The 57097-nt window shown below is 37.2% G+C and overlaps 1 protein-coding gene and 1 pseudogene across 6 annotated transcripts; both read right to left on the reverse strand.

The window, feature by feature from the left end:
• Positions 1-469: 469 nt before the first annotated feature.
• LOC105493846 (growth arrest specific 2 like 3) lies at positions 470-56021 on the reverse strand. 6 transcript variants are annotated; one of them, XM_071071260.1, is made up of 11 exons: positions 55841-56021; positions 36719-36839; positions 33677-33724; positions 27981-28149; positions 26765-26880; positions 17236-17377; positions 11317-11380; positions 10553-10691; positions 6738-6845; positions 3963-5271; positions 470-2876 (listed from the first exon to the last, which is right to left on the reverse strand). In XM_071071260.1, the coding sequence occupies exons 3-11, from the start codon at positions 33692-33694 to the stop codon at positions 2872-2874; spliced, it is 2070 nt and encodes a 689-aa protein (XP_070927361.1). In that variant the 5' UTR covers positions 33695-33724; positions 36719-36839; positions 55841-56021; the 3' UTR covers positions 470-2871. The 6 variants fall into 6 exon arrangements, with proteins under 6 accessions (XP_070927361.1, XP_070927356.1, XP_011760094.2 ...); XM_071071255.1 differs by lacking the exon at positions 470-2876 and adding an exon at positions 46886-46932 and having other exon boundaries at positions 2948-5271; positions 55841-56019; XM_011761792.2 differs by lacking the exon at positions 470-2876 and having other exon boundaries at positions 2948-5271; positions 55841-56019.
• Positions 49160-54066, reverse strand: LOC105493845 (phosphatidylinositol N-acetylglucosaminyltransferase subunit A pseudogene; annotated as a pseudogene).
• Positions 56022-57097: the final 1076 nt, after the last annotated feature.

Here is a 57097-nt window from a genome sequence, read left to right on the forward strand (position 1 = left end):
CTTTTTATAATTGCTCTGGTCATGAATGTAGGAAAAAGATGAGTATGCAAGAATATATTCACTGTATCAAAGTGTGAAATTAAAACAGGATTACAGGAATTGAAAATTGGAAATTCCTACTATCAGTCATCTTTGGTGAACATGATGCTTGTATGATCTATAGAATTCTACCTTGATAACCAACAAATTATCTCTATTATCTCAAAGATTATTAAACGTTGAGTCTGGTCTTTCTGGAACAAACATCCAGCATATACAGCAACTTGGGGAAGAAATACTGTTGATTAATGACAAAGCCTTATAATCTCCTGGGTGCAGTGAAATAAATTCCACAAATATAAAGAAAGCATTTTAAATAGTATTCTTCTCAAATTATGAATGCTTCCTATATGCAATTTCCAACATGAATTAAGTGATCAGAGTGTATTCAGAATACTCCAAAAAAGAAACTGAGACCTTGGTATATATGTTTAAATTTTAATACTCAAGAGAACAAACGTAAGTTAAAACAGTATACAAATACTGCTGGCATAAGAAAAGAATATACACAAATTTGGATTCAAATGGGGTCATTATGTGAACCTAACAGGTTGTTAGGATGTAAGAATACATCCTATTCTTACATGTAAGAATACATCCTATTCTTACATGTAAGAATACATCCTATTCTTACATGTAAGAATACATCCTAACAACCTGTTGAAGCCTTTTAATAAAGTAACAGATTTTAAGTCAGATAGATATAAAAAGACTGAAGAAAGAACAGTAATTTTTCCTTAAATTCTCTTATCCATAAAGAATGGCAAACTCCATATGGACAGTAAAGTCAGAGATTATCTAATTTATCAAGGCATTTTGAAGACATAAACGTTAAATACCTACTTTAAGCCCAAACAAGGTAAAAATAAGCGGCATTTCATTGTGCTCCAAAGTTTAATTTTACGTATCAGTCATGTTAACAAATTATAGCAAATAAAAATAAAAACATTTTCCATTTTTTTTTAATTTAAGTTTAATACTCATTTCATTAAACATTAAACACAGAAAAGAATTTACAATATCTTGCACTATTAAGAAGAGATGGAAAGTTTTCCCAGCTTCAACAGTGTAAAAGCTGTTTTTAAATTGTGAAAATTATTAGAAACACTAGCTCTCTAGGAGAATTTCAAAATATATCTGAAAAAACGAATTGTCTTTCGGATATTGTTTATTCAAACAAAACTTTTCGACAGGCGTGATGGCTCATGCCTGTAATCCCAGCACTCTGGGAGGCCCAGGCAGGTTGATCACCTGCAGTCAGCAGTTCAAGATCAGCCTGAACGACATGGTGAAACTCCATCTCTACTGAAAATACAAAAAAAATTACCTGGGCCTGGTGGTGGATGCCTGTAACCCCAACCACTCAGGAGGCTAAGGCAGGAGAATCGCTTGAACCCAGGAGGCAGAGGTTGCAGTGAGCTGAGATTGTGCCACTGTACTCCAGTCTGGGCAACAAGAGCGAAACTCCATCTCAAAAAACAAAACAAAACAACACCAAAACAAAACAAAACCCACTTTTATTTTGGAAGGGTAAGCTACGTATAAATAAAAATTCATTCAACATGAATGTAATTGGAGAAATTCCCTACTGTTGAAAAATAGTAATGTATAAACTGACTTCCAATTATTCAAATAAACCTTTTTTTTTCTTTTTTCTTGAGATGGAGTCTCTCTGTTGCCCAGGCTGGAGTGCAGTGGTGCAATCTCAGCTCACTGCAACCTCCGTCTCCTGGGTTCAAGCGATTCTCCTGCCTCAGCCTCCTGAATAGCTGGGATTACAGGCATGTGCCACCATGCCCAGCTAATTTTGTATTTTTATTAGAGAAGAGGCTTCACCATGTTGGTCAGGCTGGTTTCGAACTCTTGACTTCGTGATCCACCCACCTTGGCTTCCCAAAATGCTGGGATTGCCCAACCTCAAATAAATAATTCTTTGGTTAATTCTGGAATTTTTGTCAGATGCCTGTGGGATACTTTTATTCCTGATCACATTCAACACAAACCTTAGTGTTTATATACTGTAAACAACATAAATTACATATTGTAAAATCTACTAGGATTCATAGGTTGACTACAATTCCATTTACATTCTGCTTTAAGTTCTAAAAGTTACTGATGAAGAAGTGTTATTTGGTTTTATAAGGGAATACTTGATAGAATTCTTCCTGTCTGAAAAGATGCATTAAATATTTCTGATCACTAAAAAGTAAAGCTTCTAGCACCTCTTGAACATTGACTTCACTTTCCAAAGATGTATCTATCATCTCTCTCAATGCCCAAGTCAACAGTTGAGCTAAACCAAGTATTTGGTGACTGTCTCTTTAAAGAAGAGAAGCATCAGTTCTCCCTTGCACTCATCTTTGCCTGCACACATCTTTGTTTTTTATCTGTACTCTTCAGGCAAAAGATCACTTATCTTTATGGAAAGTTTTCTTGCTTTGTAATCTATAGAACATTAGTAGCCAGCTTAAAATGCTTACTCTATGATTGTACATTTGTGTAAACTATTATATTTTTCTTTAGAAAACACATTTTAGTTTAAAACAGAGAAACACAAACCTGAATACTGAATAACCTATAACTGACAATACTGTAAAGTTATTAAAAACACTCTCAAAACTTCTCAAAGTACATTAACAATTTTTAAATAGTCACCATCCCTTAAAAATAAATTATTTACAAGTATCACCTTAGGTCGATGGAGTTTGTGCAGTCATTACATGATCGGGATATGCCTCTTGAGGGTGTGTGCCTACAGTGCAGAAAACCTTGAACATATCTTGTCTACTTGCCATTGGAAAACTGAAGGCAGCATAACTTTATTAAAGAAAATTAACCTAGTTGGAAGAAATTAATTAAAATTGGTATTATGCTATCTAGAGAAAAATTCTTTAATTTTTTAAAGAATTTTTCATGGTAGAATTTCATGATACAATTTTTACATAGCATAACTAAATTATTTCAGTATCATCTTAATTTTAAAGTTGTTAAAACATAATTCTGATGTTTCACATTATTGTAATGTAAAATGTCAGATTTGCACTTATAGGAAATTACATTATAAAAATTATTTTTAATATGCTAAAAGCTACTAAACCAGTTTCCCGTCACATTGCACAACATGTGAAATATAAGGTGTCTAAGTTTTTATAGATAATATAAAAAATTGTTAACATTTGTTTATACTTCAGTAAGTTAATTTGCTGTTTTTTTGTGTTTTTTTTTTTTTTACCAAAAATATTGCTGACAAAATATTACCAATGTAAATATAAGCCACGTGAAACAATCAGTTCCTTCCGATTTGGAAAGCTTAAAAAAAATAAATAATAAGAATTCTACCTAACACAGAGTAATGCCAAGCTAGTCAGCAGCAGTCATGACTTAGTATTGTTGGATCAGGCAATTCTGATCAGAACATTAAATTAGATGCCTTTTGTGGGACAAGTGCCAAACCGTTGTTTTTTTTTTTGTTTGTTTGTTTTTAAACCAAAATGCAATGACCTAATAGTAAGAGCACCATCGTTGATATTAGCAGGTATATGAACTCCATATTTAATACATATTCAAAAATAGAGCAACTATTGTTAAAATTCTTGTAGTGTTAAGTAACTTTTACATTTCCTGCAACAGGCAGATGTTAACAAAGATGCTATAGACTGAAAATCATATACATGTCTCTTATTAATAAAAACCTTGCAGTGATTTTACAACTGTTTGCTTCAGAAGGGCTCCTTCTGAATTCAGACATGTGAATTCTGATGAACCCTTTCCTCATCCCAACCTCCATCCTCACTATCCTTAGTGTCTGCACCTATTTACACAGACACAAACAGGAGAAACTTTTAAGATGTGACGCTGACACATTCACTCTTCTTTTTCTCTTTTTTTATAATGACTATGTATTTATTTTCTAGGTTTCTTACTTCCGGTCATGACGAAATAATGGTCATCATCTTCCTTTTTCTTTGCAGTAGGTTTTTTATCTCCACTATCTGCATCCTTAACAGATAAGGGTGGTTTCCTGGTTGAAGCTGGGGTTTTGCCACTTTTGGGAGGCCCTTTAGTTGAATGCTGGCCCTTAGCGACAGTCTGTGCTGCCTTCGGCGCAGTTTGTGTTTTGGTAGAAGACTGGGGAAGGCTCACGATGGACAGTGGGGTTCGGCCAGGAGACTTCGAGGAGCTGGGTTCTGTCTTCTGAAAAGTACTTTTATTCTGAGGCTGCTTTTTGGTAACTGAAACTATATTCTTATCTTTTGATTTCTGTGTAGCTTTTCCAGGAGAAACTGAGGACACGGAAACTGGCTGATTTAAATTCAAGGCCGATTTAAGTTTCTGTGCTTGGACTGGCCTTGCTTGTGGGGCACCATCGGATGGTTGAGACTGTGTTCCTAGACCCGTGGCTATGTTTTTGGAACTGGATTTTGTCATTTTTGCAGAGGACTGGAAAGAAGGTTTAGGTCTTACAGGTGTATTTGCTTTAGGTAGCTTAGGACCCTTTGAGGATGAATTTGAATGTGCAGCTAAGTGAAATACTGCACTATCTCTGGAAGAAATATGATTATGTTTCAAATACTTAGGTTGAGTTTTTCCAGAACACTTATTTGGCAAAAGTGTGGACTCAGGCAGATCTGTTGAATTCTGGGCTGGAATAACCTTGGCCTTAGGGGTACTGGGGGATGCAATACATTTTCTTGGTGACTCAGATATACAAGGTGCAGTTCTTGGTAAAGCTGGTGAAGAAGTATTTTTACCTACTGCATTTAATGAAGCAAGTGAAGATGATGCATTGTTTGAAGGAGGCTGCGGTTTCTTTGTTATGCCTCTTGAAGACTTGAGCTTGGGATGAGACGATGCTGCGGGAGAATTTGGCAATTTAGAACGGACTGACATAGGGCCCAGATTACCTCCTTTCAGTGAAGATGGTGGCACCAATGCACCTGGTGGACGTCCCTGTTTTTCCTTGCTTTTTGGAACACGAACTGGCATGCTGGGTTTTGAATTTTGTTTCTGAAACATGTTAACTGCTGACAAAGGATTCATCTCAGGAGGCTGAGGTGTTCTGGCGGGCGAATCAGGTACACTTTCATTAGAAACTCCTTTTTGAAATGCTAAAATTTTTTGTTCCAGTGTGGCAAACTGTAATATTCGACAGGGGTCATATTTAAGCAAAAATCCTTGAAGAGTATCCCAGCCTCCACCAACGCGAACCATGACATGTTTTCCATGAAGCATCTGCCCCCAAAAGGAAAATTAAAAGTAAAGCTGTAATACTGTGAGATTTACAGTTACAATTCATTAGCAGTTACAATATGTGATGTCTGTGATCTATGAAATTCAGAGCATTTGCCAACAGCCTCACTACAAATTGACAGTTTCTTTCTCGTTATTAATATAATAAATTTAACTCACATCGAATTATGCAACTAACGATACAAAATCTTCCTATTTGTGGGCCGGGCGCGGTGGCTCACGCCTGTAATCCCAGCACTTTGGGAGGCCGAGGAGGACGGATCATGAGGTCAGGAGATCGAGACGATCCTGGCTAACAAGGTGAAACCCCGTCTCTACTAAAAATACAAAAAATTAGCTGGGCGTGGTGGCGGGCGCCTGTAGTCCCAGCTACTCGGGAGGCTGAGGCAGGAGAATGGCGTGAATCCGGGAGGCAGAGCTTGCAGTGAGCCGAGATCGCGCCACTGCACTCCAGCCTGGGCGACAGAGCAAGACTCTGTCTCAAAAAAAAAAAAAATCTTCCTATTTGTAAGAAAGGTATTTACATATAACTTGCATCCTAAAAATAAGATATCCTGGCTCTGCCAATATATCTCAAGTTGGGTTTTAGGGCCCTGTCCATTCAGCAGGCAAATCTGCACAACTGTATGAGATTACCCACAAATTTTAACTCTAAGTCCTATGCTCTGTGTACTACCACATCATACTGCTTTAAAACAGAAAGCTAATTAAAAGAAAATGCATGTAAATGTTTCTGTATGAGCTAGGTGGAGCTGATGACGTAATAATAATACATGAAATAGAAGAAAAAATGGATGGTGAAATTATATTTTTAAATACTTTTATATTATTTTCCTAAATTGGAAATAAGCCAGCTTCTGTATGAGAAGTGGAAAGGATGATGAACAGGTGAAATTTCAATCTCCTTACCAGCAAAAGGAACAATTAATCAACTGTAGATAGGACAAAGGAGGGAAATGAAAATATGTATCAGCATACTGGTATACATACTGATTCTGTGTCAATGAGAAAAATATTTTCTGTTTAATGTCCAAGGCTTGTATTATTATAAACTGTACAGTTCTTTTTTTTTTTTTTTTTTACTATGGATACTCAATCTTATTAGATGCTTTGTTTTTTCTTCTTATGATGGAAAATTCCTTTTTCTAAGAAAATTTGAGAAATAAGTTCCTTGAGGTATACAAGGATTTTTCCCCTATTATATTCACTGTCTAAATAATCTTAGCTATCCTGAAGTTAGTTGTTTGCTGTGTGATGAGTGTTTACCTAAATTCATTATATACTCATGAAAGAAATTACTCCATTTTCCTTGTACAGTGAAATCCTTCCATTAATAGCATCTTTTCCAATGTCTTTAAAAGTAAAAGGGGAGCAAAAGGTTAGTGAAACAATAAGTCCAATTTCAAAACAGTATTTATGTGTAAATAAAATGTAAATAATGGACTTACTCTTATAAAGAGTATTTTATCCCCTAGTCGGTACCGTCCTTCAGACAAATACTCAATAGAAAATCGATGAGAACAACTACAAGGAGGATCCTCAGCAATATGTTTAACCTAAGATGATGAATAAATAAAATTTAGTGCTTGTTATAAAAAGCATTTTGTTTAAAGTGCAATATTATTTGATAGCCAAGGAAAACCAAACTTAAAAATAAAAATTCTAGGTTCAACGATGTAATCGCTTCTCCTGTGCTTGTTAACAAATATTGAGATTAGACATTGCTAATCTAACATAAAAGCCACAATCTTCCCAGCACGACTTTGTGGTAAAGAAATTCTTATTTTCCCTAGTTTTACCAAAGAGGTTAAACTTGCCTGAGATCATACAGCTAGTAAGTAGCGGAGCCAGGTTTCAGATCCAAACAGCCTAGCTGGTGTCTCTCTGTCTCTCTCTCTCTCAGTGTCTCTCTCTCTCTCTCTTCTATTTTTCTCTCCCTCCCTCCCTCCCTCCCACCCACCCTTCATCTTCGAACACATAACACAGTGAGGTCAATTAACACATTTGTTGAGTTTTGGGAAACATATGAGTTCGTTACTAAGCTTGACTTTGTTTTAAGCCCTGAGTTAATAATACATGTCAAATCAAAGACAGGCCAGTCAGATAAAGGCTAAGTAGGAATTTTCACTTGTCCCTTAACAGTGTGCTAAACTAATATTGTGGGGGAAATATCTAGATTTGCTCAAATTTATTATTAAAATTGGCAGAAACATATTCACATCTATTCTCTCAAGACTGGGTAAAATTCTTAAAATTTTCAATTCAAGGTGCATTTCTCTAAAAGTGCTCTGTTTCAATAGCCTACTAAGGAAATAGGAGTTGGCATGGGGGAACTCTACTTCAGCCAGTCAAGAAGCTTACAGAATTTTTTATTATTATAAATATGTTTAAATAGTAGAACTGCAGTAAATATAAAAACAAATTTAAGAATTATATATTCAAAACATGGAAATATAAATATATTAAGTAAAGATACTTGTTGAAATATCTATGACTGAAAAAAGTCACACATCAGCCACTGTGGAAAATATTTGGCTTTTCCTAAAATTATGTTTTTGAAAAAGGAGGGTCATGAATGTTTTTTTCAATTACTGCCACACACAATTTATCAAAACGAATTCATATAACTAAACTTAGGCATGATATTAAAGAGAGTCTCTTTAGATATGCCTAATTTAGCTGAGCACCAATAGAAATTTATATGATTGTCTTAAATATCTACCTAAATCAAATGAACACTTGTGGATTCACTAGGGCCTGATAAGAAAGGTCCAGAATTTATTTTCCTGTATCATATATTTAACAAAATAATGTGCTTATAAACAAATAGAACTGATTTTCATAAGTCACCCAATCAAGTTTATCTTGTTCATATGCACACGTGCACATGTGCATCTACGTTCATACAGACACACACATCATGCGCATAAAATGGTGAAAAATAAACCGAACTCTGGGAAAGGGCTTACAGTTATTAGAACCATGTTGATACATTAATTAACCAAAGTAATCTGAAAGGAGATATATCTTCTAGTCACCACTTTCTGTCTGTAAAAATTTCCTAAGTATACAGAATTGCAGTTGTATATTTTGTAACAGGACCCTAAATCATGAATCAGATAATAATTGTTCCTTATTTTCAACAAAGATATCTGTAGATCATGTATTTACAGGTAGACATTGAATGTATTCATATAGCACATATATATTTAGAGAAATGTTTCTTTTTAGTTTTCATAACAAGAATGTAGATATAAGAAGGCATATCTTTTCCTTGTTTAAGATACCTGAAGCTCACTTATATTGAGCAGTACAAATCAGCACTAACCCACAATCAGAACAAGGCATGAGCCTAAAAGAAATAAGAGCTGTAGGTAAGAAATGATTTCTTCTGATTTTATTACATAATTTACATCATAATACTGAAGGAAATAGCTAAGGAAATAAAAATAATCTACAAAGGTACTATATTACTATTATTTTCATTCTCATTTCTGTACAGTTTGTCTGTATATACATATTTTACACAAAATAAATGTTTCTTGTTGCTACATATTCTTCATAATGATCACAATGATTATCCTGTTAAGATTATGAATCCTAATTTGCCAAACCATTGCCCTATTTGAGAGCATTTACATTGCTTTCAATTTTTCACCATTCTAAGTCCTAATGCAATAAACACTTTCATTTATGCTACATTTTCCCTCTTCAACTACAATAAAAATGAAAAAGTAATATTTTTGTAGCTCTTAATATTTGTCCATTTCTTTTTCAAAAGTTTACGTCATTTTCCATTGCCAATAGTAAACCCTAAATACAGTTTACTAGAATTTAAAAGCACCAGGCTTCATAATTTTAAAAAATCTTGCTAATGGGGCAAATGGCAAATGGTATTTCATAGCTGTTATAATCTGATTTCCTCAATTATCAGCAAGTTTCGACACTGTGCTATCTTCCTGTGTGAACACAGACCTTGCCCACTTATTTACTACAATGATTTTCTTATCAAACTGTGTAAGGTCTTTATATAATAGGGAAATGAAAACACTGTATTTTCCACTTGATACAAATATTTTTCCAATGTTTCCTTTTTATTTAATTATCATTCTTTAAGGTTACATGAGTTTTAAATTTTATTTTCTACCTACTGCATTCTTTCTGCTTCCCATATTGATATTGACAATTATTATATATATTATATATATATATAATATATATACACACACACACATCAATAGCATAATGTAGGTAGATACTCTGGCCGGATAAAAGAGTTGTTCATTCTGACATGTTCTTAATCTGTCTTGCAAGGTTATCTGATAGTTTTACTATAGACTTTTATTACATTAAACAAAACAATCAAGGCAATACTTTTAAAATGTTTATTAGTAATGATTTATTCATTATTTCTTAATTGTGTATATTTCACACTTGCATAAAATGCTACAGTCCAAACAACAGTCTAAGCAGAAAATGTTCATGCTCAGTTCACCTTCATGGTTCACACTGTAGTCACTGTAGAAGACCCACAACCCAAGGAAGAGCAATTCTATTAACTTCTACCTAATGAACAGATAAAGTTAAGAAGACTATCCAGTTGTAACTTATCATCTAACAAGTTCGGTTATATTCTGGAGGAGAGAATTCTCAAAAAAAAAATAAAAACCCATCAATATTCCCTCCCAACTTTCCCTCCTCCTGTATTCTCCATCTACTGAGAGAAACCTTGGAAATCACCCTAGATTCTCTTTCTCACACAATCAGTCACTAATTCCTGTCAATTCTTCTAACAATTCCTCCTAAATATGTCTTATATTTGTTCCTTTTGCTTCATCCCCATTACTGCTGCTCAAGTTCAAGCTCTCATCTTATGCCTGGATTATTACCATAAAACCAATATCACCTCTACATGACCATGAGAATATTCCTTATAATTTGCAAATCAGATTACAATACTACCAGACTGAAAAAAGAATCAATGAATTCTTGTGGCCTATAGTGCTCTTCATGATGAGTTCCAATCAATTTGCCCCACCACTCCTCAACTACACATTTATTCCTCATCATACACACGCAATAACAAATCACCTTTAAAATATAATGCCCTGAATTCATCAGAGAATGGAAAATAATACTGGTTTATATTCTGAATAAGAAATACTTGCTTTTAAAAATAGCATCACCTGTAGCAAACTAGAAGTGCTTAAAACTATGAGACTTCAAGATATCATGGTCAAAAGAAAGTGTGGCAACTACTTACAGCTTCATGTAGCTCTTCATGCTGACAGCACGATTTTGGAATGATGATGGAATCTTCAGGCCCAGAAGTATTAAGCAAGGTCTCTTCTAACTCAATTTCTTTCTCAAATTTTACTAACACTGGTGGCTCAACCCCATATCTGAAAACCAACCAGGAGATCTGATTATTCAAGCAAAGTTGACCCAGGTACTTGCCGGCACATCAAGATAGATTTTCTTTCTGAAGTAAAGTCTATATGCTCCTTTTCTACCAATTGTTTCACTGGGATATTTGAAAATGCTGTTTAATGTATCATAGATTGCAAAATATCTATATTATAATCCTCACATCATAGCACATATTTGGGTTGCAGGATGCTCCCAATATTCTACCTGGGATCCTGAAAGATGGCTTTCAAATCACCTGGTGAGTAAAGACAGAACTGAAGTAGGTATGGGGGACACCGTGCCTTGGCCTTCTGCCAGATCCGCTCTGTGTTCAGAGGACTTGCTTTGACTTCAACTGCCTTAGACTACATGCTCTTACCCTATCCTTAATCTAAAAAATTGAACAGTAAATGCAGTTTAACAGTAAATGAAGACAAGCTATATTGAGAACTCAGATGTTTACATATGCTCATGCAAACAGAACAAAGTTGATAAAGAAACAAAAAATAGCAAATTAATTTAAAGCAATTTTTTAATTTATAGAAAATAGAGTTCTAAAATTCAGTAGATTTAAAATGTTTATAACATTGAAATTCTGAAATATGGTGAAATACATACCTTGACACAATTCGACCAATTTCAAGAAGACAAAGATACACCTGTCTTGGATCTTTGTGCAAAACTGTGGAAAATAAAACCACTTATTTTATACAGCAAAATTAAGTATGGAAACATATTTCTAGCATGGAAGAAGAGAGTTAAATTAAAAAAAAAAATAATGAAGACAGTGGGTTTACTAGTTCAGAAAAAATAAAGAAAAGGCACTTTTATTTTTTCTACTTATTATCTTCGACAAATTAGTTTAAAAAAAAACCAGCTAACAAGAACAGAATGAAAAATTACCATGGACCTTTATTTGTACAGCATTTAAAGTCTAAAAAATTGAGGGCTTAGTAACATTGCTTATGTTTCAGATCTTTCAACAAGAGATACCATTAAAAGATATATAATACCTCGATTTTATTTTAAGCTATCTTTAGCATTGAATCATGTGTTAATACCTTTCTCAAACTCTTACAAAGAGGAGAGAAAGTACTTCCTAACTCATTCTAGGATGACAGCATTACCCTGATACCAAAGGTAGCCAGATGAAGACATCATAAGAAAACGAAAACCCAGTATGTCTTATGAATATAGATACAAAAATCCTCAAAGAAATACTGGCAAACCAAATCCAGCAGCATATTAAAGGATTATATACCATGCAAGTGTCATTTATGCCAGAAATAGTTCAATATAAGAAAATCAACCAATGCAATATACTATTAGCAGAGTAAAGAAAAAACACACACAATTATCTTATCTCAAGAGACAAAGAACCACTTCACAAAATCCAACCATTTCATGATTTAAAAAAAAAAAAACAGACTGAACAAACCAGGAAAAAAAGGAAAGTTTCTCAATCTGATAAAGGGCATCTAGGAAAAACCCACAGTCATTATCTTTCTTAAAGGTAAAAAACTGTAAGTCTCCCTCTCAAGACCAGGAAAAGACAAGGACGTCCACTGTTATTATTTCTATTCAGCATTGTATTGGAGGTTGTAGCCATGACATTTATGCAAGAAAAATAAATAAATCGTATCTGGACTTGAAAGGAAGAAGGAAAACTACATCTATTAACAGATAACATAGGCCAGACATGGTGGCTCACACCTATAATACTACTAGCACTTTGGGAGACTGAGGCGGGAAGATTGCTTGAGGCTAGGAGTTTGAGATCAGCCTGGGCAACAAAGTGAGACTCTGTCTCTACAATTTTCTTTTTTTTTTTTTTAATTAGCCAGGCATAGTGGCACACACTTGTAATCCCAGATACTCAAGAGGCCGAGGCAGGAGGATGAATTGAATCCATGAGTTCAAGACTACAGTGAGCTATTATCATGCCACTTATACTCCAGTCCTGGGTGACCGAGTGAGACCCTGTCTCAAAAAACAAAGCAACAAAAACTAAACAAAAAAACAAAAAACAGGTAACGTAATCCTATGTATAGAAGAAAACCCTGAAGAATCTACAAAATAACTGTTAGAGCTAATAAGCAAGTTCAGCAAAGTTGTGGGAGATAACATCAACACACAAAAATTAGTTGCATACACTAGAAATGAACAGTATGAAAATGAAATGAAGAAAATAATTCCACTTAAAATGGCTTCAAAAAGAACAAAGTACTTGGAAGTAAACCTAATCACAGAATTGTAACACTTGTACACTGAAAACTACAAAACACTGTTGAATGAAATTCTAAGATTATAAATAGAGATATCTCATGTTCATGGATTGGAAGACAATTTGTTAAGACAGCAACATTCCCCCAATCGACCTGCAGATTCAGTGTAATCCTTATCAAAATTACAACAGCCCTTTTTTTTTTCCAGAAATGGAAAAACTGATGATCCAATTAATATGGGTCTCCACAGGCACAGAAAAGCCTAACCAATCTAGAAAAAGAACAAAGTTGGAGACTCACACCTCCCAATTTCAAAACTTACTATAAGCTACAGTAATCAAGACAGTGTATCACTGGCATAGGGATAAATGTACAGATCAATGGAATGGAAATGAGTGTCCAGAAATAAACCCATACATTTATGTACAATTAATTTCAACAAGATGCTAAGACAATTCAATAAGGAGAGAACAGGTTTTTCAACAAACTGTGTTGGCACAACTGGACATCTATATGCAAAAGAATGAATTTGAACCCCTACCTCCCACCATATACAAAAACTAACTCAAAATAGATCAATGACCTAAAACTAAGAGGCACCAACTGTAACATTTATAGAAGAAAATATAGGTTAAAAATATGTATGACTTTAATTAGGCAACGGATTTTTAGATGACCAAAAGTATGAATAAGCAAAAAAAAAAAAAAAATAGATAAACGTCACCAAAATTTAAAATTTGCATATATCAAAGGACACTATCAAGAAAGTAAAAAAATAACCCAAAGGCTAGGAGAAAATATTTACAAATCCTATCTAATATGGCCTAGTATCTAGAATATATAAAGAATTCTTGCAAGCTCACAAAAAGGGTAAATGACCCAATTGTTTAAATAGGCAAAGGATTTGAATAGACAGTCTCCAAAGAAGTTATACAAGTGGTTAACAAGCATATAAAAAGATGTTCAATGTCCTTAGGGAAATGCAAATCAAAACCACAACAAAATACTGCTTCACACCCACTAGCATGGTTATAATAAAAAAAAAAAACAGGCAATAACAAGTATTGACAAAGATGTGGAGAAATTGGAACACATGGGCAATTGCTGGTGGAAATGTAAAATGGTCCAGCCACTTTGAAAATAGCTCCTCAAAAAGATAGACAGAGTTACCATATGACCTAGAAATTCCACTCCTAGGCATATATCTGAAAGAATTAAAAAATATGTTTACAGCCGGGCGCAGTGGCTCACGCCTGTAATTCCAGCACTTTGGAAGTTCAAGATGGGCGGATCACAAGGTCAGGAGATCGAGACGATCCCGGCTAACGCGGTAAAACCCCGTCTCTACTAAAAAATACAAAAAATTAGCTGGGCATGGTAGCGGGTGCCTGTAGTCCCAACTACTCGGGAGGCTGAGGCAGGAGAATGGCATGAACCCGGGAGGCAGAGCTTGCAGTGAGTCGAGATTGTGCCACTGCACTCCAGCCTGGGTGACAGAGCAAGACTCTTGTCTCAAAAAAAAGATATTTACGTCAAAATTTGTACACAAATGTTCAGAGCAACATTATTCACAATAGCCAAAGAGTGGAAACAATCCAAATGCCCACTAGCTGATTAATGGATTAAAAAAATATGGCATAGCTATACAATGGAATATTAGTCTACCATAAAAAGGAATGAAGTACTGTTACATGCTACAACATAAATGAACCACTGTGCTAAGTAGAAGAAACAGACACAAAAGGCCACATATTGTATGATTCCATTTATATGAAACATCAGGAATATGCAAACCCATAGAGACAGAGAACAGGGTTTGCCTTGGCATGGGGGAAGAGAATAACTGGGACTAATTGCTAATAGGTATAGATTTTCTAGAAATGTTCCAAAATTAGATAGTAGTAATGATTGTACAACATAGTGAATATACTAAAAACCACTGAAATGTACATTTTAAAATTATAAATTTTACATTATGTACACAGCATATCTCAATTTTTATGCTACTACAAAAGAAACTAATACACTTAAAAATGGTTAAATGGTTAAGATAGTAATTTTTTTTTTTTGAGTCTCACTTTCACCCAGTCTGGAGTGCAGTGGCGTGATCTTGGCTCACTGCACTCCCAGGTTCAAGCAATTCTCCCGCCTCAGCCTCCTGAGTAGCTGGGACTACTGGCATGCACCACCATGCCCAGCTGATTTTTGTATTTTTGTAGAGACGGGGTTTCACCATGTTGCCCAGGCTGGTCTCGAACCCCTGACCTCAGGTGATCTGCCTGCCTCAGCCTCCCAAAGTGCTGGGATTACAGGCGTGAGCCACCGTGCCCAGCCTAAGATAGTAAATTTTATGTGCATTTTAATACAATACTAAAAATAAAAATAAATTTAAAAGGAAATGCAATATAAAGGTAAACAGGGATCTTTAAAATATTTTTTAAAAAGGCCTGATCATAGAACATACGCTAAATGCAATGATACAGTAGTAGTTATGGATCATCTACCTTTCTGTTCCAGTCCTTAAAGTTAGAAAGTCTAGGAAATCTGAATCCTAATCTAATCATGTGCAATATGTGCATGAACTGCATTTGCCCTGATTCTCTCAATAAAAATGGTAATTGTTCTTTGACTTATGAATAGCATAGCATCTATTATACACCCCAAGCACAAAGTATACTCTTTCAAAGCAATAAAAAGCCTACATTTGAGTTTAAAATTCATACCAACAGAGGAATTTATCCTAAAATTTTTATTAAACTTCTTTTTCTAAATACTTTCTAAGTTTCTTAAAATAGTATATTTGTTTCATAAAATAGCTATGAGTTGCTAGCAAAGTGTGAAAAATTAAGAGGCTCATCTTTGAGACCTCTGGAGAGTAAAAACATTAGCTTATTGAATTACTGCTATTGACAGCGCTTTACTTAGTCCTATACTGACCTTCAGGAGAGTGAGAAGATGCCTTCTACTGAAAATGAGAAATATACAACCATCTTACGTCCTTTCAGAAACTATAAACCAGAAACTAGAGAATTCAAAGCATTTCCACTTTCTTTTGATCTCTAGAAAGTAGATATGCCATTACATCAACTACATTGTCAATAAGATCAGCCCACCTGGATCTAAAGCAAGGTGCAACAGAGGGATAAAATAGCATCCCATGCTTGCTCTGCACTGGATACGGGTGCCCAGATGCAGAGTAAACAGGAGGCAACTTACTCTGTGTGCAGGCAATAAGGGTGTGCACTGTCAGTAGAGAATTTTAAAACAATAATGCACCAACTAAAAGTCAGTTTGCTTTTTACTATCACCACAAACCAGCAATCCTAAACAATGTCAGTGACAAAACTTCTACCAGGGCAGACAACTCCCACAGCCCTGCCCTTGGTATACTGCTGTGCTTATCACATTGTGAATTCAGTGTGTGGGGTAGGGGGGTGGGTATGGGTGTGTATGTACACATACATAAATGCTTTCAAATATAGTACAAAACTTAAATAGCTACCGCTTTAGTCACTATACAGGTGCTTCTGTTGACTTAAAGGAAATGAGAAAATACGTCAATCATTCTTCAACGGAGCATGACTTCTCAAAATGAATTGTCAAAAATATTAATCCATTAGAGTTGGCAGCTGTTGTTATAAGGTAAAGCTAAACACCATGATTATACATTATTAGGCCTTCTGTCATTTCCGTAATTATATGGTGAAAGGGAAGTTACTACTTTTTAGGCTTGGTAGAGTAATTCTTAATGTAGCCAACTCATTTAGGAATTTAGAATTTCAGGGCATTCTAGACACATAAAATCTTTAACTGTAAGTGAAAAGGTTAATATATTTAATTTATTTAATATCTGATTCTTTTTTTTTTTTTTTTTTTGAGACAGAGTCTCACTCTGTCACCCAGGCTAGAGTGCAGTGGTGTGATCTCGGCTCACTGCAAGCTCCACCTCCCGGGTTCATGCCATTCTCCTGCCTCAGCCTTCCAAGTAGCTGGGACTACAGGCGCCCGCCAGCATGCCCAGCTAGTTTTTTTTTTTTTAGTAGACGGGGTTTCACCGTGTTAGCCAGGATGGTTTCGATCTCCTGACCTCATGATCCGCCTGTCTCAGCCTCCCAAAGTGCTAGAATTATAGGCATGAGCCACTGCGCCCGGCCCTGATTCTCCAATAGTTTAACATATATCCAAAGTATACATTTTTCTAGGAAAATGAGATGAGGCATTTGAGTCCTTATTTGGAAAGAAAAATTAGAGGTTAAGGATATTAAAATCTCCTAATAAGCATTAAAAAAAGAATGTCAACAACATCACTTACCTAAACCTTCAGATTCAAAGAGGTAAGTTTCATCAACCCCAATGTCCCTACACCAATGAAGGAAGTTTGCGGTATTGTCCCGAGCAAAGAATGAACCTGATGCAGCATCTTTCTTACAGGGCACTTTTCTCGCTGGAAAATTCTGGAAAAGATAAAAGAATAATTTCAAAAATGTATCAAGGATATTTTCATTAAACAGTCATTTTGATATTACTAAATAAATGTTCAATCCATCACCTGTAACCAAAAAGTACACAACTTTGGAGAAAAAAGATACTTTTGAAAACATTTTATTTTACTTTAAAGCAGAGGTCCCCAAACCCTGGGCCACAGACTGGTACCGGTCCGTGGCCTGTTAGGAACCAGGCCGCACAGCAGGTGAGCAGTGGGTAAGCAAGCATTATCACCTGAATTCTGCCTCCTATCAGATCAGCGGCAGCATTAGATTCTCACAGAAGCTCGAACCATATTGTGAACTGTGCATGCAAGGGATCTAGGCTGCGTGCTCCTTATGAGAATGTAATGCCTGATGATCTGAGGTTGAGCAGTTTCATCTCAAAACCCCCCCAGCCCCAAATATGTGGAAACACTGTCTTCCATTAAACCAGTCCCTGGTGCCAAAAAGACTGCTGCTTTAAAGTATATTCCAGAAAAATGATTCCTAGAAAAACAATTTGGTCAAAATTAGCAGTAGGATCAAGCATCTCTCACCTCTTTCTTTTTAAAATGACGTAAGAATCTTAAATTAAAATAAAAATTGACAGCCTAATAATTGCAAAGCACTCTCAACGGTATGTCTCTCTACACATAGTTCAATATAAACCTCAAATTATTGCTATGTTAAAAGTTAAGAGATGGGTATGATGACTCACTTGTAATCCCATCACTTTGGGAGGCTGAAGCAGGATTGCTTGAGGCTAGGAGCTCAAGACCAGCCTGGGCAACATAGTATGACCTCATTTCTACAAAATATTTTTTTAAATATTAGGCAGGTATGGTGGCACGTAGCTAAAGTCCCGCTGCTCAGGAGGCTGAGGTGAGAGCATCACTTGAGCCCAGCAGTTCCAGGATGCAGTAAGCTATGATCATGCCACTGTACTCCAGCCTGGGCAACAGAGCAAGACTCTTTCTCAAAAAAAAAAAAAAAATTACAGACACCCATTTTTGCTTACTTCCTTCCATGTAGATTCATAAAGATGGTTCTGAGTTTCTTGAGGAGACTATCAAATAAGGAAGTAGTTGTTCCTTCTTAATTAAAGTTTTTTGAAAACTGATGATCTAAGTTTCACAGAATCTTAATTTTTTTTACTATCTGCTCCAAGATTATTTAGATAATTCTGCTGAGGCTAAGAGATTTTTTTGTTTTGGTTCGGTTTAAATTTTTACTTGAATAAGCAATCCATGAATATGATTTTTGTTAATGCAATAGGTACAGTAGGATATTACGCCTTTCTCTCACCTACTCCCAGTTCCTCTCTCTCCCTAGAGTTAACCACTATTACTAGGTTCCTTGTATATCCTTCCTGTTACTATTTATTTCCAAAACTAAAATAACCTTAGGAGTTTTTTTTTCCCTGATTGAATACAGAATATACAATCACTGAAAAAAAAAAAAAAAAATCAAACCAACAGCAAACTACAAAGTATCAACTGAAATCCTCTCACCCACATTTCGGCAAGACATCTCTATGCACAACTATACACATATTTGTGTCTACAAAACGTCACATACGCCATTCTTCAATTTCATTTGTGTGTGCATGTGTGCATATACACTAAATGACAGGGTGTAGACACCATGTGGGGTTCAAAACAACATATTTAAAAAATTGTTTCTAATGAATGTATAATATTCCAATGTGGCTGGTTATAATAATTAATTTTTACCAATTTCTCTATTGATGAACATTTAGGTTGTTCCTAATTTCTGTACTATCACTTTCACAAACTTCTGATTATTTTCTCAGAATAAATTCCTACAAATAGACCTATGTATCAAAAGATGTGCTTTAGGGGGCAGAGCGAGACAGCCCCATACAAACCTACAACATTTGTCTTGCCCACAGGAACATCAAATTTTAACAACTAACTACACACAAGAAGCACCATTACAAGAATCAAAAATCAGACCAGAAATCTGGTTTTAATTTCATATCGCTGAGAGAGACATTGAAGAGGGAAGGAAAGACAGTCTTAAATTGCCCACCCCTCCCTCCATCTTCCCGGCAGCAACCACATGGCACAGAGAATCTGTGTATCTGGGAGAGGGAGAGTACAGTGATTTTGAGGCTTTACATTGAACTCACTGCTGTCCTTACACAGCAGAAGGCAGAACCAGGCTTTAGTAACTGACGTCTGCCCATGGAGAAAGCATTTGGACCAACCCCAGCTAGAGGGGACTCACCCATTACAGTAATAAGAGCTTGAGTTCAGACAAGCCTCGCTACCATAAACTGGAGTGCTCTGGGGACCTAAGTGAACTTGAGGGACAGTCTAGGCCACAAGAATTGCAAGTCCTAGGCAAGCCCAGTGCTGAGATGGACTCAGAGCCAGTGGACCAGAGGGGAGGAGCATATGACCTACTGAGACATCAACCAGGCTAAGCGTGTGCTTGCACCACCTCCCCCAACCCCTGGCAGCAGCCACAAGGTGCAGAGAAAGCTGTGCACTTGGAAGAAGACAGCACAGCAACTGGAGGACTTTACGCTGAACTCAGTGCTGCCTTGTCACAATGGTGACCTATCAGGATTCATCACCTGCTGAGTAAAGAACCCTTGGGCCCTGAATAACCAGCAGTGATACCCAGGTAACACGCCATGGGCGTTGGGCTGTCAGACATACTAGCTTCAGGTGGGACTGAATACATTCCCAGTTTTGGTGGCTACAATGAAAGACTCCTCCTGTTTGAGAAAGGCAAGGGGAAAAGTAAAGCTGACTCTGTCTTGTGCCTTAGGGACCAACTCAGACACAGTGGGGTAGAGCACCAAGCAAGCTCTGAGGAGTCCCCAGCTTTAGGCCTCGGCTCTTGGTCAGCATTTCTGGACCTGGCCTGGGCCAGAGGGGAGGCCACTGCCTTGAAGGGTGAGTCCCAGGCCTGGCAGCATTCACCACAAGCTGACTAAAGAGCCCTTGGGTTCTACTGGCAGTGGCCTGGCAGAAACCCACAGGGGCCAGTGGTGGTAGTAGCCACAGGGAGAGGCTCCTCTGCCCATAAAAAGAGGAAGAAAGAGTGGGAAGGACTTTGACTTGTGGTTTGAGTGCTGGCTTAGCTGCAGTAAAACAGTAATATCAGGTAAATTTCTAAGGTTTAAGACTTCAATCTCTGGCTCCCAGACAGCATCTCCGGACCCAACCAGGGCCTGGGGGAACATGACTCCATTGTATATTATTTGTTTCTTTTCTCTTGCTGCTTTTAGGATCCTTTAAGCATGAAGGAGAAATAAAGACTTTCCCAGACAAAAAAGCTGAAGGATTTCATCCACACCAGACCATCCTACAAGAAATGCTAAAGTGAGTTCTTTATCCTTGACCTTTAGGAGTTTATTAAATGCCTTGAGGTAGTGTTCTTTGGTTAAATCTGCTAGTGTTTTATAACTCTCTTGTACTTGAATATTGATATCTTTCTCTAGGTTTGGGAAACTCTGTGACAATATCCCTTGCTATTAATAGTTCTTTTGCTTATGCAATCAGTTTAAAATAATGGGTTATAAGATATTATTTGCAAGCCTCATGGTAACCTCAAATCAAAAAACATACAACAGATACATGAAAAATAGAAAGTAAGAAATTAAAGCATACCACCAGAGAAAATCAGCTTCACTAAAAGACAGGAAGGAAGGAAAGAAGGAGCCGACCAAAAAACAACCAGAAAACAACAAAATGGCAGGAGTAAGTCCTTATTTATCAATTATAACACTGAATGTAAATAGATTAAATTCTCCAATCAAGAGACACAAAGTAGCTAAATGGATGAAAAAGCAAGACCTAATTTTCTGTTGTCTCCAGGAAACACTCTTCACCCATAAAAACACATATAGACTGAAAATAAAGGGATGGAAAAAGATACTCCATGCCAATGGGAAACCCGAAAAACAGGAGTAGCTATATTTATATCAGACAAAATGAATTCTAAGACAAAGAAGAGACAAAGAAGGTCATTATATAATGATAAAGAGGTCAATTCAGCAAGAGGATATAAAAATTGTAAATATATATGGACCCAATGCTAGAGCACTCAGATAAATAAAGCAAATATTATTACAGCTAAAGAGAGAGAGAGACTCCAATACAGTAATAGATGGAGACTTCAAAACCCCACTTTCGGCATTGCTCAGATCTTCCAGATAGAAAATCAGAAAAGACACATCAGACTTAATCTTCACTATAGAACAAATAGACCTAACAGATATTTACAGAACATCTCATTCAGCAGCTGCTTTAATCTCCTTAGCAGGTGGATCATTCTCAAGCATAGATCATATGTTAGGTTACAAAACAACTCCTAAAGTATTTTTTAAAACCTGAAAATGACCATAATGGAATAAAACTAGAAATCCATAACAAGAGTAATTTTGGAAACAATATAAACACATGGAAATTAAACAATATGCTCCTGAATGACTGACACCAGTGGGTCAATGAGGAAATTAAGAAGAAAATTGAAAAATTTTCTTGAAAAAAATAATGAAAACACAAATACCAAAACCTATGGGATACAGTGAAAGCAGTATTAAGAGGTAAATTTATAGCTGTAAGTGTCCACATCAAAAAAGAAGAAAAACTTAAAATAAATAACCTAACAATGCATCTTAAAGAACTAAAAAAACAAGTGCAAATCAACTCGAAATTAGTACAAGAAAAGAAATAATGAAGATCAGAACAGAAATAAATGAAATTGAAATGACAAAAACAATAGCAAAAGATAAACAAAACTTAAAGTTGGTTTTTTGAAAGGATAAATAAAATTGACAGACCTTAAGTCAGACTAAGAAAAAAGAGAGAAGACACAAATAAAATCAGAGATGAAAAAGGAGACATTACAACTGATACCACAGAAATTTAAAGGATTATACTGAGCAACTGTATGACAACAAAACCTGAACAGACCAATAACAAGTAACAAGATCAAAGCTGTAATAAAAAGCCTCCCAGTAAAGAAAAGCCTGGGACCCGAGTGCTTCACTGCTGAATTCTACCAAACATTTGAAGAAGAACTAATAGCAGTCCTACTCAAACTATTCTGAAAAACAGAAGAGGAGGGATTACTTCCAAACTCATTCTATGAGGCCAGTATTATACCAAAACCAGACAAAGACATATTAAAAAATGAAGACAACAGACCAATATCTCTGATGAATATTGATGCAAAAATCCTCAACAAAATACTAGCAAACTGAATTCAACAATACATTTAAAAAATTATTCATCATGACCAATTGGGATTTATCGCAGGGATGCGACGATGTTTCAACATGTGCAAATCAATCAGTGTGATACATTTATCAACGAAATGAAGTATAAAAACCATATATATCATTTCAATTGATGTTGAAAAAGCATTTGATAAAATTTAAATCCCTTTGTGATAAAAACCCTAAAGAAACTGGGTATAGAAGGAACACACCTCAGCATAATAAAAGCCATATGATGACAGACCCACAGCTAGTATCATACCAAATGAGGAAAAACTGAAAGCCTTTCCTCTAAGGTCTGGACCACAACAAGGATGCCCACTTTCATCACTGTTATTCAACACGATTCTGGAAGTCCTAGCTAGAGTAATCAGACAAGAGAAAGAAAGATTTGGCATCCGAACTGGAAAGGAAGATGTCAAATATTCTTGTTTGCAGATGATATGATCTTATATTTAGAAAAACCTAAAGATCCCCCCCACACACAAAAAAAACCATTAGAGCTGAGAAACAAATTCAGTAAAGTTTCAGGACACAAAATCAACATACAAAAATCTGTAGCATTTGTATGCCAAAAATCTGAAAAAGAAATAAAAAGTAATCCCATTTACAACAGTCACAAATAAAATTAAATACCTAGGAATTAACTTAAGCTAAGAAGTGAAATATCTCTACAATAAAACACTAATGAAAAATTGAAGAGGGCACCAAAAAATGGTAAAATATTCCACGTGCATGGATTGGAAGAATCAATATTGTTAAAATGGTCATACTACTCAAAGCAATCTACAGACTCAATGCAATCCTTACCAAAATAACAACGGCATTCTTCATAGAAATGGAAAAAAGATCCTAAAATTTATATGGAATCACAAAAGACTAAGAATAGTCAAAACTATCCTGAGTAAAAAGAACAAAATTGGAGGAATCACATTACCTGACTTCAACCAAAACAGTATGGTACTGGCATAAAGAGACACAGACCAATGGAACAGAAAAGAAAACTCAGAAATAAATCCAGATAACTGTAGTGAACTCACTTATAACAAAGGTGCTAGGAACAGAGATTGGAGAAAGGACAGTCTCTTCAATAAAATCTGCTGGGAAAACTGGGTATTCACATGCAGAAGAATGAAACTTGACCCCTGTCTCTCACCATATATAAAAATGAAATAAAAATGGATTAAATACTTAAATCTAAGACCTCGTACTATGCAACTGTTACAAGAAAACATTGGGAAAACTCTCCTTGACATTGGTCTGGGCAAAAACTTCATAAGTAATACCCCACAAGCAGAAGCAACCAAATCAAAAATAAATAGGATCACATCACGTTAAAAAGCTTCTGCACAGTAAAGGAAACAACACATTGAAGAGCAACCCATAGAATGGGAGAAAATATCTGCAAACAATCCATCTGACAACGGATTATTAAGTAGAATATATAAGGAGCTCAAACAACTCTGTAGGATAAAATCTAATAATCCAATTTAAAAATGGGCAAAAGATTTGAATAGACATTTCTCAAAAGACACACAAATGGCAAACAGATATAAGAAAAGGTGTTCAACATCACTGATATCAAAGAAATGCAAATCAAAACTACAATGAGACATCATCTCACCCCAATTAAAATGGCTTTCATCCAAAAGACAAACAATAACAAATGCTGGCAAAGATGTGGAGAAAAGGGAACCCTCATACACTGCTGGTGGTAATATAAATTACTACAGCCACTATGGAGAACAGTTTGGAGGTTCCTTAAAAAACTAAAAATAGAGCTACCATATGACCCAACAACCCACTGGGTATATACCCAACAGAAAGGAAATCAGTAGATTAAAGAGATTATCTGCACTCCTATGTTTGCTGAAGCACTGTTCTCAATAGCCAAGATTTGGAATCAACCTAAATGTCCATCAACAGATGAACAGGTAAAGAAAAGGTGGCACATATATACAATGGAGTACCATAGAGCTATAAAAAAGACTGAGATCCTGTTATTTGTAACAGGATAGAACTGGAGGTCATTATGCTAAGTGAAATACAACAGGCACAGAAAGACAAACATCACATGTTCTCAATTATTTGTGGGTGCTAAAAATCAACAACTGAACTCATGGAGATAGTAGAAGGACACTTAGCAGAGGCTGGGAAGGATTGTGGGAGGTGGGGGAAGTGGAGATGTTTAAGGGTGCAAAAAATATAGTTAGAAAGAATTAATAATACCTAGTATTTGATAGTACAACAGGGTGACTACAGTCAATAATAATTTAATTGTACATTTAAAAATAACTAAAAGAGTACAATTGGATTGCTTGTAACACAAAGAATAAATACTTGAGGGAATGGATATCCTATTTTCCATGATGATTATTACTTATTGCATGCCTGTATCAAAGTATCTCATGTACCCCATAAATATACACACCTAGTATGTACCCACAAAATATTTTTACAAGATATACCTTATTTTCAGTGATATATATATATACACACACACATATCATCCACTGTCCCCTAGAATGATGATACTCCCTTATATTTCCACCAACTGTGTGTAAATTTGCAGACTCCAAACTCTTGAGAATACCTACATTTGATGAAAAGAGAGGAAACCTTACCGACTTCAAATCATGACTTCAGGGCTAACGAATGAACACTGTCTAAAAACATTTATTATTTATCCAATCAATATTTATAGAATTTACCACCAACACAATATATGGAAAATATATAAAGAAGAAAATAATAATAGCAGCTGCTACTTGCGTGCCAGGAACCATCACAAGCTCTTTTCCCATTTAACCCTCACAACAATTCTTTTTTTTTTTTCTTTTTTATTTATTATTATTATTATACTTTAAGTTCTAGGGTACATGTGCATAACGTGCAGGTTTGTTACATATGTATACTTGTGCCATGTTGGTGTTCTGCAACCATCAACTCGTCAGCACCCATCAACTCGTCATTTACATCAGGTATAACTCCCAATGCAATCCCTCCCCCCTCCCCCCTCCTCATGATAGGCCCCGGTGTGTGATGTTCCCCTTCCCGAGTCCAAGTGATCTCATTGTTCAGTTCCCACCTATGAGTGAGAACATGCAGTGTTTGGTTTTCTGTTATTGTGATAGTTTGCTAAGAATGATGGTTTCCAGCTGCATCCATGTCCCTACAAAGGACACAAACTCATCCTTTTTTATGGCTGCATAGTATTCCATGGTGTATATGTGCCACATTTTCTTAATCCAGAATGGGAGAAAATTTTTGCAATCTACTCATCTGACAAAGGGCTAATATCCAGAACCTACAAAGAACTCAAACAAATTTACAAGATAAAAACAAACAACCCCATCAAAAAGTGGGCAAAGGATATGAACAGACATTTCTCAAAAGAAGACATTCATACAGCCAACAGACACATGAAAAAATGCTCATCATCACTGGCCATCAGAGACATGCAAATCAAAACCACAATGAGATACCATCTCACACCAGTTAGAATGGCAATCATTAAAAAGTCAGGAAACAACAGGTGCTGGAGAGGATGTGGAGAAATAGGAACACTTTTACACTGTTGGTGGGATTGTAAACTAGTTCAACCATTATGGAAAACAGTATGGCGATTCCTCAAGGATCTAGAACTAGATGTACCATATGACCCAGCCATCCCATTACTGGGTATATACGCAAAGGATTATAAATCATGCTGCTATAAAGACACATGCACACGTATGTTTATTGCGGCACTATTCACAATAGCAAAGACTTGGAATCAACCCAAATGTCCATCAGTAACCCTCACAACAATTCTAAAAGGAAGTTATGTTAATGTTCTCAAGAAGAGCTGGATTGACTATGCATCAAGCACTATGTTAGACACCATCTGTACATTCACTCATTTAATTTGACTGAACTCTCACAAATAAATCCTAAGGTAACTGTTAATGTCATTTTATGAAAGAGAACATTTTTCCAGATCTCGAAAAGGGTTAAGTAAATTATTCAACATCTCATAGCCAGTTGGCATGGAAGTCTACAACCTCCTAGAGATAAGAAATATACATAAATTAATAGGTACCAAGACATAAAATCAACAGTGTCAAACATTTACTTACCCCTGATTCTTCAGAGTTGCATGTTTTCACCATGTTTTGAAGAACATCAATCAGTTGACATAGTAGTACTCCATTATCAAGTTCTTCCAATAATTTTTCTGCCTTAACTTTAATACCTAAAAACATATTTCAAAGTTAAGATTCTTCTAGAAACATAAATTCAAACAATATGGTTAAAATTAATTAAGTAGAATCAGATTACAGCAAAACACTAGAAAAATATCAGATCAGATTCTTAAATACTCTTAGAAGGTACAGTTAAAATAGCAAATAATGGCAAGTTAACTTAATGATACTGAAACAAAAATATCTGTAATGTAGAAGTACAGAAAAAATATAGAAAATTGACATCGATTTTATTTCATTTGAAATAAATTCACTGCGTATTAATATTCCTTGCACAAGAATAATAGTCTCTATAAATAAGATGGACTTGGTTCCAATTTTAAAATTAAAGACAATACCATAACAAATACCCAGGGAATACTAACGTTTTACTTCTAGATTATCTTCTTTAAAAACATTATTATTACATAATAAACTCTAAACATTATCCATCAAACTGATAATAGACAAATACAGATAATATTTGGTATTTTATTATCTTGGAAGGGCTATATCATTTAAGATATTCTTTTTCATGAAAACTTAAGAATTCCACATAAAATTATTTAAAGTAAAATTTTTCTGGGGAGAAAGTTTAAAGCATTCATCATATTCTCTAATAGAATAAAAAATATGATGCCAGACATTCTCCAACCTGACACTTCTTCCTAGGTTTCATATGCCTCTATCCTTCAATGCCTCAGAAATTGTAATCATTTTATCTACAGTATATATTTCACTCAAAGTTCATGGCTTATACAAGACTAAGGCAGGTCGGGGGTGAGAGGGGTGAATCAGTAAAAAAAAAAAAAGATCAATACACTTTTTAAAGATGATTTTAATATTAACAATGAAAATGTTCATTATTCAAAGTTTATTAACCTCTTCGGTTCAATCTCAAATTTCCTACTATTCAAGACCCAAGGTTCAGGGTGAATCAGAGTATTTCCCCAGCTGAAATGTAACTTTGGTGAAAGCAAGGGCACTGAATACTTCATTCACTAGAGTATCCCCAGCATCTGTAACAATCACTCCTTGACAAAGAGTAAGGCTCTCAATAAATGCATACTGAATAAGATAATACAATTTGGGGTATTGTTTCAAGCATCACCTAATAAACCAGATAACCAGATTGATAGATCTTCTTGCATGGGCAACAGAGTGGCTTCATGCCTCACAGCTATCCACTCATCATACTGACAAACATTAGCCAATCCTGGTCCATGTCTGGGGGTCAGAGGACTCCGAGGACTTAGAGGCAGATCTTCTCCAAACCATACCTAACGAAAAAAAAAAAAAATCAATCAACTGAATGAATAAAACCTTTGCTAAAAGTCATCATAATCCACATCAATATTTAAATGATGAAGCATAAATCATACATAATAGACACATATAAAAAGCTGCTGTAGCTCACAGCAAATATATAAATTAGAAGCAACGTGTTAGTCCTGTTCTGCTGCCCAGGCTACAGTGCAGTGATGCGATCATGGTTTACTGCAGCCTCAACTCCCAGGCTCAAGCAATCCTCCCACCTCAGCCTCCCAAGTAGCTGAGAACACAGGCACATGCCACCACACCCAGCTAAGTTTTTAATTTTATGTATTGCAGAGATGTGGTCGTCCTATGTTGCCCAGGATGGTCTTGAACTCCTGGGCTCAAGAGATCCTTCCGCTTCAGACTCCCCAAAGTGCTGGGATTACAGGCACGAGCCACTGCGCCCAGCCAAGACATTTTCAATATTCAATATTGTGGTCAATGTAAGAAAACCCCAAATTAATGAATGGATTCTACTATTGAAGCAAGAGGGTACAATTCAACAAATAATATTTTGCCTTCACTTGTTAGCTTGAGTAAGTTTAACAAGTTACTTGACCAGAGTCTTAATATCTTAGCTGTAAGATGGGTTACTGATTCCTGCCTTATAAAATACACCTTTGTAGCATCTGGCATTGGGCCTAGCAGATAGCAGAGACTCAATAAACATTTGTTGAATAAATGAATGAATGAAGCATAAATGGCATTTTGTAAGCTTCAAATCATAATAACAGTGTTATCTTTTTAAAAAATGTCCAAGTAGTTTAGTTTAAAACAAGTGGGTAGCAAACTATAGTCCATGGGGCAAATCTTGTCTCACCTGATTTTGTAAGCCCAGAAGCTAAGAATAGTTTTTACATTTTAAAATGGCTGTTATATAAGTAACTGCATAATATCTCAATTTTGCCTACTGGCCCACAGAGCATGAAATACTACCTGGCCAATTCACAGTTTAGAATAAAAACTGACACTCTATAAATTTTGTAATTTTATAGATGTTATAATAAACACTTGCAAAATTTTGAAATACAATTAGAGATTCTTTAATGTAAGATTATAGAAAAGGCTGTATCAATTCTTCAGATTGTAAAAGAAGTAATCAAGTCATTATGAAGTCACTTTTTAAAACAGACATAAATACCTCTTGTCCTTCTCCTTACTGAACAACTTAGAAAGGAATATTATTAGAGCCTAAGTGAAATGCATAGGAGATTCCAAGAGTGGGGTGGCTTGGAATGGAGAGTCAGAGCTTGAGTGAGGTGAGTGGGCATCCAGGTATGGAGACAGCCCTGTGCAAGATGTCAGACCCTGAGTAGGATAAAGAGGGCATCTAACAGGTGCAAAGAGGGAATGTCCCAATACAGAGTGTCAGAGTCCAAGTGAGCTAAGCATCTACCCAGGGTGTGGGTGGCAGCAATAATGAGAGAACAGTAACACACATGAGGATTTATCAAATGGGAGCCAATCTTCTCACTGAAGACAGATGCAAATATAGAATGAGAGAAGCAAGAATGAATCCTTTGGTGTTGAATTCAAATATCTCTTATCTGAAAGCAAAGAACCTCTCAAAGAACGCCAAAAGGACACTTAAGCCAGCATGAAGGGACTTCTACTGGCTGAACTGAGGGCAATTTGAGCATTGAGATAAATAACAGAAATGGATTATACCACACTGAATAAAATAGGAAACTATGAGTTAACACAGATATAAATGAATACACTGAAATTTTGACAAGAATGGGATTTTTACATAGTCTCGAAGTACCTGCACACAAAATACTACAAAGGGAAAAAGAGTAATTTTACAGTTCAGAAACCTGACAGACAGCATCAGAACCAAATGATGGAGGTGAACTTTATCAATAACAGGACAAATCAAAATCATATGCCACCTGATAGGATGCAATGAGAAAAATTCCTGCCCAAGATGCATAACCTGAGTTTAGTCATGAAAAAACATCAAACAAATCCAAATTGAGGGACATTCTACAAAATTAGTGGTCTGAAATATTCAAAATTATCAAGGTAATTAAAGACAAGCAAAGACTGAGATACTGTTCCAGCCTAATGAAGACTAAAGAGACATGAAAACTAAATGCAACACATAATTCTGAAATGGTTATTATTGAGACAACTGGCAACACTTGAAAGTGGCCTGCGTATTAAATGGTAGTACTGCAGCAGCATTAATATCCTGATTCTGATTATTTCATTGTGGTTGTGTAGGAAGATGTCCTTGTTTTTGAGAAATACACACTAAAATATTCAGAGGTAATAGAGCATTAGAGTCGTCACTTCCTCTCAAATGGTTCAGGCAAACAAATTTCTCTGTACTACACTTAACTACTCTGTAGTCTGTGATGGCTTTAATTTTTTTTTAAAACCAAACTTTTAAAAAAGAACTGTAAGTAAAAGGAATACCAAGTGAATCTAGTCCTTTCTTGATTTTTAAATGTAGACCATTTTCCCCTTAAAATGTATTAAGCGTATTGAGGTTCATTTGAGACAAGTCTTACTATATCAGATAAAAAGTCATAGCAATTCTATAGGTAATGCACACAAATTGGTGGCGGGGAGCAGGGGAAACTACTTCCAATCTCCTATGATGAGAAATAAAGAAGTTTTTTTTTAAACCCCAAGGCAAACAAAGAAAGTGAATAAACTCAAGAGGCATGCAGGGGTAGGGAAATCTAATAAAAAATAAAAAATAAAATAAAATAAAAGTAAATTTAAAAACCCTGTCAAAGACAAAAAAGAAATGTAAGTTATTTAAGGGATATTTATTTCAGGAATTAGGGTAGGGATTGGGAAATGAATTCCTAAATATATGAGGATCCTATGAATAGGAAAACGATATTATTTATTTCCCTGAATTCTCTTAAAATTATTTCCAAGGAAGTACAGTAACGCTTTACTAATTCTTCCCTTTATAAGCATATCTTATTTCTATTATAATCTTCGGACTCAATGTAATGCTTAGCACACAGTATTCAAACATATTTGTTCAATAATTGAGGAATAGATATTAGCAAATGACTCTTTGTACCATCAAAATCAAAATGTATCTTACAATCAATTGTATTTGACAGTCAATGGAATATGTTATTTGTCCATTAACCATCTGGTTGAGCTGAAAAAAAGCAGAGCAGATGTAAATGTTTGTCAAGGAAAGAAGAGCATAAATTAAGAGGGTGGTTTTTTAAATCATGTATGAAAATGGAGACGCTAACATTTTTTAAAAAGTCATTTTTACTTCTTGTCACATTAGAGAGAAGAGTACATGTTGGATTTTCCTATTATTGCAAGCAGACGACTTTAGTCATAACCTGGGCTAGTCAGTAGAAATTACTATTAAAAGTTAGACATTAACAAAAACTGCATGTATGAAGATTGTTCTCAAGCATGCTGAAAGCTGCCATATTGTCATTAAGAGATATTTAATTCATGGGTACTCTACAGATTAACTTAGGTACTTGCACTTGCTTACATTTAGGCAAAATTGTATGCCTATGTACAAATGGGCCTTTTCACAGAGAGTGATTTCATAGCCTTTGTCAGATTTTCAAATGGGACTATGACCCCAGAAAGGTCATATACTATTGTCCATTGGCTTTTATACTATATGCTTTTATACTATATGTTTATATTTATACTATATGTTTATTTATTAATGTTTATTTATTAATCAGAATGAAGGACACAGATGAATGGCAAGAAATATCTTAAACTATTAAATTAGTAAGACGTCAATTAATAACAACTATTCACTGGATGTCTCCTCTCTGTAAGACAGTTAATAACCAAGTAACTGTCTAACATAATTGGCAGAGAAAGAGGTGGAAATCCTGGGAAGTCCTTACATTCAGCAGCAAAAACCTCCATGAGACATGTGAAGGGAGGATAGTCTTGGGAAAAAAAAAATCAATAAAGACAGATCTTGGAATCTGGATCAGAGAAGATTTTATGAAACCATTACACAAACTATGAAAGAATCTACCATGTTAACAAAATATAAATGTCCATTAGTGTAGAGATAAGGAAAAACATGGGCAATGTGGCAGCAATAAAAATACTCTATAAGGAATCAAGAAAATAAATGATAAGAAACTAATGACATTCCTGAGACTTGGATAAAAAGGGGATGAACAGAAGTAATCAGCTCACAAATGATTTTGAGTAATAACAGAGTTCTGAGCAAATGCCAGTGGATGTGAGAGGACCCAAAGGGGAAGAATAAGACCTTTTGAGAGACAGTCATGGACTCCCCAGTCCCAAAAGGAAAAGTATGATGGAACTCTATTAGTAGAGTAGGAGATTATAGCTGCAGAGTATAGGAAGGTGGACAACAGGGTCACATGCAGGGCTGTTCTTCACCATTTGATAAATTCTCTTCTCTAGGCTGTCATCCACTGTTATGTTGACAAGAGAAAGGAAAGGAGAGAAGAGAAGAAAGATGAGGAGGAGGAAAGACTGACTGACTTTTATGACACAGGTACTATCTCCAGGTTTATATCTGGAAAACTGTATCATACCAAGGATACAACCAAACTTCTGACGTGCTTACAGGCAATATATATTCTAACAGTCCCTTTGCACATGTTATCTCATTGATTCCTCACATCTACCCTGCAAATTAATCACTGTTATCCTCACCATAGAGGTAAGGAAGCAGAGACTCGGAAGTAAGATAACTTGCCAGAATCTTGGAATCAAGGGGGCAGAACTAGGATCAGAACTGAAATCTAACTGATGCCAAGTTTTACTTCCCAAAGGAAATTTTATTATCAGTTGCTTGCTTCTTTCCAGGCAGACCTTCAATGTGACTTTTATTTTTAAGTTAATATTCAATCATGTTCTATTTATACAAAATAAAGAAAACCTAAAAAGTAAGAATAATATAGCAAACACCAACTCTGGAAATCATTCAAATATAAGGCAATTCTGGTTGTCTCATTACACCACCCAGCTTGCACCCCTCCACAGAAAAAAAAAACAAAACAAAAAAACAAAAAAAAAACATTCTTTAAAACTTTAATGGCCAGTCATACACAGGCATTTATAGAGCACATGAACAACTATCTGAAATTTAAAAACATATATTTGTTTTCACTGAAAGCTCTTTTAACTGTAAATACATACTAAATTGTAATGAGGGGAAAACCACAAAATATTCCACCTCTTTTCCCACAGTGGTATAAATAACACAGACCTACCAACCCTAAGGTATTTTTACACTTGTTCTTAGCCAAAAGGCCAAGAAGAGATAACTCTAAGGTAATTTTGAATTTTACAAATATTCAGTATAAACAAAAGCTTAGAATTAAGTTTTTGAGAACTAAAAAGTTAAAATATAGTATTTGTTATTAAAATGTGATGCTTAAAAAAACTAGCACAGTAAGAACACTTTGTGATAATTTTATGTTTGCTAATTATTATAGTTCAATTATATTAATCTCATAATTTAAATATTTTTCCAAGAAAAAAACTTACTTGAATTGCAGGCTGCATAGTCACCTATGTTGAAATGAAATTTCTTTTCTGAAAAAAGAACAAAATATTAACATACAGTTAACAGTGGCAGTTTTGCTACTCCCCCAAACCCCCAAATTACAAGATTTAGGAATGTGTTTACTCGACTGCAAATACAAAACTTTCTCTTCTAGTTAGAATAGTCTGACTATAAGCGAATTCGTATCACTCCTTGCTTTTTACTTCATAAAGGACTACTCATTTGAAAAAGGAAAACCTGAAACAGACTTTAATATAATATGTATTTTCTGGCATTAGCATCAAAGTAATTCTTGAACCATCTGGACAGTTTTGAAAAAAAAATCAACAACAAAACTTAGCTCATAAAAAATCTCCCAGAATTTTATTTTCCCCTGTGAACATAATGTAAATATAAATGTTACAACAACTGATATTGAAATTGTCCTTTATCTGATTGTCATCAAAATCCTAACAGGTCATATGGACTTTGCATAAATTCACAAACTTGACTATAAGCTTATTCTGCTAATAAAGATAAACATCAATCTTAACTGTGAATGAAAATGCTCAATGCCTCCCCATAATAATCTTCCAAAGACAAAAAAGAAACAGCAATTTCAGCTCCAAAGTAGTATTCTTGAAATCTACATGGAAAAAAATACTTTAATTCATTGAATTAGGTAAATACAATTCTTTCCTATATTTTCAAAGGGATAAAAGTGAAGAGTTTAAAAACATTCAACAGTATAGACTATAAAAACCTAGGATTTTTTATTGCTCATAGCAGCATAATAAGCTAGTCTATTTTTATTACAAACCACCTTTAAAATATTTTAAGAAAAAATATACAATAATTACAAAGCTAATGCTATTACTTTCCAAGAAAAAGTTATTTTTTCCTCTAAGTTATATCAGACATACCTCATGCACAGTGTCAGCTATACATACCACTTTCCTTTCAGGAACATTCTTCTAGTACCAGAGTTGAACCTGAGCTAAACCATACTGAAAAGCCTAACATTATAATACATTTTCTTTGCAGGAAGGCAAAAGACAACAGAATGTCCTTTTTGATGTCATTTTCCCTTCTCTCCACCACAGCAAAAGGCCAAAGTACAAGTGAGCATTCCTAATGAGCTTGTTATGCTTCCCACGAGCTAATTCAGTGGGGAATACATTTTCCTTTAGCATAAATAATCCTTTGTCCGCAACAAAGATCCACTTCTCGGAAGTAAGAAGCTTCCAAGACCATTTTTTAAAAATGCAGCAAAGAAGCTGCTCCTATTAAAATGGAGTTCCACATAATCAGACAAGAGCTTTAACAGTTGGAGCTGCCAGCCCAAAACAAAAGAAAGCCTAAATTATAAGGCGTGTGCAAATCAAGAACAGTGACACATTCACAAAGAAGCTATCACAAGAATGTTTAGTCGTTGCACTTTTTATGGAAAATTCAACAAAATTAGTTTTATGAAAGAAATAAAGAATTTATGCACAATATTTGGTCACTTGAACTTTAGCAGGAGTCTTCACATACATTTTTAAAATCATTCTTCTTGCATAACAGAAAAAAATACTTTTAAGATGACAAAAATATAACCATCTGGATTAACTTTAAAAAAGAAATTCTTTAATAAAATAGTATGCAGACAAGTTATTATGTATCTTCATACATGAACATGTGCTTTTCATTGATGAGATTTTATCAGTCAATCATCAATTAAGTAATGAGTACTCACTATGTAACAGATACTAAAAACCAGTCTTTGGTATTTTCTAGTCATTCACTATCATCTTTCCAAGATATTTTTGTGTCTCAGGCATTTATTCCCAAGAGTAGCTTCTTAGCTCCAGTCCCCGATCTGTACCACAATCACAATTCTTGCTTCTCCTTCATTTTATTACCTATTTTCCTCTTTTCTATCATTCCCTAAAAATCTGTTTCATATAAATCAATTACACTGAACCAGTAACACTTCATTGTGCATCTTAATTAGCAACATATTGTCCTTATTTTTTGTTTTTGTCTTTCTGCCTTTTTGAAGAAGTCTATTTCAATTCTTTGCCAACTTGAGGAAGCCTTTTCCCTTAGATTTGGCGAGTGTGAAGGAAGACCTCTCATGTAACCAAGTCTAAACTACACTCTAAACCTGTTGGGAATCTTTCACAAGACACTCTTATGCATAGATCATACAAAGTTAGGAATACTATACTTAACTTTTAAAATCCGAGGAAAATGTTGGAAACACAGAATGTGCTCATCCATCTGAAATTTGATCAGAATTTGAGCCTAACCCACTCATCTTTAGATATTTTTTAAAAGTCATGAGGTACTCAAGATTATTTGTATTAAGGCTCTTCATTCTAATTTGACTTCAGATCATAATGGGATTAAAAACACCAACTAATGAACCGATCTTTCATCCCAAAGATATAGGCTCTGAAACTTATATATTTTCAATCCTTTCTCATGGTATACGGTATGATGGGGAGAATTCAAAGCGTCACGGCTCCAATCTGTTACAAATCTGAAGTCAACCAGGAAGAGTAGCAAACAAAAAAAAAGCAAAGAAATAAGGTAAGTTTCTTCAGGAAAAAGAATAACATTAATTGCCATTGTGCCACATATCCATTCAGCACTCAGCCACCAGATTATCGCCAAGATACACAAGCTGCAAGGGTAGGATCAAGTTGATATCGCAGTTACCACCGAGGAAGAGAGAGGAAAATGACCCTGGGGAGGAATGCACAAGGGCCTTTCAACTGTACCAGTAAGATTTTATTTCAAGATAAGTGGTAAGAACAAAGATGTTATTATACTAGTCTGTATGCCTTTCTGTATGTCAAAATATTTCATCCTTTTCTAATGCTTCATTTAGAAAAATAGTTGAAGAATACATCCTTTCTGATTTACTCAGAAAAAAGTTTCTCAGCTTTAAAATTCTGAGTTAAATGTTTCCTAACTGCCTAATAAAGAAAATAGAAATACTATATCTATACCAATCATATTTCATGTATTTCTTAATGTGTACTAAAATAACTCACCATAAAGACAGCAATGGGGTAGTAGAAGGTATTGAACACATCTGATTTGAATTCCAGCTCCAGAAAATACTGGCTATATGACTTTGGAGTAGTTAACTTCTCTGAGCCTCAGTGTTCTGATCTGTAAAATGAGATATGACCATTTCCTTCTTATGGCTGCTGTAAAAATTAAATGAGATGATACCTATAAAGTACCAGATACATAGTTAGCATTTAACAAATGAATTACAAATATGGTGATGAGACATAATTGTAGTTCATTTGATATAATTTATCTAATTAAAAAGAGATAAGAAAACAAAGCTAGTAATACTCAGATATCATTAAGCATAATTTGGAAAGCTTCTTTTACTAACACAAAAATAAACATAGTTATAAATGTGAGTAAAAGCTTTAAAATAAACACATCATAATTGACAGGATACTCAGATAAAAATTTGTGATTGACAACTCACTTTGCTAGAATAAATATTTAGGAATTTATTTAACATAGACCCTTCATTCCCTTCAACCTGTCTCCTCAATGTCCTCTCTATCAGTTATACTTATTTCTGGGGCTATTTAACTGTTTGCACTATAATCTTTTTTCATGTGGTATACACTCATTTATTTATTCACCTCCTTTACTGAACTAGACATCACAGGCAAGAGACACAGTGATGAACGTAAAAGACGTGTTACTGCCCTTGTGGAGCTAATACACCAGTTGAGAAGACTGAAAATAGCAAATACCTAAATGAATACATAATTTTTTTACTTTTATTTTTTATTTTTCTACAAGTTATTGGGGTACAGGTGGTATTTGGTCACGAGTAAGTTCTTTAGTGGTGATTTGTGAGATTTTGGTGCATCCATTACCCGAGCAGTATACACTACACCATATATATTTGTAGTCTTCTATCCCTCGCCCCCCTCCCACTCTTCCTCCCAAGTCCCCAAAGTCCATCGCATCATTCTTATGCATTTGTGTCCTCATAGCATAGCTCCCACATATCAGTGAGAACACACAATGTCTGGTTTTCCATTCGTGAGTTACTTCACTTAGAATAATAGTCTTCAATCTCATCCAGGTCACTGCAAATGCTGTTAATTCATTCCTTTTTATGTCTGCATAGTATTCTATGATAGATATATTATATATATGAGGGGGAGCACAAGCAGTTTCTTTACTCATTGATTGATGGGTATTTGGGTTGTTTCCATGATTTTGCAATTGTGAATCGTGCTGCTATAAACATGCGTGTGCAAGTATCTTTTTCGACTAATGACTTCTTTTCCTCTGGGACTGCTGGATCAAAAGGTAGTTCTACTTTTAGTTCTTTAAGGAATCTCCACACTGTTTGCCATAGCATCTGTACTAGTTTACATTCCCAAGAGCAGTGTAGAAGTGTTCCTTGTTCACTGCATCCATGCCAACATCTACTGTTTTTTGATTTTTCGATTATGGCCATTCTTGCAGGAGTGGGGTGGTATTGCATTGTGGTTTTGATGATTTTCATTTCCCTGATCATTAGTGATGTTGGGCATTTTTTATTTTTGTTGGCCATTTTTTATCTTCTTTTGAGAATTGCCTATTCATGTCCTTAGCCCACTTTTTGATGGGATTGTTTTTCTTACTGATTTGAGTTCATTGTAGATTCTGGATATTAGTCCTTTGTCAGATGTACAGATTATGAAAATTTTCTCTCACTCTGTGGGTTGTTTGTTTACTCTGCTGACTATTCCTTTTGCCATGCAAACTAAAAGCTCCTTAGTTTAATTAGGTTCCAGCTATTTATCTTTGTTTTATTGCATTTGCTTTTGGGTTCCTGTTCATTAAATCCTTGCCTAAGCCCACGTCTAGAAGGGTTTTTCCAATGTTATCTTCTAGAATTTTTATAGTTTCAGGTCTTAGGTTTAAATCCTTAATCCATCTGGAGCTGATTTTTGTATAAGGTGAGAGATGAGAATCCTACATGTGGCTAGTCAATTGTCCTAGCACCATTTGTTGAAAAGGGTGTCCTTTCCCCCACTTTATGTTTTTCTTTGCTTTGTCAAAGATCATTTGGCTGGAAGTATTTGGGTTTATTTCTGGGTTCTCTATTCTGTCCCATTACCTATGTGCCTATTTTTGTAGCTGTACCATGCTGTTTTGGTGACTATGGCCTCATAGTATAGTTTGAAATCAGTTAGTGTGATGCCTCCACATTTGTTTTTTGTTTTGTTTTGTTTTGTTTTTTTGCTTACTCTTGCTTTGGCTATGCGGGCTCTTTTTTGGTTCCAAATGAATTTTAGAAGTATTTTTTCTAGGCCGGGTGTGGTGGCTCATGCCTGTATAATCCCTGCACTTTGGGAGGCCGAGGCAGACGGATCACAAGGTCAGGAGATCGAGACCATCCTGGCTAACACGGTGAAACCCCGTCTCTACCAAAAATACAAAAAACTAGCCAGGTGTGGTTGCAGGCACCTGTAGTCCCAGCTACTCGGGAGGCTGAGGCAGGAGAATGGCATGAACCCAGGAGGCGGAGCTTGCAGTGAGCTGAGATCACGCCACTGCACTCCAGCCTGGATGACAGAGCAAGACTCCATCTCAAAAAAAAAAGAACTGTTTTTTCTAATTCTGTGAAGAATGATGGTGATATTTCAATGGGGAATTTGTAGATTGCTTTTGGCAGTATGGTCATTTTCACAATATTGAGTCTACCCATCCATGAGCATGGGATTTATTTCCATTTGTTCGTGTTGTCTATGATTTGTTTCAACAGTGTTTTGTAGTTTTCCTTGTAGAAGTCCTTGACTCCTTGGTTAGGTATATTCTTTTTTTTTTTTTTTTCCAGCTATTATAAAAGGGGTTGAGTTCTTGATTTTATTATCTGCTTGGTTGCTGCTGGTGTATAGAAAAGCTACTGATTTGTGTACATTAAACTTGTATCCAGAAACCTTGCTGAATTTTTTTAATGTTGTGGGAAGTCAGGGACCCCAAATGGAGGGACCGGCTGGAGCTGTGGCAGAGGAACATAAATTATGAATATTTCATGTTACTATGGACATTTATCAGTTCCCAAATAATACTTTTATAATTCCTTATGCCTGTCTTTACTTTAATCTCTTAATCCTGTTATCTTCGTAAGCTGAGGATGTACATCACCTCAGGACCACTGTGATAATTGTGTTAACTGTACAAATAGATTGTAAAATGTGTGTTTGAACAATATGAAATCAGTGCACCTTGAAAAGGAACAGAATAACGGCGATTTTTATGGAACAAGGGAAGACAACCATAAGGTCTAACTGCCCATGGGGTCGGGCAAAAACAGCCATATTTTTCTTCTTGCAGAGAGCCTATAAATGGATGTGGAAGTAGGAAAGATATCGCTAAATTATTTTCCTAGCAAGGAATATTAATATTAATACCCTGGAAAACGAATGCGCTCCAAGGGGGAGGTCTATAAATGGCTGCTCTGGGAATGTCTGTCTTACGCGCTTGAGATAAGGACTGAGATATGCCCTGGTCTCCTGCAGAACCCTCAGGCTTACTAGGGTGGGGAAAAACTCCGCCCTGGTAAATTTGTGGTCAGACCGGTTCTCTGCTCTCGAACCCTGTTTTCTGTTGTTTAAGATGTTTATCAAGACAATACGTGCACCACTGAACATAGACCCTTATCAGTAGTTCTGCTTTTCCCCTTTGTCCTGTTCCCTCAGAAGTATGTGATCTTTGTTAGACCCTTATTAGTAGTTCTGCTTTTTGCCCTTGAAGCATGTGATCTTTGTACCTACTCCCTGTTCTTATACTCCCTCCCCTTTTGAAACCCTTAATAAAAACTTGCTGATCTGAGACTCAGGCGGGCATCATGGTCCTACCGATAAGTGATGTCACCCCTGGCGGCCCAGCTGTAAAATTCTTCTCTTTGTACTCTCTTTACTTCTCAGCCGGCCAACACTTATGTAAAATAGAAAGAATCTACCTTGAAATATTGGGGCGGGCGGGTTCCCCCAATATTTTATCTGTTCTAGGAGCTTTCTGGAGGAATCCTTAGGGTTTTCAAGGTAAACAATCATATCAGCAATCAGTAACAGTCTGACTTCCTCTTTACTGATTTGAATGCTCTTTCTTTTTTTTTTTTTTTTTTTTTGAGATGGAGCCTTGCTCTGTTGCCCAGGCTGGAGTGCAGTGGTGCGATCTCAGCTCACTGCAAGCTCCGCCTCCTGGGTTCCAGCCATTCTCCTGCCTCAGCCTCCCGAGTAGCTGGGACTACAAGTGCCCGCCACCACACCCGGCTAGTTTTTTGTATTTTTAGTAGAGACGGGTTTTCACCATGTTAGCCAGGATGGTCTTGATCTCCTGACCTCATGATCCACCGGCCTTGGCCTCCCAAACTGCTGGGATTACAGGCATGAGCCACCATGCTCAGCCTGGATGCCCTTTATTTCTTTCTCTTGTCTCATTACTCTGGATAGGACTTCCAGTGCTATGTTGAAGAGAAGTGGTCAGAGTGGGCATCCTTGTCTTGTTCTAGTTCTCAGAGGGAATGCTTTCAACTTTTCCCCATTCAGCATCACATTGGATGTGGGTTTGTCATAGATGGCTTTTATTATATTAAGGTATGCCCCTTGTATGAAGATTTTGCTGAGAGTTTTAATCATAAAGGGATGCTGGATTTTGCCTAATGCTTTTTCTCCTCCATCTACTGAAATGATCATGTGATTTTTGCTTTTAATTCTGTTTATGTGTTGTATCACATTTACTGACTTGCATATGTTAAACCATCCCTGTGTCCCTGGTATGAAACCCACTTGATCATGGTGGTTTATCTTTTTGATATGTTGTTGGATTCAGTTAGCTAGTATTTTGTCAAGGATTTTAGTGTCTATGTTTGTCAAGGATATCGGTCTGTAGTTTTCTTTTTTGGTTATGTCCTTTCCTGGATTTGGTATTAGGGTGATGCTGGCTTCATAGAATGAGTTGGGAAGGGTTCCTTCCTTCTCTATCTTGTGGAATTCTGTCAAAAGGATTGGTACCAATTCTTCTTTGAATGTCTGGTAGAGTTCTGCTGTGAATCCATCTGGACCTGGACTTCTTTTTTGTTGGTAATTTCTTAATTACCATTTAAATCTCACTGTTACTGGTCTGTTCAGGGTATCTAATTCTTTCTGTTTTAAGCTAGGAGGATTGTATTTTTCCAGTAATGTATCCATCTCTTCTAGGTTTTCTAGTTTATGTGCATAAAAGTGTTCACAGTAGCCTTGAATGATCTTTTGTACTTCAGTGTTGCCAGTTGTAATATCTCCTGTTTTGTTTCTTAGTGAGGTTATTTGGATTTTTTCTCTTTTCTTGATTAATCTTGCTAATGGTCTATCAATTTTATTTATTTATCTTTTCAAAGAACCAGCTTTTTGTTTCATTCATCTTTTGTAATTTTTTGTTTCAATTTCATTTGGTTATGCTACGATCTTGGTTATTTTCTTTCTTCTGCTGGGTTTGGGTTTGGTTTGTTCTTGTTTCTCTAGTTCCTTGAGGTGTGACCTTAGAGTATCAGCTTGTGCTCTTTCAGTCTCTTTGATATACACGTTTAGGGCTATGAATTTTCCTCTTAGCACCACCTTTGCTGTATCCCAGAGGTTTTGATAGGTTGTGTCACTACTGTTGTTCAGTTCAAATAACATTTAAATTTCCATCTTGATTCGTTTTTGACCCAATGCTCATTCAGGAGCAGGCTATTGAGTTTCCATGTGTTTACATAGTTTTGAAGGTTCCTTTTGGAGTTGATTTCTAGTTTTATTCCACTGTGGTCTGACAGAGTGCTTGATATAATTTCAATTTTCTTAAATTTATTGAGGCTCGTTTTATGCCCTACTATATGGTCTATCTTGGAGAAAGCTCCATGCACTGTTGAACAGAATGTGTATTCTGTCTGCTGTTGTTGGATGAAATGTTCTGTATATATTTGTTAAGTCCATTTGTCCCAAGGTATACTTTAAATCCATTGTTTGTTGGTTGATTTTCTGTCTTGATGACCTGTCTAGTGCTGTCAGTGGTTTATTGAAGTCCCTCACTAGGTATTATCCTAAATGCAATGGAAGCCACGAATGAATTTTAACTAAGAGAGTAGTGACATGATCTAATTCACAGTTTTAAAAGAAATCTGAGGAAGAGAGAGAAATAGCGGAGTGAAACAGTGACATGTTTAACAGAGAAAAGGGGAGAAAAGTGGATGAAGATGTAGGAAAAAGAACTAGGGGAAACAGTGAGAAAAGGAGAAACAAGTAGGGATAGAAAAGGTGAGAGCCAAAGAAACAATGTATAAGAAATGAGATGGGAGAGTAGTGTGGAAGAGGGAAGAGTCCACTGCAGTAGTTCAGTGACAAACAATGGTGACCGAGTTAGAATCTAACAGTCTCCACTGGAAAGAAGGAGATGAATCTGACATATATTTGGAGTTAGGAACAAACGGATTTGGCAGTTGTCAGAGATGATGTGATAAAGGAGAGGAACATAACAGCAAAGTGTCAAGAACAACTCCTGAGTTTCAGGTTTAGGGAATTTGATCAGAGACAGAGGCAGCATTTACTGAGATGAGGGTGAAGTGAAGCAGGACACACAGCATACATGGGTCAAGAGTGCTGTGTTGGCTGGGTGCAGTGGCTCATGCCTGTAATCCCAGCACTTTGGGAGGCTGAGGTGGGTGGATGATGAGGTCAGGAGTTCAAGACCAACCTAGCCAACACGGTGAAACCCCATCTCTACTAAAAATACAAAAATTAGCCAGACGTGGTGGTGGGCACCTGCAATCCCAGCTACTTGGGAGGCTGAGGTAGGAGAATTGCTTGAACCCAGGAGCTGGAGGCTGCAGTGAGCCAAGATTGCTCCACTGGACTCTAACCTGGGTGACAGAGCAAGACTCAGGACTCCATCTTGGGGGGCAAAAAAAAAAAGAGTGCTATGTTTTGGTTATGTTTGTTTCAGGAAGGCTTTAAAAACATTCAAGTAGCGCCAGGCACAGTGGCTCACACCTGTAATCCCAGCACTTTGGGAGGCCGAATCAGGCGGATCACAAGCTCAGGAGATCGAGACCATCCTGTCTAACACAGTGAAACCCCGTCTCTACTAAAAATACCCCAAAAAAATTAGGCAGGCATGGTGGCAGGTGCCTGTAGTCCCAGCTACTTGGGAGGCTGAGGCAGGAGAATGGCGTGAACCCAGGAGGCAGAGCTTGCAGTGAGCCAAGATTGTGCCACTGCATTCCAGCCCGGGCAACAGAGGGAGACTCCCTCTCAAAAAAAAAAAAAAAAAGAAAGGAAAAAAAAAAACATTCAAGTAGGGGCCAGGCACAGTGGCTTACGCCTGTAATCCCAGCACTTTGGGAGGTCAAGGCAGGCAGATCACCAAGTCAAGAAATCAAGACCATCCTGGCCAACATGATGAAACCCTGTCTCTACTAAAAATACAAAATTTAGCTGGGCGCGGCTGCGGCACCCGTAGTCCCAGCTCCTCGGGAGGCTGAGGCAGAAGAATTGCTTGAACCTGGGAGGCAGAAGTTGCAGTGAGCCGAGATTATACCACTGCAATCCAGCCTGGGTGACAGAATGAGACTCTGTCTGAAAAAAAAAAAGACATTCAAGTAGGAATGTCGGGTAGGCAGTTGGAAATATGAATCTAGAACTAAGAAAAAAATTCAGGAGGAGATAAAAATTGTCAGCAAGTACTTGGGAGTTAAAGCCATTGGAAAGAATGAAATCATCTGAGGGACATGGAGAAGGAAGTGACAAGGGACTAAGAACAAGACCTGTGAAAATCCAACATTTACACTTCGAAGGAGTCGGCAAAGGAGACAGAGAATAAACAGTTGGGAGAACAGCTTCATGATCTTAACTAATCTAGGCTTTATAACTTTTTTGATTCATCTCTTTCTAGTAGCCCTTCCTGATTGGCCTGAATTAATTCTGATTATATCTTTAGCCCTTGAATTCACATTTCTCCCTATTACTTGCCTATGTGGTGCTTTTTACTATTTTGAGCTATTCCTGTATACTGCTTAGCCAAGCGTTAAGTTTTCCTGGATTGCTATTGGAAATAGTGTTGATAGAAGTATTCAAGCCTGGAGTTTAGGAAACATTTCTGGAGTTTAGAAGAAACTTTTGTAGGAGAAATGTTAAAAATGTGAAAATCCCTAGAAAAACTGATTGTTTCCCTTCTCCACAATGTTTCTGCTATAGATGAAATGTGACAGTAAAGTTTAGAAGCAGCCACATAGTGAATGGCATCTGCTGGGGACCTTTTTGATATCATTTATTATTTCTTAGTATTATTTATATGACCTGAATTGATACATAATTTTGCCTCTCACCCAACATGTTCCAGGTAAAATACGTACAGTGATTATGGTCAAGGTACCAGCAGGTCAAGTGAGCTGCCTGATATACCAGAGGAATTACTAGGAAAAAAAAATGACAGCTGGGCACGGTGGCTTACGCCTGTAATCCCAGCACTTTGAGAGGCCAAGGCAGGTGGATCATGAGATCAGGAGATCAAGACCATCCTGGCTAACACAGTGAAGCCCCATCTCTGCTAAAAATACAAAAAAAAAAATTAGTCGGCATGGTGGCAAACACCTGTAGTCCCAGCTACTAGGGAGGCTGAGATAGGAGAATCGCTTGAACCCAGGAGGCAGAGGTTGCAGTGAGCCGAGGTCGCGCCAGCCTGGATGACACAGTGAGACTCTGTTTCAAATAAATAAATAAATGACTAAGGTTGCTGTGTAGGCAGAGGTTCCAAGTTAACAGGACAACAGCTCTGCCAAGGGGCAAGGATTCTGATAAATAAGCTACTCAGGAATTCATACAACCGCCCCAGTGGACATAAACATTTTTACATCTTAAATAAACTCCATGTGTGGTAGACAGAATAATGGCTCTCAAAGTTATCTATATCCTAATCCTCAGAACCTGTGAATATGTGACCTTACAAGGCAAATGGGGCCTTTTAGATTAATTAAGAATCTTGAGATGGGAGATTTTCCTGGTGGACCCACTGCAGTCCAGTAGCTCCTGTAAGAGGGATGCAGAGCTGCTCTGCCTATGGAGTAGTCATTCTTTATTCCTTTACTTTCTTAATAAATTTTCTTTTGCTTTCCTCTATGGACTTGTCCTAAATTCTTTCTTGCATGAGATCCAAGAACCCTCTCTTGGGGGTAAAGAAAAACAAGAGGGATGCACAAAGGTCAGACTCACTGAAGGTGATGTGAGGCCAGCTGCAGAGAGATAGGAAGAGAAGTCATGATGGAAGAGCATCAGAGAGAGATCTGAGGTGCTACGCTACAGGCTGTGAAGATGGAGGAGGGAGCCAAGGAATATGCAGGTGTCAGTGGAAACTGGGAAAGGAACTCTCCCTTAGAGGCTTCAAACCCAGCACAACCCTGTCAGCACCTTTTAGTGCTGAAAGACCCTGAGTTCTGACTGCTAAACCATAAGATAATGAATTTGTGTTGTCTTAAACCACTAAATTTGTAGTAATTTGTTATAGCCGTAACTAGAAGCTGATACACATCTGTTTTGTTTTGTTTTTCCTTTTTTTTTTTTTTTTTTTTTTGTCATTCTGGGTCTTTATTTTTGGACATGTAGCATGTTTTAACAAATTAGTTTGTCATGGGCAACCTTTGAAACATCAAAAGAAATATATTTTTCATAAATTCCTTGTCAGTGTAAATTAACTTTCAAATCAATGTAAGTAGCAGGGTAGAACAATGTGTTTCCAAATACTGACCAGTGTAACACTGAGTTACAATTAAGGTATCTGTCAGGCCTCGGAGCCCAAGCTAAGCCATCATATATCCCCTGTGACCTGCACTTATACATCCAGATGGCCTGAAGCAACTGAAGAACCACAAAAGAAGTGAAAATAGCCAGTTCTTGCCTTAACTGATGACATTCCACCATTGTGATTTGTTCCTGCCCCACCCTAACTGATCAATTGACCTTGTGACATTCCTTCTGGACAATGAGTCTCAGAAGTTCCCCACCAAGCACCTTGTAACCCACGCCCCTGCCCACAAGGGAAAAACCGCCTTTGACTGTAATTTTCCACTACCTACCCAAATCCGACAAAACTGCCCCACCCTTATCTCCTTTTGCTGACTCCTTTTTCAGACTCAGTCAGCCTGCACCCAATGATTAAAAAGGTTTACTGCTTACACAAAGCCTGTTTGGTGGTCTCTTCACATGGACACGTGTGACAGTATCTAGGAAAGTTGAAAATTAAGATTTATGTAAAACAAATTTACTTCCATTTGTTTTCTTTAAAAAAAAAAAAGATTTTAATTTGCAAGTTATATATTTTACATGCAAAGGCAGCTAACTTTAAATCTCATTTCCATCTCAAATAAATGACAATTTAAGAATTAAATGACAATTTTTAAAAATTAAGCAAAAAATAAGGAAAAAATGGTGATGTGCCTTTAAAACCTGTTGAGTAGAATAAATAAAAACCAAATGTTATAGTTTCTCACTTTACCATGAATATTAGGAGTGTTATTTCATGTTTATATGTGAGTTCCTATGCATAAAAATCTCAGTAAGACTGAATGATTTAGATCAGTCTATTTTTCTCCAACAAAAGAACTCCTTAACTTCTAGATATTAAAAACTGCACTCTTGCTTTTGCATTTTACTGCAAACAAAACACAAATATATTTCATTTTACATCAGTACAACCAGACAAAAGTACAAAAGTACTTCATGTACTTTTACATCAGTACAAAAAGACATGTTACTTTTTAAAAAGTAGTAAGTTTTGTGAATTTTGTCATTTTTTAAAATCCTACACAGAACCACAATACTGACGGAATCTATCTAGTGCACCCACAAGTGCCTCCTTGTTTTGATTTCACAGTCCTTTTCTCACAAAAACCTTAAAAGTTCAAAGAATAATACACACCATGTGGACAGTCTGGGGTTAAAAAACCCATGGCTCTGGGCAACAACAATTACAGTTAATAATATCCACCCACAAAGACTGTGTTCTTAAAACTTTCAGACTTGGTTTGCTGTAAATAAAACATTATGAAATAAAGTCTTTTGCACACTGACAACACTTATCAGACATCAGCAAGGCCACAGCAAAGGAGAGTGACTTACATTAAAAGGACAGGGTAGCAGCTGGTTTTGGGATGGCACACCTCGTACATTCTGCTCAGAAAACACGAAGGCTTTTACAGAAAACTTAATTATGGAGGGTTTCTCTGCACTATCAACAGTGATATCAGTCCCTAGTATTTAAAAAGCAAAAAATATCTTCATAAACACAACTGAAGATGAAGGCTCTACCTAGAAGAATGCATAGAACAGAACCAAAGAAGTACTAGTGGTGTGTCGGTGATTTTTTTCCTGGCATTAACTGGCATGAGCATTTTTGGCATGTTGGATATTTATCTTATATCAACCATAACTAGGATGAAGAAAGCCATTTGAATGATGAAGAGTGAATGCGCTTCTGGTCCTTAACGGCAGGAAGCATCTAGTTCAACATTCCATACACAGCAGGTGCTCAAAATGTGCTGGTAACTGATGGTATCTTACTCAAGGAATCTGTTAATTATATGTTAACAACTACTGAGTGAACCTAATAAATGTTTAAAGGCATGACTTAGATTTCTAATAAATGTATATAAACATGACTTAACATAGTTCATATAGTTGTTGTACTTCCCTAAAGAAAACTTGTAAACATCTAGTGAGTGTCTAACTAATGGTATAACATTAAAAACTGGCCCCCAAAAATGCCCAGGGAACGTTTGGCCCTTCAGCACCCAAAGCTCTCAAAATATAACATTAAAACCTCTCTGCTGGCCGGGGGCGGTGGCTCACGCCTGTAATCCCAGCGCTTTGGAAGGCCAAGGTGGGCAGATCACGAGGTCAGGAGATAGACACCATCCTGGCTAACACAGTGAAACTCCATCTCTACTAAAATTACAAAAAGTTAGCCCGGCATGGTGGCGTGTGCCTTTAGTCCCAGCTACTCCGGAGGCTGAGGCAGGAGAATGGCTGGAACCTGGGAGGCGGAGCTTGCAGTGAGCTGAGATCATGCCACTGCACTCCAGCTTGGGCGACAGAGCAAGAATCTGTGTCAAAAAAAAAAAAAAAAAAAAACCAAAAACCAAAAAACAAAACACAAAACACAAAAAACATCTCTGCTACAGGGATTTCAGTAGTCTGAAAAATTTCATACCTGAATAGTTTAAATGTTCTCTGCTACATTTTAAATAAGTGCAAGGCTTCTATACTCAGGAATTGCCTAAGTTTTTATCTTTCCTCAAAAGAAAACATTGAATGACACAGAAGTAGAATCACTTACTAAATTAACTTATAAAAAACTAATAAAAAACAAAAGCCCCCTCAAAGCAAGGTTATTTTCCATAGTCTTAATACAACTATTACAAACGTTTAAAATCTTACAATGTAGGCTCTCTTCTACCTGGTTTTAGATATCTTAATATTCTCATCCCCTCTTTTACTGTGAGAACATGTATGAGTCCAGGCACCCCATGGCACAGCGGCATCTATTCCAGTATCAATGATAGAATCTGTAGTCATCCATCTCAAGAAAATAAGGAAGAGGAAGTTGAAAACAGCCTATAAAGCAAAGATGTAGCCTGTTACTGGTCCACAGTGAAAAGTAAGTCTGTCCAGTTGTTTGTCCATTGGCAACACAGATTCCACCGATACTCGGTCATACACTTTCTCAGTTCTCTCCACAACATTCCTCCAGGTGTAGAAAGTCTTTACTATGTTATGGATATTTTCTGGAGCCAGCAATGCCCGACTTCAGTTGGAAAATAGCTTTTTCCAATCCCTCACACAAAGATTTTACTGAAGTTTCTCATAAAATAGTAAGATTTTCTGGAAGCACCTCAGGAATTCCACCAACCCTGGTACTTACAACCTGTAAACCACAACTGGCTGCTTCCACAATCGCCATGTAGAATGCTTCAGTAAGGGAGGTATTAAGGAAAATAAGTCCTTGAACCAAGACATTGCTAACATTCTTGTGTTCTAAAGCTCCCAAAAGATGCACCCTGTCGTGCAACTGGTATCTTTCTGGAACTTCTTGCAAAATGATTCTCCTTGGTCCCTCTCCTCCAATTATGAAATTTAAATCTGAACATCTCTGACAGAGTTTGGGTATTATAACACTAAGCAAATTGCTTCCTTTTCTGTAAACAAGTCTGCTGACAACAATAGTTACACTATCATGCCTTCTAAATGGGTCTGGAGTGAAGTCAGTAGGATCTACAGCATTAGGAATGACAGACAGTATTTCAGGAATCGGTGCTGCTCATAGTATGGTATTTTCCTTACTAGTATAAGAAACGCAAATGATATGGCTTATGTCACAAAGAGACACAGAAGTTTGTTTGTAAGCACTGAGCCGACCTTAGCAAATCCAGAAAGGGAATGGTCTGTGAAGACTGTTTGAAGCCCCATTGTCTTCGCATGGAAGAGAACATCATGGGTCATGGCAGAAAATGAACTATGTGAATGGATTATTGTGACTCTCTCCTGAACAAATATGTACTTGAGCAATGGCAGACTGTGAAAGAGGGTCATGGCCATAGACTGGTTATACATGATTTTCAGAGGCAAGTAATAGACTTTGAGGTCATTAGTGAGGTAACTGATGCCTTTTCGATTTCCATAAGCATGAATCACAATTATAACCTTATGCCCTCTTCCAATCGGGCACTGACAGAGCTGGTAAATGTGGCTTTCCACACCTTCCATATTTGGGTAGAAAAAGTCAGATGCCATACATATATTATGGGTACGGGTTCTACGTGGGTAAAGACTTCCAGGGCTAACCCGAGAGAGTGTAGCTGAGGGAGGCTGGCCATGCCCACTTTCTCCTTTATATGCCATGCTGAGATGGTTTAGGCATCAGTTCTTAGAGCAACCCAGTTAAGAGTTGTGTCCTCTATTACCAGCGAGTTCCATGGCCACCTGTGTCCAGACCTCCCGCGGCTGCCGCTAATACACATCCTAAGTGAAGAAGGAAGATTTGCCAAGAGTGTCTGTCAGGACATTTGACCTAGAGAAAGTAATATGTATCCAAAATATGATATACAATTAGAAGATGCAGCAAACCTCATCTGTTGAAATAATGAAGAGCACCAGCTATATAAAGCATGCAAAAGAAAAAAAAAAACTGATAGGTTAAACCTCCTGCAAGTGCTTTGTATTTACTATCATCCTCCTCCTCATCAAATGGTCCTGCCTTTGTACATCTATCATTCATCCATCCATTCATTCATTTATATGTTTACAGAGGCTGCTTGTGTTTACCATCTCAGGGAACACCATTAATATTCACTAAGTTACCAGGACATTCTTAATTCCCTCTTCTCTCATACCTCCACTTGCTCCATCTTTTCTCAGCCAGAACAGTGACCATATCGTTGCTTCTACCTCTAAATTTTCTCAATACCTACAGCCACTCCTCTAGTTCAAGCCACATCATCTTTCTCCAGGTTTACTGAAACAGTCACCTTTTCTCCAGCCTTGCAACCCTGTTCTTCATGAACCGCAGCCAGAGTGATTTTTCACAACTCTGATCCGAGGGCATTTTACTACTACCCTGCTTAAAACCCTCAATGGTTGTCCAGTGTTTTCAGGATAAAGACCAAACTCCTCAACCAAGCTAACAAAGGTTTGTAGGATCCCCACCAGCCCTGTCTCTTGACTCTTATACTTCAGCTTTAGTGAACTTTTTAAAGATCCTCCTGAGCACCATGCTTTCACCTCTAGGTCTTCGCACTTGCTGATCCATCTATGCTCTTCTTGCACCTCTTTTCCAGACTCACCCTTACCTGTCCAGATTCTATTCCTCCAAAGTCTTCCCTGAATCATCATCCCAATTTAGGGATATAGCAATATTACATGCTTCTATTTTGCTGCACTCTATACTTTTAAAAATAAGATCCTTAAGGTGGTTAACAGTCTTCATTTATTCTATGTCACTATAGAAATCAGAGTTAAAATTAGTACTAGAATTACTCCTAAATGCAATAGATGCTTCTATTGCAGATAAAGAGTTTTAAGAGAAAAATAAGTTTACAGTTTAATAAAACATTACATGCTATTTGAAAAATATAGACTTTGTTGAGAATCTTTTTTTATTTGAAATTTTCCTTTTGAAATGTTTGGCAGAGATCCAACCCGAATAACTTAATTTTATATTAGATATAATTTTTAGTTTGTCAAAAATTTTGTGGTATACAATTTTTTTAATGAACTTAAGATCAGTTTGCCTTTACACATGATAGATTAAAAGAATGTATGGGAACATACATAAACACTAACATAAAAAATAAAAAACTAAGAACAATATCTATCCATTAACAGGGAACTGCTCAAATAACTCATGGGACATTCATACAGTAGACTAATTTAACCACTTCAAAGAATAAGATAGAGCTATAGGTACTGATATGAAAAGATGTGTACTTTGTTGTGTGAACAAAAGCAACCTGTGTAACAGTATACGTAATGTTACTGGGATCACAGAGCTTTTCAAAATTATGTGTGTGTGTAACAAAGAAGACATGCTGAACATAAAACATTTTTTTCAACAGCTAACTATCTATATAAAGTGAGCCCTTCACCATAGCTAATATTATACTTTCTTAGAGAAACATTTTGGGAGGCCGAGACGGGCGGATCACGAGGTCAGGAGATCGAGACCATCCTGGCTAACACGGTGAAACCCTGTCTCTACTAAAAATACAAAAAACTAGCCGGGCGAGGTGGCGGCGCCTGTAGTCCCAGGTACTCGGGAGGCTGAGACAGGAGAATGGCGTAAACCCGGGAGGCGGAGCTTGCAGTGAGCTAAGATCCGGCCACTGCACTCCAGCCCGGGCAACAGAGCCAGACTCCGTCTCAAAAAAAAAAAAAAAGAAACATTTATGTTGTATGACAGTAGGCAGAAATCTCTATGAGTCACCACTTCAGCAATACCCAGCACATGACTAATGGTCATAATACTATAAATTCTAGGATGCTTACAGAGGCAAAGATGACATTACATTTAGTAATCTGCTACATTTTATTACATTCTAGTTTTTTGGAAATTTGTAACACACTTATGAAATACATGGTGGCTTTCTGTTAACGAAAACACCCTACCTACTCTGTAACAATGTAATCAAATGAAAACACTTTGAGTTTTTAGGAGAAACGCTAAAGAAATACAGTTATAATTATGGTCTGTATCTCATAAACATTACTTCTGAAGCATTTTTCTATGACAACTAAACTCTAATTAAAAATGAAGAAACTCAATGTGAGACAAATTGGCCAACAGACTCAAGTTTCCTATTCTCTCAGATTCTATGTCCACTGCATGATTCATTAGATATGTAAAGATATATCTAATATAATTCTATGTCCATTGCATGACTCATTAGATATGTAGTGGTATATCTAATGCCAAAGTATGAAAAGCAACAATAAGTAAAATACACACATTGCTGTAAGAAAGTAAAACATAAGAATACATATTAAGTTTAATCTCTTACTTTCCTCATCATCAACAGCAAGCTCTTCAGTAATCTACCCAAATAACTGAACCTTTCCTATTATCTACAAACTTAAATTGATAGCAAAAAAAATGGAAGAGTAGCTTAGTAAAAACATAGTGAATAAACAAAAATTAAATGAGAAATATAAATGAGGAGATACTACTTTTGAAATGACCAATTCTCCAAACATCATTTCTATTTATCAAATATAAATTAGGAACATCACTTCTGAAGTGGCCATTCTCCAAACATCAAAACTCCAAAATATCATTGGTTTTTTACTAATAGCATGCATTTTGTTGACACTATTATCACATTTTGATTTACCATCACAAGTTATTTCTCGTTATTTTCAAATCCATAATGTATTCAAAATAAACCCATACCCACAGCAGAAATTAATCTCGGTCACACTGACGATCCAGTGCAGGAAAGTTACTTAATGTCAGGAATATAAAGGTGTGTAACACAGAAGAAAGCCTGCACTTAATTCCAGGTGAACCCTAGTAAGTGATTTCCCTTCTTTGAGCTTCAGTTTTGTCCCCTATATAATAGAGATAACGGCCGGGCGCGGTGACTCATGCCTGTAATCTCAGCGCTCTGGGAGGCCGAGCCGGGCGGAGCACGAGGTCAAGATATAGAGACCATCCTGGCCAATACGGTGAAACCCCGTGTCTACCAAAATACAAAAATTAGCTAGGCGTAGTGGCACACGCCTGTAGTCCAACTACTAGGGAGGCTGAGGCAGGAGAATTGCTTGAACCCGGGAGGCAGAGGTCGCAGTGAGCCGAGATCGCCACTGCACTCCAGCCTGGGCGACAAAGCAAAAAAAAAAAAAAAAAAAAAAAAAAAAAATATATATATATATATATATATATATATAAAACATGAACACATGAACTACATTTTAGGATTGCTAAGAGGTTTAACAATAAGAACACAATACCTGGTATATAATGATGTGTTTGATAAATAGTAATCCACGTGTTTATGTGTCAGATACTGTTTTAAATGCTATACATGTATAATTTAGTCAACGAACAATAATTATCCCTATCTCTGGTACTGCCTTCACCTTCTACCTCTCCCCACCCTTTGGGGACAACTCAAAACTTTTTATCCAAGTTAAACAGCAGAGAAATAATAATAACTATGTATCACGCACTGTGCTAAATTAGTTACGTGGAATTTCGTTTAATCCTTACAACAACCCTCTCATTAATAAAGTAGGAACTATTATTAACTTTATTTCACTGACTAGGAAATTTAGGCTTAGACGGATTAAATAATGTGTCTAAGGTTAGATATCCAATAAAGTCTGATTTCAGAGCCCCCATGCTTAGCAACTCTGTCACACTAAAAACAAAAAATTACTAATTATAATTCATTAATGTCATATAGCAAACACCTACTGCTCAATGACAGTTGGTTTCTAATGAGATTTTGAAACAGATGAGTCAGACAACAGGTATCAGGATCTACACCAGATCAGCAGAGTTTCCACTTCTGTCATTTGAAACAATTCCAATCTGTTCCCAAAGGGGATCTGAGGTGGTGAGAATTTCAATTTCTAATCATTTAAGTGCCAAGATAGGTGATCAGATAGCGATTCACAAAGCGGTATTTTTGTTTTGTTTTGTTGTTTTTTGTTTTTTTGCTCTCCACACAAGCGAAGCAAAACCCAGGCTCTGACCTAGACTGGGTTTGCAAAAAATTACCTCTTAGTAACGACTGGGGATCAGCTATTCCACCACGCCATGCCACAAAGCACTCTAAATTTACAACATTCAATCCCTCGGTGTGAAAAGATTAGGAAAGGAACCAGGGGTGACTGCATAGAGGAGCACGCCCTCCAGAACTTTCCTCTGACTTCCAAGGCACTCTACAAGCCTTCCCTTTCTTTTGTCAGCCTCTCCCCGGGCAGTCCTCCAAACTGAGGGTTGTGGGCGGAAGGCATCGTGCAGGGTCTCCAGCTCTATTCCCCAGTTCCGCACATGTGGGCGTTCTAGACCCCGCATGGACTGGGAGAAAAAATAGGGAAGAGCCTATAAACCTTGCTAGAGGGCAAGAATAACTATCTCTTTCTCTTTGCAGGGCCAGAGAGTTCATCAATTCTTTTTGAGGGTGATGAGCTGAAAAAAGGCGACCCTCTAAGCGCAAGGCGCTTAGGGATGAGGGTGCCCCTGGACACCCTACAGTAGCTTCAGGCTCTGATATCGCTCTGGATTTAAAGCAGGGCGGGTAGTGGCTGGATCCCTCCTTCCCAGCCGAGTTCGCCCACACCAGCAGCCCCAACCGCCCCGCACACCTGTCGCCCCTCTCTCCGCACTTGGGTGGACAGGTGAAGGCAAGCGCAACTTCACCTTGACGGCCCCAGGGGCCAATCAGAGCACGCGACTGCCGCAGCCAGGCAGTCGCAGAGCGTCCCGGCTCCCGCAGCCCGGGGACCCAACAAACCTCCGCTTCGGGGCCTCAGAGCGCTGGGGGCTCCTGGAATCCTCAGGCTGAGGCGCGGAGGCCCCGAGATAGCGAGTAAAAGTTCGCGAGGAAAAGAGAAGGCAAACAGGGAAGTACTCACCAGGCGCAGGAGGGTCACTTCTCCCACCAGGGCAACAACTCGGCTCAATCCGTGCGGGGCGGATACGCCCCTAACCAACCGCTGCCGCCGCCGCCGCTGCCTGGGCCTCCGGGTCAGTAGCCGCTCGCCGCCGCCTGTTTCGAAGGGACCAATCATAAGGCGGGGGGCGTGGTCTGAGGCCCCGCCCCCGGGCCGCAGGAAAGCACGCGACCGGAGAGCGCTCGCTTGTCAGCGCCTCCAGCGCTGCGCCTCTGGGCGTCTCGGAGCTTCGGTGGCCAAGTCCCTCTGTCCACTGAAAGGCGAAGTGGTTCAGTCCGAGCAGGTTCTCCGATCTGGCCCCTCAGCGACAGCCAGATCGAAAGGCACAGCCCCTCCCGTTGTTTCCACAGGCCTGAGAGGTGAATGAACCTCGCCTCTAAGAATTGCTTCTGAGCGTCCTGGAATGTTGCGGTGCAGCTGAAGGCGCTTCCCTGAGTTTTATCCTGATCTGTTAAGAGCCGCTCCCAAACCCACATCCACTCGGGAGCTGGCTGGCCTGGCGCCATGGTTTCCAGACACAGCCTGGAACCCAGCAGGAATGGGGGTCCTCAGCAGAAATCTTTCAGAGAGAGGCCCCTCTTCTCAGGTGTGGAGGGATGAGGAGGAATCCTGTAGCCCCAAGTCACAAAAGGAGGATGTTGGCTCTTCAGCAAACACGGGAGCCTGAAAAAAAAACAAAAAACAACAACTTCAACGTCAGGGATGTTTACTAGCTCCCAGGGTTGAAATAAAGCCGAGATGGCCGGGCGCGGTGGCTCAAGCCTGTAATCCCAGCTCTTTGGTAGGCCGAGACGGGCGGATCACGAGGTCAGGAGATCGAGACCATCCTGGCTAACACGGTGAAACCCCGTCTCTACTAAAAAAAACTACAAAAAACTAGCCGGGCGAGGTGGCGGACGCCTGTAGTCCCAGCTACTCGGGAGGCTGAGGCAGGAGAATGGCGTAGACCCGGGAGGCGGAGCTTGCAGTGAGCTGAGATCCGGCCACTGCACTCCAGCCTGGGCAACAGAGCGAGACTCCATCTCAAAAAAAAAAAAAAAGAAAAGAAAAGAAAAAGAAATAAAGCTGAGACTAGACATCAACCTAACAACGTAACAATCCGAAGTCGGTTATATCTGTAAATGTGGCTTATTTCATAGCAAAAATAAATAAATTTTTTAAAAAATCACTGGCTTTGTCCCCGAGGCCTGTGTTGCAATCCAGGCCCTTTTTTTTTTT

Source organism: Macaca nemestrina, chromosome 10 (genome assembly GCF_043159975.1).
Source record: "Macaca nemestrina isolate mMacNem1 chromosome 10, mMacNem.hap1, whole genome shotgun sequence".
In the NCBI taxonomy this organism is placed as follows: Eukaryota; Metazoa; Chordata; class Mammalia; order Primates; family Cercopithecidae; genus Macaca; species Macaca nemestrina.

Coding starts and splice junctions, on each gene's coding strand:
- LOC105493846 (XM_071071259.1), bottom strand. Junction 26,881..27,980: donor CTGGTTATCTGGTTTATTAG/GTGATGCTTGAA, acceptor ATATGTTTTTAG/GTATTAAAGTTAAGGCAGAA. Junction 5,272..6,737: donor ATAAAATACTCTTTATAAGA/GTAAGTCCATTA, acceptor TTTTGGGGGCAG/ATGCTTCATGGAAAACATGT.